Source organism: Heteronotia binoei, chromosome 1 (genome assembly GCF_032191835.1).
Source record: "Heteronotia binoei isolate CCM8104 ecotype False Entrance Well chromosome 1, APGP_CSIRO_Hbin_v1, whole genome shotgun sequence".
NCBI lineage: Eukaryota > Metazoa > Chordata > Lepidosauria > Squamata > Gekkonidae > Heteronotia > Heteronotia binoei.
The window spans coordinates 258,230,844-258,293,807 of record NC_083223.1 but is presented as its reverse complement, the minus strand read 5'-3'; the positions used below and the strand labels follow the sequence as shown (position 1 = coordinate 258,293,807).

Genomic DNA, 62,964 nt, shown 5'->3' with positions numbered 1-62,964 from the left:
AAAGACAAACCTAAGTTATTCCATTTTTTTATCATCTGCTCCGTCTCCTTAAGTAATGGTATATAATTATTTTTATAAATGGTACTACATCTGTTAGTCATTATTATACCTAGGTATTTTACTTTTTTCTCAACTCTAAAACCTGATTTACTTTCTAGATTCTGAATTTCTTGTTGGGTCATATTTTTTGTCAAGATTTTTGTCTTCTGTCTATTCACCCTTAGGCCTGCTGATTCACCATAATCCTTTAACTCCTTTAATACCATTTCTATTGCTTCCAACGGCTCCTGTAGTATTAATACCATATCGTCCGCATAGGATAGAATTTTATAATCTTCTCCTTTTGTCCTCAAACCAGTTATTTTTTTATTTTTGCGTATTGCGTTATTCAGGAGTTCTAGCGATAGGATAAATAATAAGGGTGAGAGTGGGCAGCCCTGTCTGGTACCTTTTGCCAAAATTATATCTTCAGTTTGTTCTCCATTGACAATTATTTTAGCGATTTGCTTATCATAAATTGCTCGAATATTTGCGACAAATTCCCTTCCAAAATCCATTTTTTCAAGAACCCCAAACATAAAATCCCAATCTAAGTTGTCAAATGCCTTTTCTGCATCTATAAATAAAAAGGCTACTGACTTATCCCGGTTATTTTCATAATATTCCATAGCGTTAGTAAGTATCCGAATATTTGTCCGCATAAATCTTTTGGGTAGAAACCCCGTTTGGTCAGTATATATTAACGTAGTTAAAATTCTTTTTAACCTATTAGAAAGAATAAGCGAGTATATTTTATAGTCTACGTTTAGCAAAGATATTGGGCGGTAAGATCTAATATCATCCGGATCTGCACCAGCTTTCGGGATAAGGCTAATATTACTATATCTCCAGGAGTCTGGTAAGGTAGCAGATTGCCAGACTTCTTCAACTAAACTTTTAAAGTGGTTAATCAGATTATCCTTAAAAGTAATATAGTATTCTGCCGGAATACCATCAGGGCCCGCCGCTTTATTTTTCTTTAGTTTTACCCAAGCTTCTTCAATCTCATACATTGAAATTGGGTCATTTAATATCTTTTTCCTATCTTCTGTTAATTTTGTCCACACTTTGTCGGCTAGGTATCCCTCTTGTACCTCTTTTGATATCTGCCCCTTCTTATACAGATTTAAATAAAAATCTTTAATTATAATTTTTAAGTCTTCCGTTCTTGACTTATAATTTCCATCTTTATCTTTCAATGTTTTAATAAATTTTTTTTCTTTTTCTTTCCTTATTTTGTACGCTAGCCATTTCCCTGATTTATTTGCGTGCTCAAAATAATATTGCTTGGAATAAGCTATTTTCTTATCCATCTCCTCTAATGCAAGCAGATGTAACTTATGTTGTGCATTCCTAATCTCTTCCTTAATTCCTTTTTGATGAGGGTTGCTTTTTAGTTGATCTTCCTTTTGTTTTATTAGGTCCGTTAATTCCATCATCTTTTTGGAATCCTCTCGTCTTTTATTTGCTAAAAAATTAATAACTAAACCTCTAAAAAAGGCCTTACTTGTATCCCATACTGTAGCAATCGAGATATCCTTTTGCAAATTAGACTGGAAGAAAAAAACCATCTCTTTATTTATATATTCTACAAACTTCTTATTTTTTGTTAACCCAGGGTACATTCTCCAACTTAATTTCCTCTTATTATGCTTCAAAACTAAAGAAATAGGTGCGTGATCCGCTATAGTGGATGGCAAAATCTCAGCCACTTGCACTGATTTCAATAAAGTATTCGATACCCACATCATATCAATCCTAGACCAAGATTGATGCCGATTAGAAAAAAAAGTATAATCTTTGCAATTTGGGTTTAATGTACGCCATATATCCACCAAAGCCAATTCTTCTACCATCTCAACAAAAATCTTCGGTAAAACATTGCTTCCTGTGACCTTCTTACTCTTCTTTTTATTCCCAGTTCCTACCGTTCTATCAATATCAGTGACACTTACAGCATTAAAATCCCCCATAATACAAAAATTTTCATATTGATAACTTGTGACCTTTGAGTATAAATCCTGGTAGAAGGCTCGCTGATTAACATTAGGGGCGTAAACATTAACTAAGAGAATTTTCTGTTGGTCCTTCTGAATTTCTATCCCTTGGAATCGAGCATCATTTGCTTCAAAAATTAACTTGGCTTGGATATCAGTTCTCGTGTATGTTACTAATCCTCTTTTCTTTTTTCTTTTTTCAGAAGTTATTATCGCCGATCCTAACCTATTATTAACTAAAAAGTGTTCATCCTTTTTTCTTATATGAGTTTCCTGTAGGCAGATAACATCTGCCTTTAGCTTTTTCAGTTGGAGAAATGCCCGCTTTCTCTTCTGAGGTGAATTCATTCCGTTGATATTAACCGAAACTATCTTCCAATTATTAACCATCCTGAATTATTCGTCTATCTATCGCTCTGTCAGCTGTGCTTTCTTTTTTTTCTGTAGTCTAGTTTCTCTATATAAATTTTCTTCACCTTGCGAGGTCTCCCCCTCCTCTTGTTCACTTAACCCCTGTGGGGGACTATCTCCCATCTGATCTGTCTTCTTTAGTTTCTCTTTTCTTTGCCAACTGTTCATATGAGTCCTCATAAAATCATTCAGCTTAAAAACTGAATCAATCCTATATCTGTTGTCCCTATATGTAAATAGCAATCCTTCTGGAATTACCCATTTATACCTTATACCTTTCTCCTGTAATTTCTCTGCTAGTTTAAAATATTCTCTTCTTCTGTTTCTTATTGACCAAGGGATCTCTTTTAGAATCTTAACTCTATTGCCTCCAATCATTATTTGTTTCTCTCTAGATTCGGTCCACACCCTTTGTCTAACTATTTTACGTGCAAATTTTACATGTACCTCCCGAGGGAGTTCATTCTTTTTTGCGTATAACGTATTAACTCTATAGATAGCATCAATTTCTTTTTCTGTTTCCTCAACCTCCAATCCCAATATATCCCTCAAAGCCTCCGCCATTATTTTTATTAAAAACTCATTTTTTTGCTCAGGAATATTGAGAAATCTAAGTATATATTCTGCCTGGTCCATTTCCATTTGTATTATTTTATCATTTTGTTGAGCCTGTTTTTGTTCTATCTCTTCCACCTTACCTTCAGTTAATTTCAGTTTGCTCTCTATAGACTTAGTAATTTTAACAACTTCAGATAAATCTTTTTTAGTGTCTTTAAATTTACTATCTAAACCTTCTAATTTATCAGCCAGACCTTCCATCTGCTTAGATAACGAATCCTTCATTTCATTTAATAGCTCCATAAAACTCAATTGCATTTCTTTCATACTCTCTTGAGAGATGGCAGCCGCCACAGTTTTAGGTTGTCCAGGAGATGCCCTGAATTTCGCTTGTTGAGACATGATCAACAATCAAAAATTAAATTATAATGGGTTAGTAATCCTACCAAGTAAAAACTCAACTCTATCCCTAACGGGATTTCTCCAGGAGACTGACAACAGATCTCAACAGATCTAAACAGATCTTCCCATCCAAAAGGAAAATACACCTTCTCATACAGCTCTGAGACCATACAACTATACAACCATTAAAGCCATTAAACCTTCACAGCTCAGGCTTATGACCTTAAATTTCCACCAATATATTAACTTCCAGAGTTTCTTTGTCCTCTTCACAGTTTGTTAACCATCCGTGTTTTCACTGCAGCGTCTTTCCGCTCCTTTCAGTTATACCACCAGTAGCAACAGCAACAGCAGCAGCAACAGCAACAGTCTCTCAGTCTCTCAGCACTGAAAAGCCGTCACTCAAACGCTCTCTGTCTTTCCAGCTCTCTCACCTCCGCTTGCCCTGCCGCTCCACTTCTGTCGACCTGATTTTAGGCTTCCCGGCCACCGTCCCCCGTCAGCTTCTCAGTTCTCCGACGGCGGCTCATGAATAACAAACGTAGCAGAGATTGATCAAATTACCATACTCAGCTCCGCCACAAATGCCGTTCGAATATTCAAATGTTCTCGCTTCCGTCCCCACCCTCAATTAGGAGGGGGAAGCCTTCCTCTTTATAAACTAGCTTCGATACAAACGGGGATGATACAAACGTCCCCAAAAACAAAACAGAATAAAAAAAAAAAAAAACTTGCCAGGCTTGCCGCGTCTCCGTCCCAAGTGCCCAGAAACTGGATTGAAAAAAAAAAAAAAAACAGAGAACTTGCGTCGTCCTCTTCGACTCACCACCCCCTGTGGTCCGATGGCTGGAGCTAATGCGTCTGAGACGCCGACTGCCTCCGGGAAATAAGGACTGGGGGCGGCTGCTTGGGGGAGCTGGGCACACTCACCCCTTTCCCTCGCCCCTCGCCCCTTCTAAATACTATTTCTCCACCACGAAGATAGTATGGACTGGAACAGCCCCCCTATGAGGCAGAAATTCAGCGGACTTCAGCTGCAGCTGAAAGACACCGCCGCCTTGCTCCGCCGTTTACCGGCGATTAATTGTGTCTTTATTGAAAGGACATATGCTGTTTCCTGGTCCACAGCCTTGTTTTTGTTCTAATTTTTCCAAAGTGGGGTGTCCTGAGCACCAATGTGTATGAAATGATGGTGTGGTCCCAATACAGCTTGTGGTGCAAAAATGTCAAAGTATAACTGTGCCGGAATTCCAAGTGAGACTGGGCCAATTCCTGTCTGGTAGCCATTTCTGTTTGGTTCTTTTCCCCCTAAGGCTTTGCATCTCTCTCAAACCTGGCCTGTTCTGTCAGTACACTTTGCTCTAGAATAATTGTTGACTTCTTTTAGTTTCAGCCTTGAAGTAATAACGTCTATGCATCTCCATGGTTCCTCCTTGACACAGAGAGTACTACTGATTGTATACAGATTGTTATTTGAAGAGAAGGGGCTTCTTGCCCTCATAGTATTGCCTTAACTAAGTAAAAGTTTATGCTTACTGTATGATAGGGCTGGGTTCTGTCAGATACATCAGATGTTCATCACAGACCTGACTGATAGTTGCCCCCCAAGGACAAAATAACGAGACAGAACAAGTGATTGGAATAAAATTGGGCCACTTTATTAATTAACCTCACAAACAGCAAGGGTACCCCACCAGCGGCCTGGCCAGGGCTAGGGGTCACCATGACCGCTCCCCTGCCATAACGGGCGAGAGACCCAGCCCCCCGGCCAGAGCTGAGCGCCTCAGCTCCCTCCGGGCAGGCCCAGCAGGGAGGCCCACACCAGAGGGCCCAAACCCAGACGCATGTCTCGCCAGAAAGCACCCTCTAGCCAAGTCTCCCAGCAGTCTGCAATCTCCACCCGGGTCTTCAAACCCCAGGGTTGATCATGCCAGACCCCAAATTCCCCAAAAGGGGGATGCTTCACAGTCCTCCCCTGGCCGCATAGTGCCCTCAACCCCAAAAACCTGCCACTAAAGTGACTGCCTATTTAACAGCACCTCCCAATAGCCAAATCCACAATCCACTGCAATGCTATGTAGGGTAGGCGAAAAACACAACCTGGGCAACGCCAATCAGCCAGGGTGAGAAAAAATTCCTACCCGGCTCCTCAAAGAAGCAACCAGCAAATGCCTACATAACATACAGGGCAGGTGGGAGGGGCCGAAGCAGCGCCCGACACAGACTGAGAGGAGCGCAGGTCTGGCTGTCAATCAGCCAGACCTCGCCCTCCAGCCTGCGCGCCTAAATGGGCGCCCTCTGTCTCTCCCCATCCAGGGAGGCAAACGCATGCCTCTGCAGCCCAGCTGCTGCGCTGAGGGCTGCAAGCACCTGATTACATTAGCTCCTATGATGGGAAAAGGTACTTAATGTGTGATTTTGTTCTTGTTCCTTGCTGTTCTGGGCGAGTGCCCTCCTTTTGGGTGTTGACAGAACACCCAGAATATATACCATCTATAGAATTATAATGCACTCTAATTGGATAGTTGATTAATTGAATTAACGTTGTATGCTGCATACTAGATTCTTATATGTTTGGAAGGTTTTGCATTATGGATTCAATTTTAATAAATGGTTTTAAATGGTTTCTCTCTCTTCCTGAAACTACTGGGTCATTGGCAGTCATCCGCCTCTCTTTTCAGAACCTGGTGGGAATGAGAGTCATAGGTAAAGAGTCCTGCACTCCTAAAATTCCCTAACAATAACCACTGAGATCCATAGTTTCTCTTGAGACTCTCAATACTGTCCTTGATGGACTGAGGGTCTGACTCAGCATAAGGCAGCTTCCTGTGTTCATGTGACATGTAGCCACAAAGCTGTCAGTTTTGTCGGAGATCTCTATTATGTTCTAAACACAATTTTAGAAACTAATTTTGATTACAACTGTTAGCTGTTGCTAGGTTTGTTATTGTTACAAAATGGGGGGGGGGGGATAAAAGCTCACCACCTTTATTATCCTGGCAAAATAAGGTGTGGGAATGTTTTCTCCATTGCAAAATTACAAACTATTTTACATGCCAAACTTGCAAAATTATCAAGAAAAATTTACAGCAGTATGGTTTCCAGTAGTATCTGATTTAACTCAGCATAATGTGATTCCTAACAAGGTAGTCTATCATGACTCGCTATTTTTCTAATACATGTCACTCCTAATTTGTATCAGATATGATTTTCTGCATTCTGTTATTAATTTTTGTACTTCACTTGTCATTTTGTAACTTGTTTCAGCGCATTGACATATATTGGCTGGGTAGTTTATGTGAAGTATAAGTTTAAATAAAGATTATTTTAAAAAACCAAATATGAATTCAGTTTTATTACTGCACAAAGTCCACCATCCACATTACTGACTGAACTTCCACATTGCCACGGTTAGAAATAAATACTAAAAAAGATTGTACTTTGCCAGCGAATAGGGTTGCCAATCCCCAGGTGGGGGCAGGGGATCCCCCGGTTTGGAGGCCCTCCCCCCGCTTCAGGGTCATCAGAAAGTGGGGGGAGGGGAGGGAAATGTCTGCTGGGAACTGTTATTCCCTATGGAGATTTATTCCCATAGAAAATAATGGAGAGTTGATCCGTGGGTATCTGGGGCTCTGGGGGGGCTGTTTTTTGGGGTAGAGGCACCAAATTTTCAGTATAGCATCTAGTGCCTCTCCCCAAAATATCTCCCAAGTTTCAAAAAGATTGGACCAGGGGGTCCAATTCTATGAGCCCCAAAAGAAGGTGCCCCTATCCTTCATGATTTCCTATGGAAGGAAGGAATTGAAAAGATGTGCCATCCCTTTAAATATGGGGAGGGACGGTGGCTCAGTGGTAGAGCATCTGCTTGGGAAGCAGAAGGTCCCAGGTTCAATCCCTGGCATCTCTAAAAAAGGGTCCAGGCAAATAGGTGTGAAAGACCTCAGCTTGAGACCTGGAGAGCCGCTGCCAGTCTGAGAAGACAATACTGACTTTGATGGACCAAGGGTCTGATTCAGTATAAGGCAGCTTCATATGTTCATATATGATGGCCAGAACTCCCTTTGGAGTTCAATTATGCTTGTTGCAACCTTGATCTTGGCTCCACCCCTAATGTCTCCTGGCTCCACCCCCAAAGTCTCTTGGCTCCACTCCCAAAGTCCCCAGATATTTCTTGAATTAGACTTGGCAACCCTACTTGAATTGGACTTACCAACCCTACTTGGTGCAGCGGCTAGGAGCATGGACTCTAAACTGGGAGAACCAGGTTTGATTCCCCGCTTCTTCACATGCACCTCCTGATGCAACCTTGAGTCAGTCACAAGTTCTTTCAGAGCTGTTCTCTCAAGAGCAGTTCTCTCAGAGTTCTCTCAGCTCCATCTACCTCATGGGATGTCTGTTGTGGGAAGGGAAAGGAGAGTATAAACCGCTCCAGTGAAGGGTGGGGTATAAATCCAGTCTTCTCCTCCTTCTTTCCAGCTTGTCAATTATGATTAAGTTATTTATTTTTCAGTAAAAAACCTCTGCCAATTTGAAAGTTATTTAGTTTATTCATTGCCTTATTTAGTTTATTCATTTTGTTTATTCATGGCTAAAATTTCAAATAAAACAATACAAAACATATAAAGTCAAAGGGGTGCATGTGAATTTTCCGGGGAGGGTTAACTGGCTGGCAGCTGGAGAACAAAAATGATTGGTTTAATGGCCGGCAGCCATTTAAACTTAACAGCTGATGGGCAGACCTTCCCTGCTGTTAGGCTGAAATGGCTACCAGTTATTTCATCAGATGGTTTCGCTTCTTCCTCCCTACTTCTAAGCATGGGGAGCAAAACTAACAGGTTTAATGGCTCACAGTCATTTTAAACTAACAGCTGACAAGCGGACCCACCACACTGTTAGGTTTAAATGGCTCACACCCATTTCACTGGCCTGTTTTGCTCCTCCACCCTGCACTTCAAAGGGGGGAGTAAAATTGATCAATGAAATGACTTGCAGCAATTTAAACCTAATAGCTAGTGGGTGGACCTGTGCTGTTTAGGTTTAAATGGCCCAAACAGCTGATGGGAGACCATCAAAGAAGTTCAGGGTCACTATGCAAAAGAAGACAATGAGAAACATTGAAGGTCCCTTCTCCCTACCATATGGTGTTGTTGCTGCTGTCAAGTCACGGCTGACTTAAGAGGGTTTTCAAGGCAAGAGACGTTCAGGGGTGGTTTGCCATTGCCTGCCTCTACATCATCACAACCCTGGTATCCCATTGTGGTCTCCCATCCAAGTACTAGCCAGGGCTGACCCTGCTTAGCATCCAGGCTAGCCAGGTCAGGGCCCCTTGCTGGCTGCAAAGGACTTACTGGCTGCAAAGATTGTGTAAGGTTGCCAGGTCTTCCCTGAAGCTGAAGCTCCAGGCTGGGAAACTCCTGGAAATTTGGGGGTGGAGCCTGGGGGTGACAGGGCCCTCAGTGGGGTACACTGCCATCGAGTCCACCCTCCACAGCATCCACGTTCTCCAGGTAACTGATCTCTGTAATCTGGAGATAAACTGTAATCCCACAGGATCCCCAGGTTCCACTTGGAGCTGGCATCTCTAAGATTGAGAGGATTTGCTCCTCCCTGCCTCTCGAACTGGATCAAGGTTGTTTGGAGCAGGGCTCTGATCTTCCTGACCTCCTTGTGGTGGGTTTCTTGGAAGTGGCAAACCGGGCTTTGCTGGAAACAGGATGTTGGACTAAAGGAGCCTTTGGTCCAACTCAGCAGGAATCTCCCTCTGTTCTTCTGTGTTCAGAAATAACAAGGACAGTGGAAAAGCCACAAAGGAATTGGTGGAAAGTGACTTATGGTGACTCCCATAGAGTTTTCAAGACAAGGGATGTTTAGAGAACATAAGAGAAGGCATGTTGGATCAGGCCAATGGCCCATCCAGTCCGGTAGTTTACCATTGTCTACCTCTGCATAGCAACCCTGGTATTCCTTGGATGTCTCCCATCTGAACATTAGTCAGGACTGATCCTCAAGATCAGACAAAATTGAGCTAGCCTGAGTTATCCAGGTCAGGGCAGAATAGAATTAAAGTAATGCAAAAAAACAGCAGTGTGTTTGGAAGACTACATTAGAAATTAAAACACTGCAATATTGTGCTGTTAATCTCTTCCCTGGATGCACCCAAAGAGGTTTTTTTAAATGAACAATTATTTTCTTTTTCTTTTGCAATAAACTGCAAAAAAGAGAGGCCTAGCATGAGAGTGTTATCAGAACAATATTTCTGGCAAGGGATCTGGGCATCACTTAAATTACATTAACTCCTTCCCACCAAACTCTTGATCCATATTCCCAAGCTGTTTGTAGATGTGATACATATTACTTCTACAGAAACTGCAGCCTCGCAGGCAGCAGGGCAAACCTCTGCTGCTTTGTAATAACTGCTGCCTGACATAGAAATAAACTGCAGAGAGGGGATGGGGGGGATTTTACCTGCTACGTTTCTACAAGCAGTGCATCTGTTAAACAGCCACCAGAGTAGGGCCAGGAATTAAAGGTGGCAATCCATATCCAGGAGTTTGTCTGAGCTGGGGGTTGCCAACCTCCAGATGGGACCTGGGGATCTCCTAGAATTGCAATTGATCTCCAGACTAGAAATCAGCGCCCTAGGTGGAAAACGGCTGCTTTGGAGGGTGGATTCTATGAAATTATTTCCTTCTAAAATCCCTTCCCTCGCTCAACTCTGCTCCACCCCCGCCAATCTCCAGGATTTGCAACTCACGAGGGAATGTTGCCTGTTCTCTCGCAGGAAGGACTGGATGCAGCGGCTCAAATTCCCTTTGCTACTATTAAAAGCTCAGGAGCGCTTGTGCTCCTGCGGATTTATACACTTGCAAAGAGAATAGCCAGAGCTGAGCCTGAGACCCATGCAACACAAGCGGCTAGGGAAGCGATCACAACCCCTAAGGAAATCCCTGCAGGCCGACAATCCCGTTTGGCACTTTGTAGACGTCCCCTGGCGAAGCTCAGCGGCTTCCTTCTGGCACGATTCTTGCCTTCTTGGCTCCTCCTTCCCGCTCTTTTCGAAGATGGCTGCAGTAGCTTCTTCCTTGGCAGCCCGCTGGGGCGCTTGGAGGACGCTGATGCTCCGCTCCTGGCATCGTTCTGCCTCCTCTTCGGCGTGGGCAGGTGAGTGCTAGTGGTCTTTTGGGGCTTGGAGAGCGGGCACCTCTGGCGTGCGCGGAAGGGAGGGCGTTTCTTTTTTCTTAACCACATAGACATCCATCAAGCCGCTAGATCTCAAGGTCTGAGCAGAAGTTTAAAGGGGTTTATTAGCTTCCTTCTCAAGGCGTTTGTGGAAAGGTCCGGAATCTCAGGTAGGAAGGGCAAGGCAGGGGAGAACGGGCGATTTTCTGCTGGATTTCAGGAACCCAGCGATTCGGGTTGCCAACTCTGGGTCCCGAGATACTTGGAGATTTGAGAGTGGAACCTGGGAGGGTGGGGTTTAAGGAGGAGGGTATAATGCAGGGGTGTTCAAGCTGTGGTTCGGGAGCCACATGTGGCCCTTCCAAACTAACATATTCTGTGGCTCTTGACGCCCCCACTTCCCCATTGGCCAGCTCGGAGAAGGCATTTCTGTCTTTAAATCACTTCTTCAAGCCAGGCAGCAGCTGGAGAATGCATTTAAAGTTGCTTTCTTTCCACCTCTCTCGCCCTTCCTTCCTTCCTTCCTCCCTCCCTCCCTCCCTCCCTCCCTCCCTCCCATCTGACGTTTATTCTATGTGGCTCTTATGTTAAGCAAGTTTGGCCACCTCTGGTATAATGCATACAGTCTACCTTCCAAAACAGCCGTTTTCTCCAAGTGAAGTGGAGAGTGAACTCTTTTTTGTCCCTCAAGAAGAGGAATATTTCTGATTAAAACACAGGGATGGCATATTTGCGATCCCCCCCCCCCCATTGGTGACTAACGGGAGCCTCCATGTTCAGAGGCAGAAATGTGTTCAGGAAATCTGATTATGAATTGTGTATTTCTGGCTCCAGTTCTCGTTTTAAATAAATGGGCCCCATAAAAGAGTGCCCCAGGACCCCTTCTACTGCTGAGGAAAGTGAGGTGTGTGAAGTACCCTTAATGCGGTTTAACAACCAGCTTTTCCTCACAAAGGATGCGTCATTGGGACAATACATTTCAGGGGGCTAGAGAGAAAGGAGGTGGCAGCGTGGTGTCAGGTTCCCAAACTTATTGGTCATACTTTCTTGATATCTCCTTCCATTGGCCACCTCACAGAGGACCTGCTTAAGCACACCCTCAAACGAGGAATCCGGTACAGAGAGCAAAGCCACACATAGCTGGTAGTCAGTGGCTCAGAATGCAAACTGGTACAAATTTATGAACCAATGACAGTATAGTAAAATTATCTGGTAGGGAGTGGTTTAGAATGCAAAATGGTAGAAAAATTTAAGATTCAATGACAGAATAGTAAAATCAACAAAATGAGCAAATGGCTGCCATTTCAGCCAGAAAACCAGAAGCCCCTCCCCCCTCCGCAGCCATCCAGACTTTACTACAGTCTTTTCCCAGAATTTCAGAGCAAATCAGGTTAAAGAAAGATCAGAAAAAAGCCAAGGAAATCCCAGATGTGCATGAATGTACCACGATGCTGGGGGGGGAGGTATGGGAGGCACATTGCTTTAATTGATGGTGCCATTCTGAAAATAAGTGTACCTCCCCAATGAAAACCTCTCTGTCTTTTCTTGCAGGTCACAGATGCTGTTGCTGATGTACAGACAGGACCTACCATAGGCAAAGGAATAGATGCAATAACAGCCGTAGCTGTAACCATTGGTTCATATCTGATAAGAAGATAGCATGAATATGAGGGACATCCACACCAAGAAGCAAAGGACAATTTTTATTTTGGTACCCAACAAGAGGCTCCTGCAATCAAATTTGTACCGCCACTCATTCTCCCCGCACCCCCTGACAGTCCACATTTTTTGTCTTATGATTGCAGCTTTCTACTAATCATTCTTTGCAGCACAGCAATAAAACTCATATGTCACCCATAAAACTGAGTCCAATAGTTTTCTCTCTCTCTCTCTCCCCCTCCCCCCCTCCCCACACTTAGGTGCATAGAACATTCCTGTATATTCAAGATGTTACAATCTCCAAAACATCTTAAAGATAAACTACTTGTATTCAACACTGCTAAGAACACAAAGAGAAGCCATGTTGGATCAGGCCAATGGCCCATCCAGTCCAACACTCTGTGTTACACAGTGTCCCAAAAACCCAAGTGCCATCAGGAGGTCCATCAGTGGGGCCAGGACACTAGAAGCCCTCCCACTGTGCCCCCACAAGCACCAAAAATACAGAGCATCATCACTGCCCCAGACAGAGAGTTCCAACAATATGCTGTCACTAATAGCCACTGATGGACCTCTGCTCCATTTAATTATGCAGTTTTGGTTCCATTCGCTGGGAACCTAGACTGCCAGCATTACTTTTGGACTTGTGCGTCAGAAATTCTTGAGCAGTGGGTATGTGCTATGTTGTGTGTCTTTGGGATTTATGGATGTTTTGCACTAGTTTCTGGAATCAGTATTGTTATGAATGATTATTTTACAATTCCAGATTCAATGAGGGTGATTTGAAGAAGGGAGATAGCCTCTTGAAACATGCTGCAATAAAACATGGGAGGCTTGTCATCACCAATCGACAAAATAGTGCTGAGAGTCACCAGTCTACAAAATAGCACTGAGAAATCACCATTGAAATTGCCTTGAGGTTACTCATGGACTTTCAGTATTGGTTCAAAGAGCATACTACCTTTTTGGAGATTGTTAAATCTCAAGCTAATATGTGAACTATTCGGTGTTTAAATGTTGTGGTAGCTCAACTTGTACACTATGGTTTCTTGTTTTTTGCCAAAGTCCACCTTGAGGCTGGCAACCCTATTAGTGACTGATACTAGCCAGGGTCCCCCCCCCCCATTTTGAACAGGAACGCAGTTCCAGCTGGCTTGGTGTCGGGGTGTGGCCTAATATGCAAATTAATTCCTGCTGGCTATTGCTATCAAAAAAGCCCTGTGCAAAGCAGTGGTGATATCAGGGGTGTGGCCTAATAGGCAAATGAGTTCCTGCTAGGCTATTTCTACCAAAAAAGCCCTGCTCCTAGTTAACCAATCAAATGTATCGTGAATAATATAACTTGACCAATAAGGTAGATCCAAGTGAGCAGTTCTGTCGGTCTGAAGCAACAGATCAAAGTAGGAGTCCAGTAGCACCTTTAAGACCAACAAACATACCAATAAGGGTATGTTGTTCAGCAACTATTTTGGCCAGTCGAGTTTGCCAATCAGACTAAATGTCAGACCAAATGCTCCAAAGTTGCATTTGGTCCAATTAAACAAACACCTTCTCCCACCCATTACCTCAGGTGCGAACGAGAGGATGTACCCTCCTAGATTCATGTGTCCTTGAAGCTACCAGGCCTACTGGTGTGTCCAGTGCCTGGGTTACCTCCCATCTCCCTTATCAGAGTCTGTGAAGCTACAAGGAGCTTGACCTAAGTTTTCAAAAAACAAAACTTTTTGGCCTCAGCCTGAGCCATTCTTTGAACTGAACAAGAAACTGCTTAAAGAGACCAGTTTCTTGACACATCCCAGCACAAGCATGATTGCTTAGCTGAGTTGGCAGTGGTCAGGGTTGCTAGGTCTGTATTGGAAAATACCTGGAGACTTTGGGGCAGGGGGGAGCTGGGAGAAGGTGGGGTTTGGGGAGGAGAGGGGCCTCAGCATGGTACAATGCCATAGAGTTCACCCTCCAAAGCAGCCATTTTCTCCAGGGGAGCTGATCTCTGCCAGCTGGAAATCAGCTGTAAAAGCGGGAGATCTCCAGGCCCCACCTGGAGGCTGGCAACCCTAGGTGTCCTCTCCTGGAAGGGAAGACGGTGTTTTGAACAGAGCTGAGGAACTGCAGGGAGGGGTGATCCCAAGGGAGCTTGACGGTCAGCAAACTCTTCCTGCCCCCTCCCTAGTTTAACTGAGGCTTGGGATGAAGCCCTCGTTTCCAAACAGAATTCAGCCTGGTTTGTGATCAGGAATAAACAGCTGTATACAGACATTATTTCCAGGAAGCAGCCAGAGGAGGAGCAACTGTAGCCTCCACTTCCCCTGCCAAAAACACACTGAGAGAAACTTTTCAGTTTAGCATACAGAGCAGTTCTGGGCGGTCATTTAGATAGATAGATAGAGAGATAGATAGATAGAGAGATAGATAGAGAGATGATAGATGATGATGATGATAGAGAGAGAGAGAGGAGAGAGAGAGAGGAGATGATGATGATGATAGATAGATAGATGATAGAGAGAGAGAGAGATGATAGAGAGATGATGATGATGATGATGATGATAGAGAGAGAGAGAGATGATAGAGAGAGAGGAGATGATGATGATGATGATGATGAGAGAGAGAGAGATGATAGAGAGATGATTATGATGATGATAGAGAGAGGAGATGGGCAAGAGGGCGCATATAGATATTGAATAACATTGGTGAGAGAACTGCCCCCTGTGGCACTCCACAGTCCAGTGTGCGCCTCCGGGACCGCTCGCCCCCAATAGCCACCCTTTGTCCCCGATCCTTGAGGAAGGAGGAGAGCCATTGTAAGACAGACCCCCTCACCCCTATATCAGTGAGGCGGCGGGTCAGTAGCCGATGGTCGACCGTGTCGAACGCGGCCGACAGATCTAGCAACATCAGCACCACCACACCGCCCCGATCCAGGTGCCGTTGGAGATCATCTACCAGGGCGACCAGTACTGTCTCCGTCCCATAGCCCGGGCGAAAGCCGGACTGGCAAGGGTCTAGGATGGAAGCGTCATCCAGAAAGCTCTGCAACTGCGACGCTTAGGAATACGCAAGACCAAGGCCCAGCTGGCATAGAAGGGGAAAGACACCAAGCATTTCTGCCTCTCCTGCTTGGTTTGCCAGAAGGTAGGGAAGCCCCAGGACGGGGTGAAAGTCCCACCACAAAACCTGCCTAGCATAGGAGCACCATGAGAATGGGTGAGCATTAGGGTTGCCAAGTCCCATTCAAGAAATATCTGGGGACTTCGGGGGTGGAGCCAGGAGACATTAGGTGGGCATAGACACTGTGGGTCCACTGTGGGTGGACCACTGTGGGTGGACTGTTTCATTCTGGTTTTGGTGGGTCAGGCAACTTGTTTTCCTGAAGCCCAGCCTTTGTACAGGATTGATGCAAACTCTGGCAGACTCCCTCGTTCCCGTATTTGTCAGGCTAGGGATGCTGAAGGAGGTCCTCACAGCCTTAGGGACCACATTCTTTGGGACCATTGAGAGGGAGGTCAAGCATGTCATCTCTGCAGCTTACTACTAAGAGACCAAGGGACCTGCAGAACATTTCAATGCCAGCTCTGGGGGCAATTATTAGGGTTGCCAAGTCTGTGTTGGAAAATACCTAGAGACTTTGGGGGTGAAGCCAGAAAAGGGCAGGGTTTGGGGAGGGGTGTGGCCTCAGTATGGTACAATGCCATCCAGTCCACGCTTCCAAGCAGCCTTTTTCTCCAGGGAGCTGATCTCTGCCAGCTGGAGATCAGTTGTAAAAGCGGGAGATCTCCAGGCCTCACCTGGAGGTTGAGCAACTACAACAGAGAATCACGTTAGTAAGTGACTGGAGAAGAACCCAAGGGTTTCTGTGATTACCAGCCTCAATCAAATAACAGACTTTCAAATGAGATTTACAAAAATATAAAGTATAATCATATGCTCTCATAAACAACACCCATATCATATGGAACAATTCAAACAAAAGGACCTTAGTGTAAATAAATCAAAAACAAATTAATGTAAGTCTTCATCGCACAGAGGTTCAAAGCGTCAGTTCATTTCCATAAAAATCTTTTTGGTTCCAAGTTACTCCAGTTGTGTAGTACTCCACATTGTATTAACAGCTTGGCAGCATTGCTCAGTAGCATTGCTCTTTTTTTTTTTTTAATAAATATTTTTATGTTTTATTGACTTTTGTACAATTGGCCATTACAGCATATGAATGTTGGAATTACAAATAACCCTCCCCCCCCCAACCCTCCCCATCTTCTCTTAGTCTTTTCCCCTCAGCCAAGGGCACAAAGTCCTGATCTTCCACTGAATGTCCTTCCTTGTTTCTCCTGAGATCCACTCTAAATAAGGGTTCCATCTGGTCTCGATTTCCTTGACTTTATCTTCCCACGTGGAATCCTTGTTGATTGTTGCCACGATGTCAGACTGTATGTAATCAAACAAATAGCTGTGCCAGATTTCTATTCACCATTTACTTTTATCTTTCCACCCCTAAGCGATGACCGCCTTCCCCGCTAGTATCATTGCCTTGACAAGGTTTTGAGTGGGTCTACTTAGTGCCGGACTTCCTATTGTGCTTAACAACATCATATTAAAGCCAATGGTTAATGGTACATTGCAGACTTTTCTAATAAATTGAATAATTTCCCCCCAAAAGGGTTTAACCTCTTCACACTCCCACCACATATGTGCAAACCAACCCTTAAATTGTTTGCAATGCCAGCACTTGGAACTCATTCCTGGGAATATATTGGCTATTTGTGCGGGAGTTTTGTACCATTTTGTGAAAAATTTATATTCCAGTTCTTTAAATTTGATTACTTTAATCCTTTCTAAACCTTTCAAGATTTTCCTAGCCAACCCCTCTGTTAACTGACCTTCATGACTCCAAATCTTTTGTAAATGTACTATTATTTTATCTTTATTTGAAATCATTTTCCTGTATAGTAACCCCACTAGACCCTTCCTTTGTTTGGCCATTACTTTATATATCTCTTCCATTGGAGTGTCTAACCAAAGCTCTCCCTTTTCACTGATCTTCTTAACTCTCTTATGCAAGCCTGCTATGTTTAATCAGTATTGATTACCTAAATCTTCTATAATTTCCTGTAAGGGTTTTAGTTTACCACCCCTAAACATATCGTCCACTCTAAAATAGCCTTTCCCACCATTTTATAGCATGCACCTCCTTAACAATAGCTTCTAGGGGGCTCCACCTTGAAACCTTCCCTAGCCACTGTGGGTACCATTTCATCCAGGTTTCTAATGCTGCTCTTCTGGGCCCTATAGCTAATTTTAGATCTTTTGTCGACACTGTGGAAAAAATTCCAAATCTTCCAATACCACTGTTGACTGCATTCTCGAAATTAATCCACTTCTGTACCTTATCCTCACTCAAATCTAGTAACGCTCTTAGTTGGAAGGCCTCATAATATTTACTTAAATCTGGGATTCCCCAACCTAATTCTGATTTAAGGTTGTATAGAATTCTCTTATGAAACCTACAGTTTTTATTATTAAAAATCCACACTTTGATTGCTTTATTCCATTGTTCAATTTGATTTTTCCTCAAACCTAAGGGCAACGTTTGGAATAAATACATTAACTTTGGTATCATGAACATTTTAAGAGATCTTATTCTAGATGATATCCGTAGTATTTTATGATTCCATTTATTCATATCTCTCTCTATTTTCTTCCATATTTTACCATAGTTCTCCTTTATCATTTTGTCCATTTTTTTGCAGGACTATCCCTAGATATTTAAATCTCTTGGCTCCCATTCCTATATTCGTAATCCTATTTATTTCCTGTTTTTCCTCTCTATTAACATTAAGATATAGAATTTCTGATTTTGCCATATTCACTCCGAGCCCTGAACACTTTTCAAAATCATCTAAAATTATCTTAATCTCTTTAACTCCGTCTTTTGGGTTAGACATAATTACTATGATATCATCCGCAAATAAATTAATTTTCATTTCTTCATTACCTGACTTATACCCCTCTATTCTCCCCGCATTCCTAATTCGCTCTGCTAGTTGCTCTATAGCTATTATAAATATGAGCGGGGATAGTGGACAGCCTTGTCTTACCCCCCCTTGAATTGGGAACGCTTGTGAGTGGTCAGTGTTGACTCTAACTTTGGCCTTACCTCCGTTGTATATTTCCTGTATAGCGTGTAAGAACCGTTCCTCTAAACCTATCTTCTTTAATATTTGCCACAAGAATTCATGTGAGAGAGTATCAAAGGCTTTATAAACATCCAACTTTAACAGAGCTATTTTTTTCTTTTGGGCATGGTGCAATACATTTAAGATATTTCTAATAGGATGGGCAATGGATCTACCCTCGATAAAACCGTATTGGTCCCCTTTTATGATTGACGGGATAACTCTCTTAAGTCTATTTGCTAAAACCTTAGCAAAAATCTTATAATCTTGATTTAGTAAACTAATGGGCCTATACGAACCTACTTCTTCCGGATGTTTCTGGGGCTTTAATATCAAAATTATTTCTGTTTCCTTCCATGAGTCCGGGGCTTTCTTTCCTTCCAAGACTTCGTTAAAAACTACCTGCAATTCAGGTGCTATAATTTCTACCATTTCTTTATAAAAGTCAGAAGTAAAGCCATCCAGACCTGGTGATTTACCCTTTTTGAGCGCTTTTATTACTTCCTTTATCTCTTTGAGTGTAATCTCAGCACCCAGTGAGGCTTTTGCTTCCTCCTCTATGATTAGCTTAGGTGCGTCCCACACCTCCGTTATATTCTTTTTCATATATAATTTTTTATAGAAGTCTTCAAATGCCTTAGTGATTTCCTTAGAGTTTTGAGTTGTACTATTATTAATTTTAATAGTTCTAATTGATTGTTTTGCCTTTTTAACTTTCAAATAATTAGCTAACCTTTTTGCTGTATTAATGCTGTTCCTCTGGAAGTCGTTCCTAACCATTATTTCCTTTTTCCACATTGTTGCCATATCTAGGGCCTCCAACTGTTTTTGGATCTCTTTAATTCTAATCTGTAAACTAGGATTACACTTTCCCATTATTTCTCTTTGTAACTCCTCCAATTCATTAAGTTTTGTTTGCCTTTTTTTATACCATTCACTTTTAATGTCTTTTTCCTTCCTAACCAAATGGCCCCTTATTACCGCTTTAGCAGCGTCCCATAATATATTAGTTGACACAGTTCCTCTATTTTCCTTAAATATAATTTTAACTGTGTCATTAAGTATTCCCTATCCTCTTCTTTTGCCATTACCAGGTTGTTATACCTCCAAGGTCTATTTTTCGAGGGAAGATTTAATTCTAATTCAATACTTAGAGGGGCATGGTCAGAAATCAAAATTGGATGGGTCTTGATCTCTTTAACCACCATATTATTACTTTTTTCCAAAATTATATAATCTAAGCGGGAAGCTGTTTTATGTCTACAAGAAATATGTGTCGGGCTGGGTCTCGTATTGATGAACTCATGAGCGTCCTTCAAGCCCCAATCTCTTAGCTTAATACTATTGTTCTTGGTTATGTCCATATTTAAATCGCCCACTACAATAAGTTCGCCCTCTGAAAACTGTTGTATCTTCTTAAAAACCAAGTTTAAGAATTTCCTTTGTCTTTTATTTGGTGCATAAAGATTTACTATAGTGATTTTTATGGCTTCCAGCTTAAACTTAACTAAGAGGTATCTACCTTCCTTATCTACTAATTTTTCCATGTTCTCCACCTTAATATCCTTACGAATCAATGTAGCCACGCCTCTAGCTTTGGAAGACCCTCTTGCTTCTGCTAAAACCTGCCACCTCAGATCTTTTATCAATGGTTTTCTATCATTTATTTTTTTGTGAGTTTCCTGTAGGCACAACAGATCTATTCTTTGTTCTTTAGCCATTTTAATTACTCTGAATCTCTTAAGATTTGATGTTAGACCATTCACATTCAGTGAAAGGACTCTTAAAGATCTATCCATTCTCTTTATATGTAACAGACTTGGGCCCTAATGGCTGAGGGTATTTTTCTATACTTCTTACTGAACGCCCCCCCCATTCCCTTCCCCTGTGGCACAGACAACTTTCTGGATGAGACCATCATCCTGTCTTCCACCTTCCAGGGGGCACGCATCCCGCCCTCCCCTTCTAGTTTAAAGCTAAATTTAGCTCAAAATATTTTATACTTCCCTTTAGTAGTCCGTTCTTGGCCTTTTCTCTTGTCTACTTGAGCTTCCTTCTCCCGGGTCCACACCGAGCTCCACTGTTTCTTCTTCTTCTTCTTCTTCCTCTCTCGGGTCTCTCAGGTCGTCTGTGGCGATGCCCAGGCGAGTGAGGAGATCTCTTGCTTCCTTAGGGTTGCGCGCCACCAGCCTTTTTTCGTCTTTAAAAATAATTATTGAGGAGGGGTACCCCCAAGAGAATTTAATCTTATTGTCATATAATTTTTGCCCAAAGGGTCTCATTAGCCTTCTCTTTCTGATGGTTTCCTGGCAGAAGTCTTCTCTCACCCAAACTTTCCTTCCTCTAAAAGAACGGTCTTTCCTTTTTTTCAAAGTCTTGAAAACTATCTGCTGGGTCTTTTCCCTTGAAAATTTAATTATGACTTCCCTTGGGGCACCCCCATCTTGTCTCCTTTGCAGTCTATGAGCTCTCTCAATATCCTGAGATTGCAGAGTGACTCCCTGCTCACCCATCCAGTCTATAAGAGTTCCTTCCAGGAGTTTATTATTTATTTCCTCTGAAATTCCACCCAGGATCAGATTCGCTCTTCTGTTACGATCAGAGAGCTCTGTAAGTTGCGAATTCAGCTGGAGTATTTTTTGTTTGTTAGATAAGGCAAGCTCATTAGCAGTAATTGCAATGTTCCGTGTGTCCTTGAGCTCTGCATTCAACTCTGTAACAGCATCTCTGAGTGATTTAATTTCAGATCTTATCTGGTCCTGGGACGACATTATTAAAGCCTGGAAAGCTGTTATCTGCTCAGATAACTCTTTAATTGTCTTAGCCATGATGATTACTTTTCCGGAGTTACACACGACGCTGAGTAATTAACCTGGGCGTTGCCTCGTTAATTTGATAGTAAAAGTTGTTATCTTACCCTCTGGGACCCCAGAAAGGAATTCTTATGATCTTCAGACCTTCGTAAGTAAGCTCGTTCTTCAAATAGACTTGCCAAAGAGCTATTTACATTCTTTTGAGCTATTTAAAATTCCAGTCCGAAGGGGAGGACGAGCACACAGCCGGCTTGGTTAACGCATGCGTACAAAACCCCCAGTAGCATTGCTCTTAGAAGGGCGAACTAAAGAATGGCTACTGGTGGTAAGAGGATGGTCAGCTGAGGAAACAAGTCTTCAGTTCTAGTGCCTTCAGACAACATTAACCTGAAATTCAGGGGTGGGGGAAGAAATAACTGGTTTTAGAAGCAATGATGGTTTCTTCAGTATCCAAAGCAGTCGAATGGGAGCCTGACCAGAAAGGAGTCTATCTGGATTATTCCAAACAAAGTGGCTTTTGGATAAAGCAAAAGTGAAATGAGGGATTAAAAAGTACTGCCTGGTTGCTGCTGTTGAGCTACTGAGTGACGCTGTCAAGCTGTTAATAGAACATGGAGTACTATTAACATGGAGTACTGGAATTCCACAATTGGAGTCATTTGAAACCACAGAGATTTTTATGGGAATGAACGGACTCTTTGGACCTCTGTGCAACGAAGACTTACATTAATTTGGTTTTTTTAAATTTACATTAAGATCCTTTTGTATTAATTGTTCCACATTACAAGGGTGTTGTTTATGAGAGTGTATGATTATTCTTGATATTTTTTGTAAATCTCCTTTGAAATTGTGTTATTTGAGGCTGGAAATCAGCCAAACCGCCAAACTGGCCTAGAGAAAAATTGTTCACTGACCCCAAAGTGGCAATCAGCATTTTGCCAGACATGTAAGAAAGGGCCACAAGAACTAAGCACAGATACAACCCTTCCCGCCTTTCTTCTTCATAATCTGCCTATTTCACAGAATCAGCATTGCTGTCAGATGGCCATCTAGCCTCTGCTTAAAAGCCTCCAAGGAAGGAGAACCTACCACCTCCTGAGAAAGCCTGTTCCACTGAGGAACCACTCTAACAGTCAGGAAGTTCTTCCTAATGTTGAGTTGGAAACTTTTTTGATTTAATTTCATCCCATTGGTTCTGGTCCAACCTTGTGGGTCAACAGAAAACAATTCTGCACCATCTTCTGTATGATAGCCCTTCAGGTACTTGAAGATGGTGATCATATCACCTCTCAGTCATTTCCTCTCCAGATTAAACATACCCAGCTCCTTCAACCCTTTCTCATAGGACTTGGTTTCCAGACACCTCAGCATCTTTGTTGCCCTCCTCTGGACACAGTTCATCATCAGCTCAAAAAATACATGCTCCTCACAGCCACCTCCAGCCATCGTGGGTCTCTCCCCTTTAGAATATATATATTCTATATATATATATATATATATATATATATATATATATAATATATATATATAAAATTTTCAGCGCATCTCCTTCATGCTGTCTCTGTAACAAAATAACAAAAATGAACTAACAGACTAATGTAACCTCTACCACATGCAACTCTCCTAAATCCCAAGGCCCCCAATTTCAACCAAAGAAAAAGATACCGCAAAAGGAGAGGGGAGAGGAAAAAAAGAGATTTCTATCACACTACTATGGAAGAAAGAAAGTGGGAGTTCCTGATCCTGTAAACAAGGTGATAAAAATAGATCCATTTATAGATAGATTTTTACAAAAATTCATCCATTCAAGGAGGGGGGTGGGACTGACCCTAGATCTCTTGCCCACCTAGGAGAAATCTCTTTGTGTACATAAAGAGTCAATAACAAAGAAAAACCCTGTACTATATAAGCCCAAAATATAAAGGGCTGAGGGGTGGCACAATGAAAATTAAAGGAGAGAGTGTAGACAAGATTTACAGGGTAGGAATCAATAAGATGGGTTGAAGGGGGGCTACCTATGGGAATGCTGCTCCCCCTTCCTCTCCTCCTCTTCTCCCAGGGATGGTGAAAGCACATTAGCAACAGTGATCCATGCTACGGTCACCTCGAGGTTGGACTACTGTAATGCCCTCTACATGGGGCTACCCTTGTGCCGGACCCGGAAACTGCAGTTGGTGCAGAACGCCGCTGCCCGGCTGCTATTAGGGCTCCCAAGATGGGAGCACATACGGTCGGGGCTCCGGGACCTGCACTGGCTGCCAGTAATATTCCGAGTCCAGTACAAGGTGTTGGTCATTACCTTTAAAGCCCTATATGGCCTAGGACCTGCCTACCTTAGGGACCGTCTCTCCCCACACGTTCCCCAGAGAGTACTACGATCGGGTTCACAAAACCTGCTGGTAATCCCCGGGCCAAAGGAGGCCCGTCTAAAATCCACCAGAGATCGGGCCTTCTCAATAACGGCACCTTACTGGTGGAACCAGCTGCCGGAGGAGGTGCGGGCCCTGCGGGACCTAGGGCAGTTCCGCAGGGCCTGTAAGACAGCCCTCTTCCGGCAGGCCTACAACATCTAACTGACAATGTGAAAATCCTCTGGATGGAACAAAAAAGGCACCTACAGACCGCTGGTTTTATTTTTATACTGTTTTATTACTATGGTTTTAATTGTATTGTAAATGTTTTAAATTGAATGTAAATTATTATGTTGTAAGCCGCCCTGAGACACTTCGGTGAGAAGGGCGGGATATAAATCTATATATAAATAAATAAATATAAATAAATAAATAAATAAATAAATTACGGCTGGTGTGAAAGAGGGGGAGGGCGGAATGGAGGGTAGGAGCTGCAGAGAATCATGGCCAGGCAAGTTAGGAGGCTGCCATGGGGAAGAGAAAGGGGGGAAATCACTGCCTTCTGCTGCTTCCACCGGTGGGGTTCCAGAAAGACCAAAAGGACCCATTTTACCCCCTTCTTCCACTGCAATCCCAACCCATGTGGCTCTGGGAATAAACATTCCATGAGTTGGGAATGGCTGCTGTGAGGTGGGAAGAGCCAGAAAGACCCATAGGCGTTGCCATCAGTACTTTCTGTTTCCACTGACGGATTGTGGGATCCAAACCACTGTATTTCCATTCCAACCCATATCCATGTTTCCAAATATATATTTTTAGATTTCTGCAATCAGACTCTTTTGAATGGTTGAACTCTTGAGATGTAAATCCAGCTTTGAGGTGACTGACACTGGCTTAAGGTCACGTAATAGTGAACAGCCTGGCAAATGGGAATCTGAACCCTCCTCCCATCTCCTGCTTGAACCACAGCACAGACACTTCGACTATTGCCATCTGGTATTCAGCTCTGCTGTTTTGGTAGTCTCCTGGCTTTCTACAAACCATGCAAAAGTGAAATTACTCAAGAGGGCTTTCCTACACAGGCAACAGGGTTGCACAGTACAAAATGATTCCCAAAGTTACTTAGATAATTAGAGACTGTGATCTATGCTAATGTACTATATAGGTTGCTGTAAGTAGGATTCTGCTATGTAATTCTGCATCATTTCATGTGTTATCTCTGGAGGCCGTCTACTGTTCCAACCATTATCTTAATCAACTCCACTTCGGAGAATAGTCCATCTTGATCCCAATACACAGATACCTTGGATCTCCAACTGAAAAGGGTCCAGGCAAATAGGCATGAAAAACCTCAGCTTGAGACCCCCGGAGAGCCGCTGCAAGTCTGAGTAGCCAATACTGACTTTGATGGACCAAGGGTCTGATTCAGTATAAGGCAGGTTCATGTGTTCATGTGTTCAAAAGCGCACCTCCAGGATATTAGGAACTCATTTTTGCTGTATGTTTCATCTAAGCTTCATATTCACATGGAAACATCTCATTAATCAGAAACTTTCAACCCCGTAATCTTCCCAAATGGTTCTAAGCTTAGAATCAAGCTGGACTACTGTCCTAGTGGAGAAATAAGAGAAAGGTGACTAGCCCATATTTTAATGTTGATCGTTTGGTTGCACTGTGTTTGTTCTGTGTATTTCTGAAGAAATCTGTATGGGCTTTTTACAAATGTGTATTGAAATTTAATATAAAGAGTGTTGAAGAACTGTAAATTGGAATAGATTATTGTGTTTAGACTATTATACATGAAGGCTTAGTCTTTTTTTGTCATAATCCCCAGCTGAGAGCAGGAGATCCCACAGTTTGGAAGCTCTTCCCCCTTTCAGGGTTATCAGAAAGTGAGGGGTGTTGAATATCTGCTGGGCTCTCCATTATATCCTATAGAGACTGGTCCTCATAGGGTATAATGAAAAATCAATCCACGGGAACCTGGGGCTCTGGGGCCCCCTGTTTTTTGAGGTAGAGGCACCAAATTTTCAGATAACATCTGGTGCCTCTCCTCAACCCCCCCCTCCCAAGTTTCAAAAAGATTGGATTAGTGGGTCTAATTCTATGAGCCCCAAAAGGTGTTCCTATTGTCCATTATTTCCAAATGGAGGGAAGGCATTTAAAAGGAACATGGCCCTTTTTATATGCGATGGGTAGAACTTCCTTCAGAGTTCAATCATGCTTGCCACAACCTTGTTCCTGGCTCCACCCCCAAAGTTCCCAGATATTTTCTGAGTCGGACCTGGCAACCCTATGTTGATTATATTGACTCCTTCTGTGTAATCTGCTTCCCAATGAGAAAGGCAGACTAAATAATGTGAATAGAATTTGAGAAAACACCATGCCCTCCCCTTTGCCTTGCCTAGATGGAATTTGACTCCTATCACATCTGTGCAGCTATGATTTTTTTTTAGAGGCTGACCCATGAAGGGGTGGGTGGGGGGGGGTTTGGCTCCTTCTGGGTATCCTACCCCCCCAGGGAAAGTGTATGCGCAATACATAGCCTCTCCTCTCCCGGTGTAGTGAACGCCGCGTGGTCACTGTCTGGCTATGCCTGGCAGATGGTCACTGCAATGGCCTCTCCTGCATTACTGCATCCGTAGCAACACCTTCTCGCTGGTCCCCCCCGTTTTTCACAGAGTTTGCTACGTCATGGTGCGACCGAACTGTCCGGTGGTATAACCGGATGGGCAGGCTGGGCCCACCAACCTCGCCAGCCTAAGAGAAGGAAAACTCTAACATCAAACCCGGGCAGATAGAGCTCGTTAATGTAACACCTACCACCTGGAAGACTCGCTGCCGGCGTCCCGGCTTACTGGGCCATGGCAGATGACCCCCAGGTGAAAGGGTGGAGCCAGTACCGCGCACACTGGGCTTCACCTAAAAAATTCCTCTGCGCAGGCCTGAAGGGCATATCCACATACACAACCCACAATGCATCAAGTCCTGCAGCGATGGGCAAGGGGCGAAACGGCAGGTGGAAGGTGCCACTGGAAGCCGCAGTCCCGATCCTGCATGTAGGAGGTTCAGGGTATTGGTCGCCTGATGCTAACCCGGAGACGAAAGCATTTTTCGGCAGCACCCTGAACGACCAAGCAGCCTTATCTAGGGACAGCACTGCTTGCTCCACACGGAGAGGGGCCTAGAAAAGGTGGCCTAAACAAAGCTCGTCTCCCCCCACCCCAGTTGGCTAGCTGTGGTCAACGGGTATTCTTACTTGCGGTCAAAAATAACAACAAAGAAAAGGCATGCACCTGCCTCACAAAGTGTGCAAAGACTAAAGCTTGCGTGTTGGAGGGAAGTTAAAGTCCAGCAGTTAATGATAAAAGGAGTTAAGATTAAAATCATGAAAGAAGTGCCCTGGTCAATATGGAGTAGAAGAAGAGAATACTCAAAGTTAGCTGAATTACTGCAGGGGAAGGGCATAAGTATAGATGTTTAACTCCGGAAGGACTGTTATTCACCTATGCCAACTCCAGATTTAAAATAGACTCCGTTTTTAAACTAGAGGAATTCATTAGTAAATACACGAAAGACTGGCAGAGAAAGATATGGTCAAAAAACTCTAAAGAAAGGGAGGACAGAACTATTCAGAATGAGGCTGCCCAACATTTAAAGGAATGGGAGGAGGGAGAAGTAGGCCAAGAAGAGGAAAGTTTATATAGAGAAACCAGGTTACAGAAAAAGAAAAAATCTCAGTGGACAGAGTGATAAGAATATTAAAATAAATTCAAATAAATTAAATGAAGATCATTTCAGCAAATATAAACGGCCTAAACTCTCCCCAGAAAAGGAAATGTGTCTTCCACCAACTTAAAAAATTTAGGGCAGATGTCATTTGTTTACAAGAAACCCACATTAAAAAGAAGGATGAACATCTGTTAGTCAATAAAGGATTAGGGAAAGCTATATGTACCTCTGAGGAGGGGAAAAAAAAGAGGACTAGTAACATTCATTCGGGGTGATATACAAGCGGAGTTAATATTTGAAGGGAAGGATGCGCGTTTTCAGGGCATAGAAATTGTCAACCAACAAGAAAAATTTCTTCTAATAAATGTTTATGCACCCAATGACTTACAGGGTACTTTCTATAGAGATTTATGTTACAAGGTGCGAAATTGTGAATATGAAAACATATGCATAACAGGTGATTTTAACGCAGTAAACGACCCACATCTGGATAGAAGCCCACGAAGTAGTGGCAAAAAGAAGAGTAAAAGGAAAGGAAGCAACACTTTTCCCCAAAACTTTGTTAAATTGGTTGAAGACTATGGTTTGGTAGATATTTGGCGCACTTTAAATCCAAATAGACGGGATTACACGTACTTCTCAAACAGGCACAACTCTTGGTCAAGGATAGACATGATGTGGATCTCAGTGGGTATGATTAAAACAGTACAGGAGGCAGAAATCCTCCCCTCAACTATTGCGGACCACTGTCCTGTAGTGTGCGAAATGAAAAGTAATGAGAGGAAATTTGGATGGAGAATGTACCATAACCTGACTAAAAATAAGAAGTTTGTTGAATTCATACAGAAAGAAATGACTTTTTTTTTTCAAGTGAATACACATGATGAGCTGTCGCATACGATAGTGTGGGAAACAAGCAAGGCGTTTTTCAGAGGACTGGTCATTAACTTTCTAGCGAATAAGAGACGGGAAGATGCTAGAGTAAGGACAGAACTGACTGACTTAATTAAACAAAAGGAATCTCAGCTAAAGGCAAATCCCTCACAAAAGGAAGTTAAAGAGGAAGTTAGGAAATTAAAACATAAACTCCATCTAGCCATGCTGGAGGAAATGGAAAAGAAAATAGCGTATTCTAAGCAACAATATTTTGATAACGCAAATAAGCCAGGAAAGTGGCTAGCTTATAGAATTAGGAAGGAAAAGGAAAAAAAAATAATTAAAATGTTAAAAGATAAAGAAGGAAGACACAATTCTCGACAGGAGGATTTAAAGACAATAATAAAAGATTTTTATACAGACTTGTATAAAAAGGTTGATATATCTAAGGAAGATCAGGAGGCTTATTTAGCTAAAAAACCTTTAATGAAGATACCGGAAGACAAAATAAAAAATTTAAACGAACCAATTGTTATGTTCGAAATAGAAGAAGCCTGGTCTAAGCTAAAGAAAAACAAAGCGGCAGGTCCTGACGGTATTCCCGCAGAATATTATATTACCTTTAAAGATCTGTTAATTAATCAATTTAAAAATTTAATTCAGGAGGTGTGGCATTCTGCAAAATTACCTGATTCCTGGAGATATAGTAATGTGACGCTCATACCTAAACTGGATGGACAACCAGACGATATTAGATGTTATCGTCCAATATCTTTATTGAACGTAGATTATAAAATCTACTCTTTAATTCTGGCAAATAGGTTGAAAAAGATTTTAAATAGGATAATTCATCCGGATCAAACAGGTTTTCTACCTTCTAGATATATACGAACAAACATCTGTATTCTTACGAACATTATGGAATATTTGGATTTATGTAGGGACAAACAGGCTGCTTTTATTTTTATTGACGCGGAAAAAGCGTTCGATAATCTTGATTGGAATTTTATGTTTGAAATTTTTAAGAAACTGGACTGCGGAGGGGATTTTCTGAGAAATATTCAAGCGATTTACGATAAACAATCAGCTAGGATAGTGGTTAATGGAGATTTAACGGATGAGATAATACTTGAGAAAGGCACGAGACAGGGTTGTCCGCTATCCCCTCTTTTATTCATATTGTCTTTGGAGGTCCTAAATAATACGATTCGGACAAATGTTAAAATTAAAGGAGTTAAAGTGAAAGGAGAAGAATATAAAGTTTTGGCATACGCAGACGATATGGCTCTAATTCTTCAAGATCCTTTAGAGTCAGCTGAGGAGGCCCTAAAAGAACTAATCGAGTATGGTGAGGTAGCAGGCTTAAAGGTAAACAAACAGAAATCGAAAATTCTTACGAAAAATATGTCGGTTTTAGCATCTAATGAACTTGAGAATAAGATGGGCTGCAAATTAGAATCAAAAATAAAATACTTAGGTGTCTTCCTATCAAATAGATGTAGTACTATATACGAAAATAATTTCACACCGCTTCTAAAAGATACGGAGATAATGTTTAAAAAATGGAGTAACTTAGGATTATCATTTATGGGTAGGGCCGCTTTGATCAAGATGTGTATACTGCCTAAGATTTTGTTTTTGCTACAAATGGTATGCTTCGCTGTCAGAAAGCCGTTTTTTGTTAAAATTAATCAGCAGTTTAGATCTTTTATCTGGCAGGGTAGGAAACCTAGAATCAGATGGAAAATTTTATTGGATAAGAAGCAAAATGGGGGCTTAGCTCTTCCAGATTTAGAAACATATCATCTAGCATGTACGACTCTATGGCTAAAAGAATGGATACTTTTAGAGAATAAACGTATATTAGCGTTGGAAGGCTTTGACCTCCAAGCCGGCTGGCACGCAAATCTATGGTACCTAGGGAAACCTCAGACTTATTTTAAAAGCCATTTGATTCGGAAGTCTCTTTTGGAAGGCTGGTTCAAGATTAAAAATAAGATATACGGGGGGAAGACTCCCAGATGGATTTCTCCCGAAGAAGCCTCTGTGCAGCCTCAATTGTGGAAGACTATAAATCCAATCAGATATAGTGATCTCCTTGACGACAGGGATAAACTAAAAAATAAGGAGGAGTTAGAAACTCAGGGAGTAAAGATAGATTGGTGGATAATGGTGTCGATTACTGCAAAATATAATAAAGATAAAATTTCAGGATTTACAAGGCAGAATTTTGATTTTGATAAATTACTACTGTCAGGCCCATATAAAGTAATCAAAAGGGTATATAATTATCTGTTGCAAATGGAGTTAGAAGACGAAGTGGTCAAGGAGACAATGACAAGGTGGGCTAAGAACTTGGAGAAAAATATTATGTTAGACCAATGGGCCACTTTATGGAAAAATAACTATAAAATAATCAAACCGGTTAGTTTTAGAGAGAATTATTTTAAAATGTTCCACAGGTGGTACCTCACCCCGTCTCAGTTATGTAAAATAAAGTCTGCGTTGGCACCGAAGTGCTGGAAATGTGAGGTAAAGATAGGTACGTTTTTTCACTGTTGGTGGACATGTGACTCTGCAAAAAAGTATTGGGTTATGGTTTATAATCTATTAAGAGAGATATTAAATGTAAATTTACATTTGAAAGCAGAGATAATGCTTTTATCTCTGGTTAGAGATAATATTCCGCGAGAAGACGAATATATCACAGTCTATATGCTAACGGCTGCTAGAATTTAAGAACATAAGAACATAAGAGAAGCCATGTTAGATCAGGCCAATGGCCCATCCAGTCCAACATTCTGTGTCACACAGCGGCCAAATATATATATATATATATATATATATATATATATATACACACACACACACACACACTGTGGCTAATAGCCACTGATGGACCTCTGCTCCATATTTTTATCTAACCCCTTCTTGAAGGTGGCTATGCTTGTGGACGCCACCACCTCCTGTGGCAGTGAATTCCACATGTTAATCACCCTTTGGGTGAAGAAGTACTTCCTTTTATCCGTTTTAACCTGTCTGCTCAGCAATTTCATCGAATGCCCACGAGTTCTTGTATTGTGAGAAAGGGAGAAAAGTACTTCTTTCTCTACTTTCTCCATCCCATGCATTATCTTGTAAACTTCTATCATGTCACCCCTCAGTCGACGTTTCTCCAAGCTAAAGAGCCCTAAGCGTTTCAACCTTTCTTCATAGGGAAGGTGTTCCAGCCCTTTAATCATTTTAGTCGCCCTTTTCTGAACTTTCTCCAATGCTATAATATCCTTTTTGAGGTGCGGCGACCAGAACTGCACACAGTACTCCAAATGAGACCGCACCATCGATTTATACAGAGGCATTATGATACTGGCTGATTTGTTTTCAATTCCCTTCCTAATATTCCCTAGCGAATTTTATTCGCTAAAGTCTGGAGACAGAAAGATATACCTCAAAGGGATGATTTAATACAAAAAATTCTAAATGTCGCCGAAATGGATATCTTGTCTAACATGATAAGAGGTTTATCTAGAACTGATGCAATTAAGAAATGGGGAAAATTTTATGATTGGTTTAATAAAAAGAGATAATTGAGGGAAGAGTTTATAAGATTATAAAGTTATGAAATAAAATACTTAGGTATTGTAATAAGGATGAATGAATGTTTAATGATAGTATATACCACAAGCTTCTTCTCGCTGGTCCCCCCCGTTTTCACAGAGTTTGCTACGTCATGGTGCGACCGAAGTGTCCGGCGGTATAACCGGATGGGCAGGCTGGGCCCACCAACCTCGTCAGCCTAAGAGAAGGAAAACTCTAAAATCAAACCCGGGCAGATAGAGCTCGTTAATGTAACACCTACCACCTGGAGGACTCACTGCCGGCGTCCCGGCTTACTGGGCCATGGCAGATGACCCCCAGGTGAAAGGGTGGAGCCAGTACCGCGCACACTGCGCTTCACCTAAAAAATTCCTCTGCGCAGGCCTGAAGGGCATATCCACACACACAACCCACAACGCATCAAGTCCTGCAGCGATAGGCAAGGGGCTAAACGGCAGGTGGAAGGTGCCACTGGAAGCCGCAGTCCCGATCCTGCATGTAGGCGGTTCAGGATATTGGTCGCCTGATGCTAACCTGGAGACGAAAGCATCTTTCGGCAGCACCCTGAACGACCAAGCAGCCTTATCTAGGGACAGCACTGCTTGCTCCACACGGAGAGGGGCCTAGAAAAGGCGGCCTAAACAAAGCTCGTCTCCCCCACCCCAGTTGGCTAGCCGCGGTCAACGGGCATCCTTACTTGCGGTCGAAAAATAACAACAAAGAAAAGGCATGCACCTGCCTCACAAAGTGTGCAAAGACTAAAGCTTGCGTGTTGGAACATCAGAACCATGCTTGACACAGTAGGCAGTGGTCGCCCTGAACGACGCTCTGCTCTAGTTGCCCACGAACTTCTCAGGTTGAATATCGACATAGCAGCTCTCAGTGAGGTCCGTTTCCCTGAGGAAGGTAGTCTTCAAGAACACGGTGCTGGCTATACCCTCTACTGGTCGGGTAAGTCAAAGGCTGAGAACCGCCTTTCTGGCGTTGGCTTCATGGTCAGGAACTCCATTGCCTCCAAACTCGAAAACCTTCCAACAGGTCACTCAGATCGCATCATGTCCATGCGCCTCCCACTTCAAAACAAGCAGCATGCAACACTCTTCAGTGTGTATGCCCCAACCCTTCAAGCAGATCCTGCAGAAAAGAACAAGTTCTATGCTGATCTACGCAACCTCATACGGAAGACCCCTACAGAGGACAAGGTGATCATCCTTGGCGACTTCAATGCCAGAGTAGGTAAAGACTCGGAAGCCTGGAAAGGAGTACTTGGCAAACACGGCATTGGCAACTGCAATGACAACGGGCGCCTCCTGCTAGAATTCTGCATGGAGCACCAGCTCACCATCACCAACACTATCTTCCAGCAGAAGAACAGTCTGAAGACAACCTGGATGCACCCACGGTCCAAGCATTGGCACCTTATCGACTACATTCTGGTGCGCCAGAGAGACCTTCGAGATGTCTTACACACCCGAGTAATGCCCAGCGCAGAATGTCATACGGATCATCGTCTTGTACGCTGCAATCTCCGTCTTCACTTTAAACCCACACCCAGGAGAGGAGGTATCCCTCGGAGGAAGTTTCAGGTTGGCAGCCTCCAGTCAGCCGAAGTTAAAGCTGCCTTCCAGGCAAAACTCCAGTCAAGAATTGAGGACCTCAATTGCCCCACAGACCCTTCTCCAGAAGCACTCTGGGAACACCTAAAAACTACCGTCCTGCAGATCTCTGAAGAAGTCCTCGGGTTCTCCACAAGGAAGAACAAGGACTTGTTTGATGAGAACAATCAAGAGATCCAAGAATTACTGGCAAAAAAGAGATCTGCCTACCAAGCACATCTTGCTCAGCCCTCCTGTCCTGGGAAAAAAGCAACCTTTCGCGCTGCATGTAGCAACCTCCAGCGCAAGCTTCGAGACATTCAGAACGAGTTGTGGACCAAGCTTGCAGAGAGAACCCAGCTGTGTGCAGACACTGGTGATTTAAGAGGGTTCTACGAAGCCCTGAAGGCAGTATATGGTCCATCATATCAGGCTCAGAGTCCCTTGCATAGTGCAGACGGCCAAGTGCTCCTCACAGACAAGGCATCCATATTGAACCGGTGGTCGGAGTATTTTCAGGTTCTCTTCAGTGCCAACCGCGTAGTTCAAGATTCAGCAATCCACCTCACCCCACTTCGACCGGTGAAAACAGAGTTGGATGAGATCCCCACCCTAGAAGAGACTGTTAAAGCCATCAAGCAACTGAAAAGTGGCAAGGCAGCAGGAGTTGATGGAATTCCACCAGAGATCTGGAAGCATGGGGGCACAGTACTACATAGCTCACTTCACAAAGTACTTGTCACCTGCTGGGAACAAGGCAAATTACCACAGGACTTTCGCGATGCAATCATCATCACCCTATACAAGAACAAAGGGGAAAAGTCAGACTGCTCCAACTACCGGGGAATAACCCTGCTCTCCATCGCAGGCAAAATCCTTGCCAGAATACTCCTGAACAGACTGGTGCCCACCATTGCAGAAGAACTCCTCCCAGAGAGCCAGTGCGGCTTCAGAGCTAACAGGAGCACCACCGACATGGTATTTGTTCTCAGGCAGCTCCAAGAGAAATGCAGGGAACAGAACAAGGCTCTGTATGTGACTTTTGTCGACCTTACCAAAGCTTTCGATACCGTTAGCAGGAAAGGCCTGTGGCAAATCTTGGAACGTTTAGGATGTCCCCCAAGGTTCCTCAGCATGATCATCCAGCTACACGAAGACCAGCGAGGCCAAGTCAGACACTGCAACGACCTCTCGGAGCCCTTCCCAATAGGCACAGGTGTAAAGCAAGGCTGCGTTCTCGCGCCAACTCTCTTTACGATCTTCTTTAGCATGATGCTTCAAAGAGCCGCAGTAGATCTAGATGAGGACGATGGTGTCTACATCCGCTATCGCACCGATGGCAGCCTGTTCAACCTGAGGCGACTAAAGGCCCACTCCAAGACAATGGAAAAACTCATCCGAGAGCTACTGTTTGCTGATGATGCTGCACTCGTCTCCCACTCGGTATCAGCTCTGCAGCATATGACGTCCTGCTTTGCAGAGGCTGCCAAGCTATTCGGCCTAGAAGTTAGTCTGAAGAAGACAGAAGTTCTCCACCAGCCTGCACCCCAGGAAGATTATCACCCTCCCTGCATCACTGTGGGTGAATCAGTTCTGAAGACAGTCCAGCAGTTCAGCTACCTGGGGTGCATCATCTCCTCAGATGCCAAGATCGACAAGGAGATTGACAACAGGCTGGCAAAGGCAAACCGTGCATTTGGCCGACTGCACAAAAGAGTGTGGAGCAACAAGCATCTGAAAAAAGGCACAAAGATCAATGTTTACAAAGCGGTTGTGATGACAACCCTCATCTATGGCTCCGAATCGTGGGTTTTATACCGTCATCACCTGCGACTCCTTGAGCGCTTTCATCAGCGCTGCCTTCGCACCATCCTCAACATCCACTGGAGTGACTTTGTGACCAACACTGAAGTCCTCAAGCGGGCGGAGGTTACCAGCATCGAGGCACTGCTGTTGAAGACGCAGCTGCGCTGGGCAGGGCATATTTCTAGGATGGAAAACCACCGCCTTCCCAAGATTGCCCTGTATGGCGAACTCTCCACCGGCCATCGAAATAGAGGGGCACCAAAGAAGAGGTACAAGGACTCCTTGAAGAAATCCTTTAGCACCTGTCACATCAACCATCACCAGTGGTCTGACCTAGCCTCAGATTGCAAAGCATGGAGGCACACCATCCACCAGGCTGTCTCTTCCTTTGAGAACGCACGCATAGCTGGTCTTGAGGACAAAAGGAGATTGAGGAAGAATCGCAGTGTTACAGGACCAACCCTAAATCAGACTTTTCCCTGCAGCCGCTGTGGCCGGACCTGCCTGTCCCACATTGGTCTTGTCAGCCACCAGCGAGCCTGCAGCAAACGTGGACTATTGCACCCTTCTTAAATCTTCGTTCGCGAAGCCAAGCCGAGAGAGAGAGAGAGAGACCACAAGCAACCTCAATTTGTATAACGTATCTATGTAAAATGTTCTGTGTAAACACAATAAAATGGTAAAAAGCAAAAAAAAAAAAAAAAAACAAAGCTCGTCTCCTCCCCTCCAGTTGGCTAGCCGCGATCAACGGGCATCCTTACTTGCGGTCAAAAAATAACAACAAAGAAAAGGCATGCACCTGCCTCACAAAGTGTGCAAAGACTAAAGCTTGCGTGTTGGAACATCAGAACCATGCTTGACACAGTAGACAGTGGTCGCCCTGAACGACGCTCTGCTCTAGTTGCCCCGAACTTCTCAGGTTGAATATCGACATAGCAGCTCTCAGTGAGGTCCGTTTCCCTGAGGAAGGTAGTCTTCAAGAACACGGTGCTGGCTATACCCTCTACTGGTCAGGTAAGTCAAAGACTGAGAGCCGCCTTTCTGGCGTTGGCTTCATGGTCAGGAACTCCATTGCCTCCAAACTCGAAAACCTGCCAACAGGTCACTCAGATCGCATCATGTCCATGCGCCTCCCACTTCAAAACAAGCAGCATGCAACACTCTTCAGTGTGTATGCCCCAACCCTTCAAGCAGATCCTGCAGAAAAGAACAAGTTCTATGCTGACCTACGCAACCTCGTACGGAAGACCCCTACAGAGGACAAGGTGATCATCCTTGGCGACTTCAATGCCAGAGTAGGTAAAGACTCGGAAGCCTGGAAAGGAGTTCTTGGCAAACACGGCATTGGCAACTGCAATGACAACGGGCGCCTCCTGCTAGAATTCTGCATGGAGCACCAGCTCACCATCACCAACACTATCTTCCAGCAGAAGAACAGTCTGAAGACAACCTGGATGCACCCATGGTCCAAGCACTGGCATCTTATCGACTACATTCTGGTGCGCCAGAGAGACCTTCGAGATGTCTTACACACCCGAGTAATGCCCAGTGCAGAATGTCATACGGATCATCGTCTTGTACGCTGCAATCTCCGTCTTCACTTTAAACCCGCACCCAGGAGAGGAGGTATCCCTCGGAGGAAGTTTCAGGTTGGCAGTCTCCAGTCAGCCGAAGTTAAAGCTGCCTTCCAGGCAAAACTCCAGTCAAGAATTGAGGACCCCAGTTGCCCCACAGACCCTTCTCCAGAAGCTCTCTGGGAACACCTAAAAACTACCGTCCTGCAGATCTCTGAAAAAGTCCTCGGGTTCTCCACAAGGAAGAACAAGGACTGGTTTGATGAGAACAATCAAGAGATCCAAGAATTACTGGCGAAAAAGAGATCTGCCTACCAAGCACATCTTGCTCAGCCCTCCTGTCCTGGGAAAAAAGCAACCTTTCACGCTGCATGTAGCAACCTCCAGCGCAAGCTTCGAGACATTCAGAACGAGTGGTGGACCAAACTTGCAGAGAGAACCCAGCTGTGTGCAGACACTGGTGATTTAAGAGGTTTCTACGAAGCCCTGAAGGCAGTATATGGTCCATCATATCAGGCTCAGAGTCCCTTGCGTAGTGCAGACGGCCAAGTGCTCCTCACAGACAAGGCATCCATACTGAACCGGTGGTCGGAGTATTTTCAGGTTCTCTTCAGTGCCAACCGCGTAGTTCAAGATTCAGCAATCCACCTCACCCCACTTCAACCAGTGAAAACAGAGTTGGATGAGATCCCCACCCTAGAAGAGACTGTTAAAGCCATCAAGCAACTGAAAAGTGGCAAGGCAGCAGGTGTTGATGGAATTCCACCAGAGATCTGGAAGCATGGGGGCACAGTACTACATAGCTCACTTCACAAAGTACTTGTCACCTGCTGGGAACAAGGCAAATTACCACAGGACTTTCGCGATGCAATCATCATCACCCTATACAAGAACAAAGGGGAAAAGTCAGACTGCTCCAACTACCGGGGAATAACCCTGTTCTCCATCGCAGGCAAAATCCTTGCCAGAATACTCCTGAACAGACTGGTGCCCACCATTGCAGAAGAACTCCTCCCAGAGAGCCAGTGCGGCTTCAGAGCTAACAGGAGCACCACCAACATGGTATTTGTTCTCAGGCAGCTCCAAGAGAAATGCAGGGAACAGAACAAGGCTCTGTATGTGACTTTTGTCGACCTTACCAAAGCTTTCGATACCGTTAGCAGGAAAGGCCTGTGGCAAATCTTGGAACGTTTAGGATGTCCCCCAAGGTTCCTCAGCATGATCATCCAGCTACACGAAGACCAACGAGGCCAAGTCAGACACTGCGACGACCTCTCGGAGCCCTTCCCAATAGGCACAGGTGTAAAGCAAGGCTGCGTTCTCACGCCAACTCTCTTTACGATCTTCTTTAGCATGATGCTTCAAAGAGCCGCAGTAGATCTAGATGATGACGATGGTGTCTACATCCGCTATCGCACCGATGGCAGCCTGTTCAACCTGAGGCGACTAAAGGCCCACTCCAAGACAATGGAAAAACTCATCCGAGAGCTACTGTTTGCCGATGCTGCTGCACTCATCTCCCACTCGATATCAGCTCTGCAGCATATGACGTCCTGCTTTGCAGAGGCTGCCAAGCTATTCGGCCTAGAAGTTAGTCTGAAGAAGACAGAAGTTCTCCACCAGCCTGCACCCCAGGAAGATTATCACCCTCCCTGCATCACTGTGGGTGAATCAGTTCTGAAGGCAGTCCAGCAGTTCAGCTACCTGGGGTGCATCATCTCCTCAGATGCCAAGATCGACAAGGAGATTGACAACAGGCTGGCAAAGACAAACCGTGCATTTGGCCGACTGCACAAAAGAGTGTGGAGCAACAAGCATCTGAAAAAAGGCACAAAGATCAATGTTTACAAAGCGGTTGTGATGACAACCCTCATCTACGGCTCCGAATCGTGGGTTTTATACCGTCATCACCTGCGACTCCTTGAGCGCTTTCATCAGCGCTGCCTTCGGACCATCCTCAACATCCACTGGAGTGACTTTGTGACCAACACTGAAGTCCTCAAGCGGGCGGAGGTTACCAGCATCGAGGCACTGCTGTTGAAGACGCAGCTGCGCTGGGCAGGGCATATTTCTAGGACGGAAAACCACCGCCTTCCCAAGATTACCCTGTATGGCGAACTCTCCACCGGCCATCGAGATAGAGGGGCACCAAAGAAGAGGTACAAGGACTCCTTGAAGAAATCCCTTGGCAGCTGTCACATCAACCATCACCAGTGGTCTGACCTAGCCTCAGATCGCAAAGCATGGAAGCACACCATCCACCAGGCTGTCTCTTCCTTTGAGAACACACGCATAGCTGGTCTTGAGGACAAAAGGAGATTGAGGAAGAATTGCCCTGCTACAGCACCAACCCTAAATCAGACTTTTCCCTGCAGCCACTGTGGCCGGACCTGCCTGTCCCGCATTGGTCTTGTCAGCCACCAGCGAGCCTGCAGCAGACGTGGACTATTGCACCCTTCTTAAATCTTCGTTCGTGAAGCCAAGCTGAGAGACCCATGAAAGAGAAATGGATATAGGGAACCAAAAGGAATAGGCGATTACCTCATTGCACAATCATGGGATGCAAATTCCACAGTTCTTTTTTTGCTTCGTTTCATTTTCCAGTAAGCACTGAGCTTGGGGGTTGCCTGCTTTATCGCCTCAACAAACAGACCTCTTAATAAAATAAGCTTTACTGGGAGTGGCTTGGGAAGGCAAACTGTTTCCAGGAGCAACAGAAGGAAGATAAACAATAAAAGACAAGAGACGTCGCCACAAGTCACGTCTTGGAGCAGGTGGCACAGATGTCAGAGGTAAATATGAGGGATCTTATAGAACATAACTTTTCCTAAGTGGGAATAAGGGGTGGGCTTGTTTTTAAAGTTGGTGTTAATTAACAAGGATAAAGTTAATGTGTTGGTGTTTCTCTGTCTCCCTCTTTTCCGCACTCTCAAAACAATACTCTGTAGTCTCAGACTGCCATCTGGAATCCCCAGGGTGGTGCCTCTGACCTCCACAGCCTCTTGACTGTTGATCAATATCAAGTTGAGTATGATCAAGCCCCTCATAGCTTCCCCCACTATTTGATGAAGGAAGCTGTCAGTCATACAGGTCAGGAACGTATGTAATTGTGGACACTGCAGAGTTTGTCTTCCAGCACATATCAGGGAAGCGGGTCATGATGTTTGTCAAACTGTTCAAGGAGGGCAGCATCCATCTCCTCATCCTGGTCAGGAGATCTGTAGCAGACTCCAGACACAATACTGTTTGTCCTTCCTTTCCTTATCCTCCCCAAGATACTAGGCTGTCACCCTCCTCCTCCAGTATTTACTGGCAAACAAACCCTCTCCTCACAAACAGTTTGACGCTTTTGATTTTTTCTTGAACAACACATATCAATCCACTGTTACATTCCAGTCATGCGAATCTTCCCACCAAGTATCTGTAATGCCTACTAAATCATATCTTTCTGTCTGCATTAGAAGCTCAAGCTCTTTCTTCTTATTGCCTAAGCTTTGGGCATTGGTACACAGACACCTGAAGCCCCGCAGGTTTGGATCTATTAGAACTGGCTATCCTAGGATCATGTGACCATTGCTATGCACTGCATTAGAATAGTAGAATCTGATTCTATTATTCTAATGCAATGCATAGCAGTGGTCACATGACCACACAGTACCAATGTGACAAATGCATATATATTCCAACATTAAATCAGTTGAACAAAAGAACTACAGAATAAATATTTTTGTTGTTCAGTCGCACAGTCGAGTCCGACTCTTTGCGACCCCATGGGCAAAGTCATGTCAGGCCCTCCTGTCTTCCACCATCCTCCGAAGTCTGCTCAAATTCATGTTTGTTACATCAGTAATGCTGTCCAGCCATCTCATCTGTTGCTGTCCCCTTCTTCCTTTCCCAGCATCAGGATCTTCTCCAGTGAGTGCTCCCTTCTCATTTGGTGGCCAAAGTATTTGAGCTTCAATATTAAAGTAGCATATATTTATACAGTAAGGCAGTCGACCTGTTGATTTAACCCATACAGAGTTAAATACATAAGGGCATGGATCCAAAATGTCTCACAGGCCCTCAAATACTCAGTCAGCTTAGATTTCAAGCCTGGACTTGTTCCAGTGCCAAGAAACGAAAGTCTCTGTTGCTATGGCCAGCAGCTGTAAAATTATCAATGTGGAACATTCTTCCTCTTCATAAATCTGACTTGACGTACATCCCACATATGTTCATATTTTGAAAATAATTGCAGAAATAATGTTTTTTTTTAAATTACAACTGAAAAAAGTTCTAATGGAGTACTTTCTTTGCTTAGTAGTATTATAACAGAAACAGAAACATTAACTACAGACCAAACATCTCCCACGGGGAAAGTTGCCAACTGGTATACGCCTACTCTTCTCTGTGTTGCAGGGGAAGATTTTAAACTACTTATAACAAGTATATCTCTCAAGTTCTTAGATCGACAGTAGGCAAAAAGAGCGGCAAGCCTCACATCTAGGAATATTAACAAGTAAGTGCCAAGGTTTTCTAACAACATTTTTTACTTGAATCAATCTCTCATTGTATGTCAGTGGAATAATTCGTTTAAATTTATCTTGTCTATTTTTTGGCTCCAGAAGGAAGGATCTGCTGTGGGGGGGTTATCTAATAAAAAGCCTGTTTGACAATTCTGGAAAAGTAGCAGCCCCTCTCTCTGAATGGACTCCTAAGTAATTTAGGTTGTTTTACAAAGTCAGAGAAAATGCTACAGTTCCTCCTGATTCTCAACATCAGAGAATAAAGCAGGTTCTTTATTAAATTCTGTGGGTGGAAACTATCACTAACCAAAAAGGAATTAGCATCTGTGGGTTTTCTGTAGGTGCTAGTCTCAATTTTGTTTCCTACTCTTTTAATATTAACATCCCAAAATTATCTCTCTAGTCATTTATTTCAAATTCAATGGTTTCATGTAGGCCATTAATAAATTGTTTAAATGACAGTAGATGTTTTACTGGGTTCTTCCAAATAAATAACATTTACCGTATGTTGTGTCTTGCATTTCTGTCCCGAAATTACAACATAGCGTACGCTACGGAGGTGACCAGTGGAAGTCCACTGGTCCCCGGATGTAGCGCCGCAAATATGCTCCACCAATCATGATCTGTGGCGGGAAGTTTAACTGGCCATGATTGGACCTGGCCAAACTGAGGGTTGTTCCAGGGTATGTATATAATCGGGACCCGGCCCGCGTTGCCTTGCCTTGTGATGTACTCGCTAATAAAGCATGTTGCCTTCAACACATCTCGTCACTCAGTACATTACAATTTATATATAATGATGTTCTCAGAAAAGAAACATAGTTCAGGGGAATTCCAAGCTTCTTCAGTCAGAGGGTTGTTTTCCTGTAACAGATTGACTATTGGAGATAATTGTCATCTCAGTACAGCTCTGTGGTTTAGTGATTAGTAGGTTGCTTTGGATCAAAGAGGAAGCAATGTTTTTTTCCCCACAGGTGAGAAAATAAAAAAAAAGTTTTGAGTCCAGTGGCACCTTTAAGACCAACAAAGTTTTATTCAAGACACCGGGAAACTCAAACTTAATTCTTGCATTTGTTAGTTAACTCTTATATTTGTGTGCTAATTAATGCTGCTCAGAGATCTTACTGAACGCTTTAATCCAATCTCAGCTATAATCACCCAGTTACTTATGCATCTTGACTCTAACTAGTCCTTCCTGGCAACTAACACCCGCACACCCTCTTTCTATCTACATGTAATGGTTGAACAAGTCTTTTTTTCTACTGTTATCTGAAGAAGTGTACACGCACCCAAAACCTTATACCGTTAAGGCCAAAACTTTGTTGGTCTTTGTGATAAGGAAAATCATACAAAAATATTAAGGAACAAGTAAATACATAAATAATCTAACAATACATCTGAAAAACCCCTCACAGAAGAATCAAGAGATTCTAATAGCATCAACAGTGCCTCCATGTGATGGATTTTTCAGACATATTGTTAGATTATTTATGTATTTACTTGTTCCTTAATATTTTTGTATGATTTTCCTTATCACACCGGGAAATATATTGACGAGTGCCACAGTGCTCACAAACAGCCTCAGGGAAACAGGCTTCCTCCAGAGGCGGTGGGCTCTCCTTCCTTGGAGGTTTTTAAACAGAGGCTAGATGGCCATCTGACAGCAATGCTGATGCTATGAATTTAGGGGGAAGTATTTGTGAATTTCCTGCATTGTGCAGGGGGTTTGGACTAGATGGCCTTGGGGGTCCCTTCCAATGATTCTATGATTCCCTCCTCAGTATATGGAGCCAATGGGACCTAGTGATCATGGCAGGTGTTTAGGAGTAGGCCAGGTAGGTGGCTGCCTAGGGCACCACCTGGCCTACAGGGGCCCCCTCCCACAATGCACCTCCAAGCCCCAGCGGCACATGCACTCCTTAGAGCCTGCTTTCCCCATGAGAAAGCTTTGAGGAGTGCACACACCACTGGGGAAGGCAGGCTCTGTGGAGCACATGCATCACCCAACCACTTTCACGTTCCCCAGGTGCTTCGGAAGCACACACCCAGAGAACACAAATGCAGCTGGGCGGCACATGTGCAGAAAAAGCCCAGCAGGGACTCATTTGCATATTAGGCCACACCCCTGACACCAAGTCAGCCAGGACTGCGTTCCTGTGTGTTCCTGCTATTTTTTAAAGAAGCACTGGTAGTGAATATATTGTTTGAGCCACACAAAAATACTTTGTTACACATAGAGCTAGAATCTTTTCTTTAAATAAGCATTTTGAGCAGTTCCTAGATTTGCAATGAGTATATTGCTTGAGTCACACGCTTCTGATATGACATTCTGTAGCAGTAGCAGAAGCTCAATGGGAAGGAAGTTAGTACAATTGATGTTTCTCTCACCTGCCATTACATTACAGTAGGACAGGAAAGTTCAACCAACCTGAAGACTGTGAAAGTTGAAAATCTGAGGACTGAAAGGAAAATAAAAGCAACAAAAGACAACAAATCTGAACACAAGTCATCATGTCTTGGAGGCCAGAAGTAAGTATAAAAGATCTAGAAATTAACTTTCCTGACTTTGGCTGAAGAGGATAGGGGTTTCAATTTACCGTGATCCTGTGAATTATTGACGTCCAAAACATCCTTTTGTCAATAGCCTTGCTCAGTCTTACAAACTGAGAGCCATGGCTTCCTTTATAGAGTCAATTCAAATGAGAGAGGGGCATCAGGGAGATACTTTAAGGAAATACTATAAGAGTGTTAAATGTTTTAAGCATGTTTAAAAATAAGATTGTTTAATTGGGTTTGTCTGTGTCCTTTATAAAGTGTATAACTCCCACACCTGTCTTTAAATTTTATGGCAAACATGGCCCAGCGTGACAAACTGACATTTATGTCAGGTCCGGCTCTTGTAACAAATTAGTTTGACACCTCTGCTCTATAGGTTAGGTGCAACTATAGTTTAGGTGGGACTGCAGAGTGGTAAAGCAGCAGTACTGCAGTACTGTGATCTGAACTCTCTGCTCACGACCAGCCCAGGAGGTGGCACCCAGTGGGGCTGGAGAAGGTGAGCCGAATCCTGGCACAGGGCCACGGGTGTCGGCTAGAGCCACAAAAGGCATCCCTCCTGCTAGATACGGGTTCCCAAGTGCAAACCAAGTCAGCACCCCTGAACCTGAAACATACGAGGAGGTGCTGAAGCTAGATAGTAAAGAAAGGCTAGCATGGTTTGCCGCAATGCAGAAGGAATATGATTCCTTGCTGAAAAACAGAGTGTTTACTGAGGTGCTAAGGCCGGGCAACCGGAACATTATCTCCTGTAGGTGGACCTACCGGTTAAAGAAAGACGCAAATGGAGCCGTGCAACGAAAGGCCAGGTTAGTGGCCAGAGGGTTCAGCCAAAGGAAGGGATTGGATTATCAGCAAGTGTTTGCCCCCACTTTAAAAGCTGAAACCCTCAGGGCAGCATTGTGTAAGGCTGGAAGTACGGGGCAACAAGCCCATCACTTTGACTTCGAGACAGCCTATTTGAACTCCCCCTTAGACCAGGAGCTGTTTATGGAACAAATCCCCGGTTTTGATGGTGGGAGTGGTGTGTTAAAACTGAACAAAGCCTTGTATGGTTTGAAACAAGCCGGACACGCATGGTACAAGTGTTTGAAGTCAGCATTAATGAAAGTAGGATTCAACCAGCATCTGGCAGACCCTTGCATGTTTAGCAGGGTGGTGGGAGAGTCCAGAATGATAGTCCTCATCTTTGTGGACGATCTGATTGTCTTAGTGGACTCCAACCAACAATTAGCATGGTTTCAAGAAACAGCCAGTAAGCTGTTCACTATCAAGCACCTGGGGCCAGTGAGCTACTACCTAGGGGTGGAAATAGCGAGGAGGGCCGATGGTTGTTTTGAACTGTCCCAGAGCAACAAAGTGAGAGCGCTGCTAGCTCAGTATGGTATGAACGAAGCTAGCAGTGTGCAAACACCCATGACCACAGGTTATAGCAAGGAACCTGAAGGTGAGATATTCAAGAATGTACCATTATACCAGTCCCTGATCGGGTCCTTATTGCACCTAGCGTGCTGGACCAGGCCAGATATCAGCTATGCGGTACATATATTGTGCCAGAAAAATGCTGAACCCCACCACAAAGATTGGGTGGCGGCTAAAAGAGTACTACGTTACCTCAGCGGCACAATAGAACGTAAGCTATCCCTCAGAGTAGGAGAAAAACCTGAACTACGCGCCTATGCTGACGCAAGCTGGGGGGACCGGCCCAAGGCAAAATCAACCACAGGAATTGGAATATTTCTGGGAGATGCCCTAGTAGTATGGAAAGCCACCAAGCAGACCCTGGTGGCATGTAGCACGTGTGAGGCAGAGTACGGTGCCATAAACGAATGTGTACTTAACCTAGAGTGGGCAGTACAACTGATGAGGGACTTTAGCATACCTGTAAATTTGCCAGTTTCAGTATATACTGACAACTCAGCAGCCAAAGAACTGACGGAGAACCAAGCTGCTCGAGGGAAAAGCAAGCATATACTTATCAGGTACCAAAATGTGAAGGAAGCAGCGGCTAAAAACCTCATAAAAATAATAAAGTGTACATCGGATGAGAATGCCGCTGATATATTCACGAAATGTTTAACTGCAAGTGAACATGAAAACTGTGTAAAGTGTTTGGGTATACTGGGTTTAAATAGATTAGGAGGTGTGTTGGAGCAAGAATCTACATAAACCCAGTCTGACAGCTACAGTATGACAGCTGGTGATCTAGCTGCCAGGCTAGGTCACAGTGACCTGATCAGCAGACCGGCTTGAGCCGGCAGAAGCCAAGTGATGCAATCTGCTGAGTCAGCATGGCCAGGATTGGCTGCTTGGACTATATATGATCTGTGTGTGCATCACACAGGTCTCTCCCTGTGAGATGGTGGTTAGGCGAAGCACTTTGTCCGTGGAGGTGATATTGTATAGACTGCACAAGAGAGCACTTGTCGTGTATATATGTTAATACACCTTTTGGCACTAGTTGCACGCGTCTGCCTGATTTTCTTTCCTGAAGCCCTGTGTCGGGCAAGTCATCTCCCTCACTCTGCTACTCCCGCTCCGACAAGGTTGTCCTTGAAAGGGCAGCTGCTGTGAGAGTCCTCTCAGCCCCACTCACCTCATAGGGTGTCTGTTGTGGGGGAGGAGGATAAAGGAGATTGTGAGCCTCTTTGAGACTCTGAAATTCGGAGTGAAGGGCGGGATATAAATCCAATATCACCTTTTTCATGTTCTACTGCTTCAGACCAACATGGCTGCCTATCTGGATCTATAAACACAATTAATTTTAAAAAAGACTTAAAACATGCTTAAAGCATTACCACTCTTGCAATGTTTTGTTTATTTAACAGTCTTTGATAACTGACACCTCGTGGTCTGAATTATTACATCAAAATCTGGAAACAAGGTCTGTTCTGTAGAAATCTTGTGTATGCTGTTCAGGTGTTGTTCAGATGTATCTGTAAGTTGCAAACCTGCTTTTGATCTGTTTGCGGGCCTGGTAGGACCTCTCTGGGGGCCTGATTTTGCTCCTGGGGCCGCATGTTTGACACCCCCACTCAAAGGCACAATGAAGACAGGCCCTGTAGGAACTTTCACAAGCAGCCCCTCCAGTTGAGTCTCTATAGCTGCTGTTGAAAAAGACTTACCCTTCTGTTAATTCTTGCAGATGAAGCCAAAACCTGGAGATCTGATTGAGATTGAACGGTCTTGTTATCAACATTGGGCTATCTACATAGGCGATGGATATGTGGTCCACTTGGCTCCAGAAAGTAAGGGCTTCTCTACTAAAGAGCAGAAAGCAACATTTATGGAGAAAATGGCTAAGGACCTTTCCAGATACCATCCCCTCCCCGAGTGAGAGCCAGTTTGGTGTAGTGGTTAAGTGTGTGGACTCTTATCTGGGAGAACTGGGTTTGATTCCCCACTCCTCCACTTGCACCTGCTGGAATGGCCTTGGGTTAGCCATAGCTCTGGCAGAGGTTGTCCTTGAAAGGACAGCTGCTGTGAGAGTCTTCTCCAGCCCCACCCACCTCACAGGGTGTTTGTTGTGGGGGAGGAAGGTAAAGGAGATTGTGAGCCTCTCTGAGACTCTTCGGAGTGGAGGGCGGGATATAAATCCAATATCTTCTTCAATATCTTCAGTGAATTCCATGCTAGCACTAGTATTCCAGTGTAGCACTTGTAGTGTCCTTCACTCTTCAAGACAATCCACTCCAGTCCCCTCAGCTTCAGCTAGCATGGCTTGAGAGTGCCAACTGGAACACAGGCTTGTATCTAATGGGCCAGTTGATCCAGAGTCAGCTTTCCCAAACCTCTGCCTAAACAGGCTGGGAAGAAATCAGGCTAAGCTGCCCTGCTAGCAGGTGTTAAGCTCTTGTGGCAGCACTGAGCTTTGTCTGGGATTCTGCAAAGAATTATTGCTCTCACTGCGTAAGCCTGGGGTGGCAACTTAGCACTCACCTCCTTTGGGCCACCTTGGGCTGGATCATTTGCTGCTGCTGTTCCTGCAGTGATAGCATCTCCTGGGTCCATATTTACATCCTGCCTGGTGGAGGTCTGGTGGTTTTTTCAGGGATCAGTGGTGAGGTTTCCTTTGCAGGCTCTAGCAGGGGGCTTGTGACTGCCAGAATGTTAGCAGCAGCTTAGTCTGCAGAGCTGGACCCTCCCTGGTTCCTCTGGTCATCCGTCTCTTCTCCTGAGTCACTGGGTTGGGCAGAGGAGGTCTTTACAAAAGGCAAATTATATACACTTTCCTCAGCTAAGAAACACAGTATAATCATGGAGCGTGCTTAGGGTTGCCAAGACTCTCTTGGCAATTGGTGGGAGATGAGGGGAACTTACCAGGAGAAAGAAGCAGGCAACATTGCTGGCATCTCACAGGAAGTGATGTCATCATGTTGTGACTTTACTGTGACCCTAGCATTTGGGCAAAAACTTTGTGGTAAAAATGACTTCTACTGTAGAGTTTTTTCCCAAATATCAGAGCATTGCCTGGATGCCGCTGGTGATTTTGTTACTTCCTGCACAGCACCGGCATCATGGACTGGACCTTCCTCTTTCTCCTGGTAAGTCCCTCCACTGGCCAGCTGATCAAATTACTTTGACACTGCACACCTTGACCTGCATGTGAATTCACAGTATTACATATTGATGTGCAGACTGATATATCCTCTTTCAGAGTGATGACTTTTGATTTATTTTCCTATAATTATAAGGTTTATTAGAGATATTGTATATCCAGTGATCCATGGTCTTTGTGGAGTTGGTCTTTCCCGATTCCCCCTCATAAAAACAAAAGACCACGAGAAGAACCCAATAGGATCATCTTAGTGTAGGGTTGCCAGGTCCTACTCAGGAAATATCTGGAGACTTTGAGGGTGGAGCCAGGATTCTTTCCCATTCCCTAAATAAATAAATATAGCAGCTGGATCTTAGGAAAATCTTTTTACAGAAAGTTGTTCAATAGTGGAATCAGCTACCTAGGTGTCAAGCAATGTGAATCTTTCTTTCAATAATCTAATGCTAATGAAATAATGCAATTGAATTTATCTGTAAAACTTCATAAATGTTACTAACCAGAGCCAAGCTGGGCACATCAAAGCAGGTAACATTTAGGGGGTAGTTTGCGCCTCTCGCTTTTACTAACAAATGCAGGAATTTCCTCTTTGAAGATAAAGCGCCTCCAGGGACAGGTTCCCAGGCCTGACCCCAAGGAAGGAAACCACAGAGAGATAAGGGATTACTGTGTGAATCTTCACACGTGAATATAGCATTGTTTAGAGAATGTAGCTTTGTTTAGAAACTCTTTGATGTGCCACCTTTAAGTATGCCTTTCACTGTTACTGTGTATCAGTTCCAATCCTTAGCTCAATCCTGGACTATCAAATAGATCATACTTTGTTTCAAATCAAAGACTGATTACTTTGAGATCCAATTGCTTGACACTAGGGAGGTGACAAATTCCCCATCAAAGAATCATAGAGTTGGAAGGGACCTCCACGGTCATCTAGTCCAACCCCCTGCACAATGCAGGAAACTCACAAACACCTCCCCCTAAACACCTCCCCTCAGGGCCATCTTTAAGCATCAGCTGGACAAACACTTGTCAGGGATGCTATAGGCTGATCCTGTATTAGGCAGGGGGTTGGACTGGATGGCCTGTATGGACTCTCCCAGTGCTGAGAACTAGTTAAAACTTTTCTTCCTGACTTGCTAGGGTTTTTTTAAAATGCAAATAATTTCACTGAAAATTTGGCTCAAAAAACAGTGTAACTTCAAATTGCAAAAAAATATTAATTGCATCAAAATGTTTCTAAAAATGCTTACAAATATATGCTGTAATCTTTCCAAATTACCCACTAGAAAAATCCTTTTTGTGTAATTACTCGGAAGACAAAAATGTATAGAGGAATTTATTGATGCACTGCAGATTACTTAGACTGAAAGTTGCTTTGTGTGTTCCCCCCCCCCCCTGCTCTCAAGGTGAGGTCGCAGGAGCTGGCTTTGGTAGTCTTCTTTCTATTACAACTGACCGTGCAGTGGTGAGGAAGGATCCTCTTTTGAAAGTGGTGGGGAATGACAAGTACAAAATCAATAACAAATACGATGGCAGATACCTACCACTCCCTGTGTATGAGATCATCTCCAGGGCAAAGGCAGAGGTGGGAAGAGTGATGCCTTACAATGTGCTCAGTGAGAACTGCGAGCATTTCGTCACTAATCTGCGTTATGGCAACCCTGTCAGTGACCAGGTATGTAGATCTCTTTTTCTGTGAATATTGATAATCTATGCAGTGATATTGTACTCTGGGGTATAGTCTTCTGGTCTGGCCTGACCAGACAAGATGTTATCTTCTTCTCGGCTTGCACATACCACTCTTTTGTGGCTGGAGTGTTGACTGGAGTGGGTTGTAGGGAGGGACCATAAAACTCCAGCCTTGTTCCATCCATATTGACTTCCAGGTGGCTTCTGGGCTCAATTTGAGGTGCTGGCAGGCCTCATTTTGAGCAGGAGCCCACAGGAGTGGATCTCCAGAACCTCTAAATTTTATTGTGCTCTTTCTAAGCCCCACCCCCCAAACTTACTTGTGGACTTCATTGTTCAAACCCCATGTGAGAATTTTGCTGAAGTCTGAGATCTGACAAAACTTTCTAATATTTTCCCCCACTAAAAATATGGGAAAGTAACCAAAACATATAAGCAGACAGATGGAAATAATCATGCACTGCAGCCACATAGGAGAAAGTAATTTAAGAAGTATGAATGCAGTAAGGTTTTATTATGACAATTATAACTCAAGAAGCATTTTAAGGTAACTGCTGAGCGGATATAATTTAGTACACCTTCCGATGATGTCAGGGTTGTGTGGCATATGCAAAGGAGTTGTGCTAATGAGCTCTGGCACCTCTTTTTCTACTAAATGACCCCTGGGTGCTGGCATTGACTTTTAAAGCCCTGTATGGTTAGAACCATATTCGGAGGCCCTGCTTCGGTTGTCCCTGCCATTTGAAGCTATACAGGTGGCAACTAAAGAAAGGGCCTTCTCTGTCATGGTACCAAGATTCTGGAACTCTGTCTTTAGGGAGATTTTTCCATCTCCCTCCATTGGTGTCTTCTGCCAGCAGAAGATACTTTGTTTTATCTGGTTCTGGTGGTGTTTGTATGTTTTACTTAATTATTTTATCATTTTAATGTGTTTTTAATGTTTGTAACCTTGGGGATCACGATTGGGCGAAAAGGTGGCATAATTTTAAAGTAGTAGTAGTAGTGTAATAGTTGCAGCTATGTTGCATTGGAATTTTTGCAAGAAGTATGGCTTACCATCAGCCAGAAACTCATGGGAGCACAAACCAGACAAATTCATGGAGAATGATGAAACAAAGATTCTTTGGAACTTCTAGTGACAAACAGATAAACACCTGGAGCAGGCCATAGCCGTTGGGGGCCTGTGGGGGCCCTGTCCCCCAACTTCTGGGCCGGGCCCCCTGACTTGTGGCCCCCAACTAGTGGCATTCACTCTCTTCCACCACCCCATGATCCAAATTGTGTGGGAGAGGTGACAGGGGCAGCTGTCAGCCTCCTTGCATGATTTAAAGAATTGGAGGTATACAAGTGCCACACACATGGTGGGAAATTTCAGTCCTCTATGTTAATGTTAATTGTGGGGGACACTATTACTAAGAAAATGGTCTCCTGTGTGTCCAGAAGCTCAGAAAAGTCCTACTTCTGTCTCAAGTATTTGCCCACCAGAAACTCTTTCCTGGGCTTCTCAGTTTTTCCTCTGAGTTGTGACTGATGACACCAACAAATCTGGAAGAATGTCTCCTGCTAAAAGTATTTGTACTTACAGCACTCTTGACTGTCTTTCTATCAAAATACTCTTCCTAGTTCAGGGGTGGCCAAACTTGCTTAATGTAAGAGCCACACAGAATAAATGTGAGATGTTTGAGAGCTGAAAGTCATGAACACAGCGGACTCACTCTGGCCCACCAGCTTCCAAAATGCTGACCACTCCCCTGTCCAATTCAGTGTCCAATTATATATTATTAAACATACAGAGAGAGAGAGAGAGAGAGAGGGCATTAGGCAAGAATAAAAGCAGCCTTGAGCTGCTGGCATAATATCTTATTTATTTTAATCTTCAAGTGATCTTTGATGGTAATCAACTGAACTGCTAGGTAACGAGAACTATTTGTTTCCTGACTTTTTTTTTTAAGTGATATATTTTGGCAAACATTCTCTAGCTCCCTCAATTGGAAACAAATGAGAGAGAGAGACATGTAAGGAAAGAATGAAAGAGGTGGAGAGAAGGAGAGAGAAAGCAAATAGATGGGTGAAAGAAGGGGAGGAAGAAAGGTGGAGAGAGAAAGAAAGGTGAAAAAAAGAAAGAGCTGGAAAGAAAGCAAATAGATGGGTGGGTGGAGGAAGAATGGGGGAAGAGAGAGAGAAAGAGAAACAAAGCAAATGGCGGGAGGGGGAGGAAGGAAGGAAGGAAGGAAGGAAGGAAGGAAGGAAGGAAGGAAGGAAGGAAGGAAGGAAGGAAGGAAGGAAGGGAAAGAAAAGTAGAAAGAAAGCAAATAGGAGGGAAGAAAGGGGAATGAAAGAGAAAGAAAGGTGGAAAGTATGTGTGGTTTCAGTGTGTTCTCCAAACCCCCTCCCCTGCACCCATGCCAGCAGTCTTGGCTTGGAGAAGGGATTTAAAGAGAGAAATGCATCCTCTGAGCCAAGCCAGCTAGCTGGTGTAGCAGTGAGATTGGGCTTGAAAAACACATTTAACTTTAGAGGGGTAGGGGGGAGAGAGAAAGGGAGGGAGGAAGAGATGAAGAGAGGTGGGAATAAAGCAACTTTAAATGCATTCTCCAAGCCCCCTACATTGGCAGGCTTGGCGGAGGAGGAGGAGGAGGAAGATTTATACCCCGCCTTTCTCTCTGAATCAGAGTCTCAGAGCAGTCACAATCTCCTTTATGCCCCCCCCACACAACAGACACCCTGTGAGGTGGGTGGGACTGAGAGAGCTCTTACAGCAGCTGCCCTTTCAAGGACAACTCCTATGAGAGCTATGGCTAACCTAAGGCCATTCCAGCAGCTGCAAGTTAAAGGATTTAAATAGACAAATGATCCCCCAAGCCAGCCAACATGGTGGCTGGGGCTTCAAGATCTGCATAATACATGTGAAAAGAGCCTCATGTGGCTCCTGAGCCACACTTTGGCCACCTCTGGCCTGGTTGCTACATCTCCCGCTTCACTCATACTCACGAGCGTGGCAACCATCTTTGGTGCCCTCATGTTTTTGCACTTTAGAGAAGGTGAGCTCAACTGCTGCTCCTCCCCTTACCTCTCTTTAAATGCAGGACTGAAATAGGGAAGTGTGGATACACAGACCAGGCTTTGGACAGCTAGAATATAAGCAGGTTTAATAAATAAAAACCACATACATAATTAGTACAAATGTCAGGCTAAGCAAGGATAAAAAGAAATGGTGTAAAAATGCAGTCCTCTGAACTGTATCTCTATCCTGAACAATGTTAAATTAGGATATGCTAGTAGTTCTTCAGGAAAAGACAGTAATGTTATGAAAAGTTGAGGGAACCAGGAAAAGAGGAAGACTCAACATGAGAAGGATGTACTCAGAAGTCCTGTCCCTCAGTTTGCGAGACCTGAGGACTGGTGCTAATGATAAGACATTTTGGAGAACATTAATTTGTAGGGTCACCATAAGTCAGAAGCAGCTTGATGACACTTAACACACACAGTAATTCTTCAAGTTGAATCATAATAAAATTGCTTAGTTTTCAGAGTCTGGGATTTCTCCCATGTGTTCCTGAACATGTGATTAACAGACTGACGGAGATCAGTTCCCCTGGAGAAAATGATTGCTTTGAAGAGTGGACTGTATGGAATGATGCCCAGCTGAAGTCCCTCCCTAGGCTTTACCTCCAAATATCCAGGAATTTCCCAGTCTCCAGTTGGCAACACAGATTATCATGACTCCCCATCCAAAATTACTCATTTTCTGTGGCTTCCCTGTCTCACATTTTAGATTGTAAACTCTGAAAAGCAGGGACCTCCCTTTGTGTTCATTGCCCTGTGCTCTGGAGACTCTATGCATAATATGCATAGCCAGTGTGGTGTAGTGGTTATGAGCGCAGACTCTAATCTGGGAGACCCAGGTTTGATTCCCCACTCCTTCACATGCACCTGCTGATGTGACCTTGGGTCAGTCACCGTTCTCTCAGAGCTCTGCCAGCCCCACCTATCTCACAGGATATCTGTTGTGGGAAGGGAAAGAGATTGTAAGCCACTTGGAGTGAAAAGCAGGGTACAAATCCAATCTCCTCCATTCTGCATGTGCATTATTTAATGTTGTTATTTTTGTTTTTATAATATAGTGGGTTCAACACAATGAAGAGGCAAGGTGGTAGTGATCATCAGCTCATTATTAGGTACAGCGTAGTATAGGGCTGCACTAAAAGACTGAAGAACTGGGCCAAAGAGGCCAACTATATACAACTCTGGATTCCCATGCAAGCACGTTACTGGGTCATTCAAACCAGCAGGGAACCCGTGATTGGAGCAGGGCAGCAGGGATTTGGATCCTGCTGCCAATTATTCCCAAATCCCCAAGCTCTGTTCTAATGGCTCCAATGAGTCAGGCAGGAACACCCATATAAGTCATCACTCGAGTCTTCATACACAACAGTTTTAGATTCTTATTTTGTTTATCATATTTGTTGTTATGTATTCATTACTATTGGTTCTAAGGGATTCAGTGAGAAACATTGAATCCTGTAGTAGTCTTTGTTTTCCATCCAGGGTAGGTCACTTTATCAGGGGCTATGCCCCTCATTCGACAGATCCTCTGCCTTATTTCAGACAGACAAAACTCTGAAAAGTCCAAGTTTTATACGCAGACCACATGGCCATTCAAAGGAAAGTGTAGAGAAAGAGTATATTTGTTTCCTGTTTATTCCCATCCTTTTTATTAACAAACATTGGGGTTTTTTGGTGTTCATTTTTTTTATCAGTGTGGGAATGAATAAGCACCTACCACGAAAACCCAATCTTCTGTTTTTTTCCTGCAGGTCAGGGATGGTGTAATGAAGACCATAGGTGCTTCCCTAGCCGTTATCGGCATTGTCGCCGTGGCAAGTATGATAAACAAATCATTTGTTCGAAAACATCAAAATGAGTGACCGCTGAAACAAGAGATGAAGAGAGCTTTTGCTGGAAACTGAACCAAAGGCAGAATAATTGCTACCCCCCCCCTTCTTTGATATACCATAATCTTGGTCTTAATGATTACACCTTTTAGCTTCAGGTGAGCAGCTGTGTTGGTCTGAAGCACTACTTTGTTCCACTACCCTTTTAGGTTGTAACTCCTTACGTCAGTGGGTGGGTCTAAACATCTACAAGCTTCTTATCCCAGGCTTTTTTTCTGCAAAAATCACTTCACACATTCATCTTTGTGGTTAGAGCCCCACATATAGCAATTTCTAGGGGATTGCTTTGTTTAGAGATATTTGCTATCTTTCTTCCCCTGTAGATTATATTGCTCTATTCCCTCTTCTTTTGTCAGCCATGGTCTCTTCTCTCTTTCAGATCTTAATTTCTAAGCCCTTCTTTGATTCTTGTGCAGCTCATCATGAGTCTAAACCACTGTAATTTTCAAGGGCTGCTGGGAAATTTCTCTGCATAATTTACTTTTTCCTGCTTTATTATAAATTGGTGCTCAGATGTGCCTGTACTATATCAGCTGGAGACATGTCACTCACTTCAGTGACTCACTTCAGTCTATAAAAGCGGAAAATACAACTTTCTGCCTTCCTTTGAGAAAGTTTCCAGAATATAAACAATTCATAAGAATTCTTAATCTGAACAAATGCCAATCCTAGTAGTCCGTTTTGATTAATTGTGTCTTTATTGAAAGGACATATGCTGTTTCCTGGTCCACAGCCTTGTTTTTGTTCTAATTTTTCCAAAGTGGGGTGTCCTGAGCACCAATGTGTATGAAATGATGGTGTGGTCCCAATACAGCTTGTGGTGCAAAAATGTCTGCAATCTCCACCCGGGTCTTCAAACCCCAGGGTTGATCATGCCAGACCCCAAATTCCCCAAAAGGGGGATGCTTCACAGTCCTCCCCTGGCCGCATAGTGCCCTCAACCCCAAAAACCTGCCACTAAAGTGACTGCCTATTTAACAGCACCTCCCAATAGCCAAATCCACAATCCACTGCAATGCTATGTAGGGTAGGCGAAAAACACAACCTGGGCAACGCCAATCAGCCAGGGTGAGAAAAAATTCCTACCCGGCTCCTCAAAGAAGCAACCAGCAAATGCCTACATAACATACAGGGCGGGTGGGAGGGGCCGAAGCAGCGCCCGACACAGACTGAGAGGAGCGCAGGTCTGGCTGTCAATCAGCCAGACCTCGCCCTCCAGCCTGCGCGCCTAAATGGGCGCCCTCTGTCTCTCCCCATCCAGGGAGGCAAACGCATGCCTCTGCAGCCCAGCTGCTGCACTGAGGGCTGCAAGCACCTGATTACATTAGCTCCTATGATGGGAAAAGGTACTTAATGTGTGATTTTGTTCTTGTTCCTTGCTGTTCTGGGCGAGTGCCCTCCTTTTGGGTGTTGACAGAACACCCAGAATATATACCATCTATAGAATTATAATGCACTCTAATTGGATAGTTGATTAATTGAATTAACGTTGTATGCTGCATACTAGATTCTTATATGTTTGGAAGGTTTTGCATTATGGATTCAATTTTAATAAATGGTTTTAAATGGTTTCTCTCTCTTCCTGAAACTACTGGGTCATTGGCAGTCATCCGCCTCTCTTTTCAGAACCTGGTGGGAATGAGAGTCATAGGTAAAGAGTCCTGCACTCCTAAAATTCCCTAACAATAACCACTGAGATCCATAGTTTCTCTTGAGACTCTCAATACTGTCCTTGATGGACTGAGGGTCTGACTCAGCATAAGGCAGCTTCCTGTGTTCATGTGACATGTAGCCACAAAGCTGTCAGTTTTGTCGGAGATCTCTATTATGTTCTAAACACAATTTTAGAAACTAATTTTGATTACAACTGTTAGCTGTTGCTAGGTTTGTTATTGTTACAAAATGGGGGGGGGGATAAAAGCTCACCACCTTTATTATCCTGGCAAAATAAGGTGTGGGAATGTTTTCTCCATTGCAAAATTACAAACTATTTTACATGCCAAACTTGCAAAATTATCAAGAAAAATTTACAGCAGTATGGTTTCCAGTAGTATCTTATTTAACTCAGCATAATGTGATTCCTAACAAGGTAGTCTATCATGACTCGCTATTTTTCTAATACATGTCACTCCTAATTTGTATCAGATATGATTTTCTGCATTCTGTTATTAATTTTTGTACTTCACTTGTCATTTTGTATCTTGTTTCAGCGCATTGACATATATTGGCTGGGTAGTTTATGTGAAGTACAAGTTTAAATAAAGATTATTTTAAAAAACCAAATATGAATTCAGTTTTATTACTGCACAAAGTCCACCATCCACATTACTGACTGAACTTCCACATTGCCACGGTTAGAAATAAATACTAAAAAAGATTGTACTTTGCCAGCAAATAGGGTTGCCAATCCCCAGGTGGGGGCAGGGGATCCCCCGGTTTGGAGGCCCTCCCCCTGCTTCAGGGTCATCAGAAAGTGGGGGGAGGGGTGGGAAATGTCTGCTGGGAACTCTGTTATTCCCTATGGAGATTTATTCCCATAGAAAATAATGGAGAATTGATCCGTGGGTATCTGGGGCTCTGGGGGAGCTGTTTTTTGGGGTAGAGGCACCAAATTTTCAGTATAGCATCTAGTGCCTCTCCCCAAAATACCTTCCAAGTTTCAAAAAGATTGGACCAGGGGGTCGAATTCTATGAGCCCCAAAAGAAGGTGCCCCTATCCTTCATGATTTCCTATGGAAGGAAGGAATTGAAAAGATGTGCCATCCCTTTAAATATGATGGCCAGAACTCCCTTTGGAGTTCAATTATGCTTGTTGCAACCTTGATCTTGGCTCCACCCCTAATGTCTCCTGGCTCCACCCCCAAAGTCCCCAGATATTTCTTGAATTGGACTTGGCAACCCTACTTGAGAGCCAGTTTGGTGCAGCGGCTAGGAGCCTGGACTCTAAACTGGGAGAACCAGGTTTGATTCCCTACTTCTTCACATGCACCTCCTGATGTGATCTTGAGTCGATCACAAGTTCTTTCAGAGCTGTTCTCTCAGAGTTCTCTCAGCTCCACCTACCTCATGGGATGTGTGTTGTGGGAAGGGAAAGGAGGGTATAAACCGCTCCAGTGAAGGGTGGGGTATAAATCCAGTCTCCTCCTCCTTCTTTCCAGCTTGTCAATTATGATTAAGTTATTAATTGTTCAGTAAAAACCCTCTGCCAATTTGAAAGTTATTTCGTTTATTCATTGCCTTATTTAGTTTATTCATTTTTGTTTATTTATGGCTAAAATTTCAAACAAAACAATATGAAACATATAAAGTCAAAGGGGGGCATGTGAATTTTTTGGGGAGGGTTAACTGGCTGGCAACTGGAGAACAAAAATGATTGGTTTAATGGCCGGCAGCCATTTAAACTTAACAGTTGATGGGCAGACCTTCCCTGCTGTTAGGCTGAAATGGCTACTAGCTGTTTCATCAGATGGTTTCGCTTCTTCCTCCCTACTTCTAAGCATGGGGAGCAAAACTAACAGGTTTAATGGCTCACAGTCATTTAAAACTAACAGCTGACAAGCGGACCCACCACGCTGTTAGGTTTAAATGGCTCACACCCCTTTCACTGGCCTGTTTTGCTCCTCCACCCTGCGCTTCAAAGGGGGGAGTAAAATTGATCAGTGAAATGACCTGCAGCAATTTAAACCTAATAGCTAGTGGGTGGACCTGTGCTGTTTAGGTTTAAATGGCCCAAACAGCTGATGGGAGACCATCAAAGAAGTTCAGGGTCACTATGCAAAAGAAGACAATGAGAAACATTGAAGGTCCCTTCTCCCTACCATATGGTGGTGTTGCTGCTGTCAAGTCACGGCTGACTTATAGGGTTTTCAAGGCAAGAGACGTTCAGGGGTGGTTTGCCATTGCCTGCCTCTACATCATCACATCCCTGGTATCCCATTGTGGTCTCCCATCCAAGTACTAGCCAGGGCTGACCCTGCTTAGCATCCAGGCTAGCCAGGTCAGGGCCCCTTGCTGGCTGCAAAGAACTTACTGGCTTCAGCCCCTTAACTGGCTGCAAAGATTGTGTAAGGTTGCCAGGTCCTCCCTGGCCAGCAGCAGGAGCTGAAGCTCCAGGATGGGAAACTCCTGGAAATTTGGGGGTGGAGCCTGGGGGTGACAGGGCCCTCAGTGGAGTACACTGCCATCGAGTCCACCCTCCACAGCACATCGAGTCCACCCTCCACAGATCCAGGTAACTGATCTCTGTGATCTGGAGATAAGCTGTAATCCCACAGGATCCCCAGGTTCCACTTGGAGCTGGCATCTCTAAGATTGAGAGGATTTGCTCCTCCCTGGCTCTCGAACTGGATCAAGGTTGTTTGGAGCAGGGCTCTGATCTTCCTGACCTCCTTGTGGTGGGTTTCTTGGAAGTGGCAAACTGGGCTCTGCTGGAAACAGTATGTTGGACTAAAGGGGCCTTTGGTCCAACTCAGCAGGAATCTCCCTCTGTTCCTTCTGTGTTCGGAAATAACAAGGACAGTGGAAAAGCCACAAAGGAATTGGTGGAAAGTGACTTATGGTGACTCCCATAGAGTTTTCAAGACAAGGGATGTTTAGAGAACATAAGAGAAGGCATGTTGGATCAGGCCAATGGCCCATCCAGTCCAGTAGCTTACCATTGTCTACCTCTGCATAGCAACCCTGGTATTCCTTGGATGTCTCCTATTTGAACATTAGTCAGGACTGATCCTCAAGATGAGACAAAATTGAGCTAGCCTGAGTTATCCAGGTCAGGGCAGAATAGAATTAAAGTAATGCAAAAAAAAGCAGTGTGTTTGGAAGACTACATTAGAAATTAAAACACTGCAATATTGTGTTGTTAACCTCTTCCCTGGATGCACCCAAAGAGGGCTTTTTTTTAAATGAACAATTCTTTTCTTTTTCTTTTGCAATAAACTGCAAAAAAGAGAGGCCTAGCATGAGAGTGATATCAGAACAATATTTCTGGCAAGGGATCAGGGCATCACTGAAATTACATTAACGCCTTCCCACCAATCTCTTGATCCATATTCCCAAGCTGTTTGTAGATTTAATACATATTACTTCTACAGAAACTGCAGCCTCTTAGGCAGCAGGGCAAACCTGTGCTGCTTTGTAATAACTGCTGCCTGACATAGAAATAAACTGCAGAGAGGGGATGTGGGGTGGGGGGTGGGATTTTACCTGCTACGTTTCTACAAGCAGTGCATCTGTTAAGCAGGCACCAGAGTAGGGCCAGGAATTAAAGGTGGCAATCCATATCCAGAAGGAGTTTGTCTGAGCTAGGGTTGCCAACCTCCAGGTGGGACCTGGGGATCTCCTAGAATTGCAATTGATCTAGAGATCAGCGCCCTAGGTGGAAAATGGCTGCTTTGGAGGGTGGATTCTATGAAATTATTTCCTTCTAAAATCTCTTCCCTCGTTCAACTCTGCTCCACCCCCGCCAATCTCCAGGATTTGCAACCCACGAGGGAATGTTGGCTGTTCTCTCGCAGGAAGGACTGGATGCAGCGGCTCAAATTCCCTTTGCTACTATTAAAAGCTCAGGAGCGCTTGTGCTCCTGCGGATTTATACACTTGCAATGAGAATAGCCAGAGCTGAGCCTGAGACCCATGCAACACAAGGGGCTAGGGAAGCGATCACAACCCCTAAGGAAATCCCTGCAGGCCGACAACCCCGTTTGGCACTTTGCAGACGTCCCCTGGCGAAGCTCAGCGGCTTCCTTCTAGCAGGATTCTTGCCTTCTTGGCTCCTCCTTCCCGCTCTCTTCGAAGATGGCTGCGGTAGCTTCTTCCTTGGCAGCCCGCTGGGGTGCTTGGAGGACGCTGATGCTCCGCTCCTGGCATCGTTCTGCCTCCTCTTCGGCGTGGGCAGGTGAGTGCTAATGGTCTTTTGGGGCTTGGAGAGCGGGCACCTCTGGCGTGCGCGGAAGGGAGGGCGTTTCTTTTTTCTTAACCACATAGACATCCATCAAGCCGCTAGATCTCAAGGTCTGAGCAGAAGTTTAAAGGGGTTCATTAGCTTCCTTCTCAAGGCGTTTGTGGAAAGGTCCGGAATCTCAGGTAGGAAGGGCAAGGCAGGGGAGAACGGGCGATTTTCTGCTGGATTTCATGAACCCAGCGATTCGGGTTGCCAACTCTGGGTCCCGAGATACTTGGAGATTTGAGAGTGGAACCTGGGAGGGTGGGGTTTAAGGAGGAGGGTATAATGCAGGGGTGTTCAAACTGTGGCTCTTCCAAACTAACATATTGTGTGGCTCTTGACGCCCCCACTCCCCCATTGGCTAGCTCGGAGAAGGCATTTCTGTCTTTAAATCACTTCTTCAAGCCAGGCAGCAGCTGGAGAATGCATTTAAAGTTACTTTCTTTCCACCTCTCTCACCCCATCTTCCTTCCTTCCCTCCCTACCTCCCTCCCATCTGACGTTTATTCTATGTGGCTCTTATGTTAAGCAAGTTTGGCCACCCCTGGTATAATGCATACAGTCTACCTTCCAAAACAGCCATTGTCTCCAAGTGAAGTGGAGAGTGAACTCTTTTTTGTCCCTCAAGAAGAGGAACATTTCTGATTAAAACATAGGGATGGCATATTTGCGATCCAATGGCTTCTATTTAAGAGTGAGATCCCCACCCCACCCCGGATTGGTGACTAAAGGGAGCCTCCATGTTCAGAGGCAGAAAGTGGCCAGGAAATCTGATTATGAATTGTGTATTTCTGGCTCCAGTTCTCGTTTTAAATAAATGGGCCCCATAAAAGAGTGCTCCAGGACCTGCTGAGGAAGGTGAGGTGAGGAAAGTGAGGTGTGTGAAGTACCCTTAATGAGGTTTAACAACCAGCTTTTCCTCACAAAGGATGCGTCATTGGGACGATACATTTCAGGGGGCTAGAGAGAAAGGAGGTGGCAGCGTGGTGTCAGGTTCCCAAACTTATTGGTCATACTTTCTTGATATCTCCTTCCATTGGCCACCTCACAGAGGACCTGCTTCGGCACATGGACCAGCGTGACACCTGGGACCGTTTCTACTCTGAGAAAGGAGCTAGTGGCCCTCAACATTTTGATTGGTTCTTCGGCTACAGAGACATCTCAGGATTGCTGCTGTCCACACTTCAGAGTCTGTCCTCTGGCGAGGCCCGAATCCTGGATGTCGGCTGCGGCACTTCAGCCTTGGGCCTGGGGCTGTACCAAAACTCACCCTGCCAGCTCCACATTTCCTGTGTGGATTTTTCCCCTCTGGCCCTCAACTCCCTGCGCCAGCTGCTCTCGGACAGTCCCCCACCACGGCATCCACTTTCCCAGCTATGTTGCCATCTAGCTGACGCCACCAACTTGAGGGACACTTTCGAATCAGGCTCTTTTCACCTTGTACTTGACAAGGGGACTTGTGATACGCTCCTCCGGTGTCCTCAAGGGCCAGGCCGAGCCAAGCAGTTAGTGGCAGAGTGCCTGAGGGTCCTGAGGCCTGGGGGCCGGCTGCTTCAGTTCTCTGATGAGGACCCAGATGCCAGAGTACAATTCCTGGAACAAGCTGGGGGCGTGAATGTAACCGTAACAGAAGTCGGACAAATTAATGGTGTTTGCTATTATGTCTACACGCTTGTTCAAAGGCTTTAAGTCAAAGGACTTAAAAGTGGACCTGAGTCCCCATTAATTCCACATTAATGCAATAAACACAGGATAAAGGTAAAGCTCCATGCACTTTGGGCTACGACAGATAAAGCATCTGTGCAAAGGGAAGCTAGATTTTGACTCCTGTAGAAATTTTCCAGATTGGCATGATTTAGCTGACTTTGCACTATTCTGGTTGTGGTCCTTATGAGGAAAGGCAAGGATCTAGATCAGGCATTGACACTCCAGTCTGCTTGCTGTGAAGATGATAACATAAGAACATAAGAGAAGCCATGTTGGATCATATCTTGCAACTTCTTG

General features: G+C 44.1%; 2 protein-coding genes across 3 annotated transcripts; both read left to right on the top strand.

Moving 5' to 3' along the window:
* Positions 1-10,452: 10,452 nt before the first annotated feature.
* CSKMT (citrate synthase lysine methyltransferase) lies at positions 10,453-62,723 on the top strand. Of its 2 annotated transcripts, none has more exons than XM_060254212.1 (2): positions 10,453-10,568; positions 62,012-62,723. In XM_060254212.1, the coding sequence occupies exons 1-2, from the start codon at positions 10,469-10,471 to the stop codon at positions 62,647-62,649; spliced, it is 738 nt and encodes a 245-aa protein (XP_060110195.1). In that variant the 5' UTR covers positions 10,453-10,468; the 3' UTR covers positions 62,650-62,723. The 2 variants fall into 2 exon arrangements, with proteins under 2 accessions (XP_060110195.1, XP_060110185.1); XM_060254202.1 differs by lacking the exon at positions 10,453-10,568 and adding an exon at positions 60,784-60,912.
* LOC132585270 (phospholipase A and acyltransferase 3-like) lies at positions 43,681-54,992 on the top strand. Its single transcript, XM_060257075.1, has 4 exons — positions 43,681-43,793; positions 46,966-47,068; positions 49,782-50,050; positions 54,882-54,992. Exons 1-4 carry the CDS (start codon positions 43,776-43,778, stop codon positions 54,990-54,992), a joined length of 501 nt encoding a protein of 166 aa, XP_060113058.1. The 5' UTR covers positions 43,681-43,775.
* Positions 62,724-62,964: the final 241 nt, after the last annotated feature.

Coding starts and splice junctions, on each gene's coding strand:
- LOC132585270 (XM_060257075.1), top strand. Junction 47,069..49,781: donor GGTCCACTTGGCTCCAGAAA/GTAAGGGCTTCT, acceptor CCTGCTCTCAAG/GTGAGGTCGCAGGAGCTGGC. Junction 50,051..54,881: donor GCAACCCTGTCAGTGACCAG/GTATGTAGATCT, acceptor TTTTTCCTGCAG/GTCAGGGATGGTGTAATGAA.
- CSKMT (XM_060254212.1), top strand. CDS start 10,469: ATGGCTGCAGTAGCTTCTTCCTTGGCAGCCCGCTGGGGCGCTTGGAGG. Junction 10,569..62,011: donor CTCCTCTTCGGCGTGGGCAG/GTGAGTGCTAGT, acceptor GCCACCTCACAG/AGGACCTGCTTCGGCACATG.